At 47.0% G+C, this 63,159-nt stretch overlaps 2 protein-coding genes, 1 long non-coding RNA gene and 7 other non-coding genes across 10 annotated transcripts; 8 read left to right on the top strand and 2 right to left on the bottom strand.

The window, feature by feature from the left end:
• Positions 1-3,367: 3,367 nt before the first annotated feature.
• LOC119463830 (solute carrier family 22 member 7) lies at positions 3,368-5,221 on the bottom strand. The gene has a single exon (XM_037724648.2). It carries the CDS (start codon positions 5,219-5,221, stop codon positions 3,368-3,370), a length of 1,854 nt encoding a protein of 617 aa, XP_037580576.1.
• Positions 5,222-11,720: 6,499 nt separating this feature from the next.
• On the top strand, positions 11,721-11,793 carry Trnaa-agc (transfer RNA alanine (anticodon AGC)). The gene has a single exon. It is a non-coding gene; the product is annotated as a tRNA-Ala (tRNA).
• A 3,918-nt stretch (positions 11,794-15,711) lies between these two features.
• Trnay-gua (transfer RNA tyrosine (anticodon GUA)) lies at positions 15,712-15,804 on the bottom strand. Its single transcript has 2 exons — positions 15,768-15,804; positions 15,712-15,747 (listed from the first exon to the last, which is right to left on the bottom strand). It is a non-coding gene; the product is annotated as a tRNA-Tyr (tRNA).
• A 3,700-nt stretch (positions 15,805-19,504) lies between these two features.
• Positions 19,505-19,597, top strand: Trnay-gua (transfer RNA tyrosine (anticodon GUA)). The gene is made up of 2 exons: positions 19,505-19,541; positions 19,562-19,597. It is a non-coding gene; the product is annotated as a tRNA-Tyr (tRNA).
• Positions 19,598-21,381: 1,784 nt separating this feature from the next.
• On the top strand, positions 21,382-21,454 carry Trnaa-agc (transfer RNA alanine (anticodon AGC)). The gene has a single exon. It is a non-coding gene; the product is annotated as a tRNA-Ala (tRNA).
• An 8,456-nt stretch (positions 21,455-29,910) lies between these two features.
• LOC119464924 (uncharacterized) lies at positions 29,911-32,112 on the top strand. The gene is made up of 3 exons (XR_005194661.2): positions 29,911-30,069; positions 31,102-31,168; positions 32,037-32,112. It is a non-coding gene; the product is annotated as an uncharacterized LOC119464924 (long non-coding RNA).
• A 1,698-nt stretch (positions 32,113-33,810) lies between these two features.
• Positions 33,811-33,903, top strand: Trnay-gua (transfer RNA tyrosine (anticodon GUA)). The gene is made up of 2 exons: positions 33,811-33,847; positions 33,868-33,903. It is a non-coding gene; the product is annotated as a tRNA-Tyr (tRNA).
• A 570-nt stretch (positions 33,904-34,473) lies between these two features.
• Trnay-gua (transfer RNA tyrosine (anticodon GUA)) lies at positions 34,474-34,565 on the top strand. Its single transcript is given in 2 exon segments — positions 34,474-34,510; positions 34,530-34,565. It is a non-coding gene; the product is annotated as a tRNA-Tyr (tRNA).
• Positions 34,566-43,604: 9,039 nt separating this feature from the next.
• On the top strand, positions 43,605-43,677 carry Trnaa-agc (transfer RNA alanine (anticodon AGC)). Its single transcript has one exon. It is a non-coding gene; the product is annotated as a tRNA-Ala (tRNA).
• Positions 43,678-44,663: 986 nt separating this feature from the next.
• Positions 44,664-49,059, top strand: LOC125940121 (uncharacterized). The gene is made up of 3 exons (XM_049655810.1): positions 44,664-44,734; positions 45,351-45,515; positions 46,696-49,059. The coding sequence occupies exons 2-3, from the start codon at positions 45,431-45,433 to the stop codon at positions 47,424-47,426; spliced, it is 816 nt and encodes a 271-aa protein (XP_049511767.1). The 5' UTR covers positions 44,664-44,734; positions 45,351-45,430; the 3' UTR covers positions 47,427-49,059.
• The last annotated feature ends 14,100 nt before the right edge of the window (positions 49,060-63,159 follow it).

Below are 63,159 nucleotides of genomic sequence, written 5' to 3'. Positions count from 1 at the left end.
TTTCTTTCTTTCTTTCTTTCTTTCTCTCTCCCTCCCTTCCCCCCACAGCCTTTTGCGCGACGGAAAAAGTCGCGTTTGCTCTCTATATATGGAAAGGAGGAAGGAGACGCTTAATTCTGCAGCCCTTCAGGGAGCACGGTGCAGAACGCGCGTTTGCATGCTCTTCGACGTGCGTTCACTCCCTGTGAAAGCGCGCGTCCCTCGTGCCCTTTCACTCGCACATACAGCGTCCGGAGCGCGGCGACGATTTCATCGCCGTTGACGTCATACGGAACCTCACGGCGACGGCGACGCCGACGGCAGAAATCCGCTTTGGAGTGTCCATATAATTGCTATCGCAATAATAACAACTTCGTGTCCACAGATTCCCAGGATGCGTGGCATCCGCACAGCATTTTTCGCACATTTCTCGGATTAAGTATTATGAATGCAGCGCAACATGGCAGACCCGCACGTGAGGCAATTTAAAACTGCACACAACTCATATTGAATACCAAATAACTATAGTGGGGTTTGTTGAGCGGCCCTTCGCCTCCCAGACCTCGAGTGCCGTGCGCAACAAATACCACCTATAGTGCGCAGGCTTCAGGATAGGCCCAGTGCATTGTTTGTATGCGGTAGTGCGTGCAAGCCACGTTGAGACTTACTTTAGATTACAGGCATACGCTACCTGCGAAAATACTGGGTAAACGTACTGCGCCTTTCGCGGCTTGATAGTATATTAAGATAGAATTTCTGACATATGCTTGAAGGAATGCAGAGCAGCAATTGCGGCTTGCTATTACCACCCTTAATATTAAAGCTATACATCAAGGGGAATACCATTCACTTTGAGGAAGCACGTTCATGTTTATGTCGATATCCAACAAAATTGTGAACAAGGCTTCGGTGCGGAAACCGAAAAGTCTCAAAAAATTGTCGCAGTTTCACCCGAAAGGCGAAGCATCAACTGCGATAGCAAATTAGTAGAGAGCCTATACGGAGTAAGGATAGTAGTTTTGTCAGCTGTATAAACTTGGACATGCAGCAGCACCAGAAAACGCGCAGAACTGTTGTCGACGCCGTTGGCGTTTTGCCCGCGTTCGCACCGAACGCGACTGGCGTTGGTGACTGTTGCCGGTGCCTCTGGGGGCGGCTCGGAGGTTTTCGACGAGATCGCAATGGGACACTCATCGAGCAGCGTCGGAAATCTTACCTACCTTCTCGCCTCGTAACGTTTTTATATAAATACGCATTTGGTGCCGCAGCTAAACGTCGCCTCCCCTCCCTCCCTCCCGTCCCCCGGCATTTCGCGCCACGGAAGAAGTCGCATTTGCTCTCTATATATATGGTGATTGTAACGGTGGAAAGAGACGCAGTTCTTCAGGGAGCACGGCGCAGAACGCGCGTTTGCACTCCGACGTGCGTTCGCTCCCCGATAAGTGGTTCTTGAGGGAAAGGGAAAGGTTGGCGCTATCTTCTGCAGCCCTTGAGGGAGCACGGCTTTCTGAGCCGTGCTCCCTCAAGGGCTGCAGAAGATAGCGCCAACCTTTCCCTTTCCCTCAAGAACCACTTATCAGCACGGCTCAACCGTGAAAGCGCGCGTCCTCGCGCCCTTTCACTCGTACATACAGCGTCTGGAGCGCGGCGACGATTTCATCGCCGTTGACGTCATACGGAACCTCACGGCAACGGCGACGGCGACGACGACGACGACGCCGACGGCAGAAATCCGCTTTGGAGTGTCCATATAATTGCTATCGCAATAAAACCTTTTATGCCACATCATTTCTGGTCGGCTTTCCTCTGTTTTTCCTTTCCATTATACCTCCTCCCGACCAGACGAATCATCGTCGAACCATGGATATCATTTCAGCGTCGAACCATGGATATCATTTTTTTATAGCGTAACACATGGTGCAGCAACCATCAGCATCCCGCGCAAACCCGCACCGGCGGTGTTCAACACGGATTTTTATTAAATTCATAACCTGACGTCTTCTCTTAAGATCACGGTAAATTTCCGCTCGCAGTGCAAATTGATAGAGGCCATCTGCGACTGTATAGATACAGGCAATATCTGCAGGCAATTACTCTGGCCGTCCGAATGTCTCCTTTTTTCCAGTGCGGGGATAAACACGGTGTAGAATTGAACGCAGTGAGAGCTGGCCTAAAATTAGTCTGAAGTTTTCGGCTAGAGCGTTACGAAGTCCAGACAACTCGGTCAGTGAGCCTCGGTAAGACAGGAAGGATGCCGGAAGAGCGGCTAAGTGGCGCTACCACAATGAAATTCTTGCTACAGCTCCCGCTGATGTGGGTTCTGCAAGCGTCCGTTGGGTCTGAGTTAACCGCCAGTAGATAAAGAATGACTGCACTGTATTTTCAATGTGACAGATATGAACCTGGTGGCGATTTGGGAACTCTTCCTTCATAAAAGTTACAGAAGCACGTGGAACTGAACTGAAATTCCTGATGTCAAGACAATGTCGTTAGCACTGCGGTATTAAAAAAACGACTTTATTCGTTTCCTCACCTAATGAACCTTATTAAGCCGTAAAGATGCAAGTGTTGCGTGAATCACACGCTAATAGGTTATATCGAGCCGGGCTTCTCTTAACGGAATGTTGGCAGGAAAATTACGTATCACGCTTTTTTTTCTCTTTTGGGTAGTTGCATGCCGACTTTATAGTTACGGTATCGAGCCTAAATTACTTGAGCGCGACAAATAATTTTTTTATTCGCCTGAGTTTCCACGTGGGATATAACGTTGAAATGAAATTGCATGAAATCAATAAAGCCCGCTTCACGCTGACAAACTGCGACAACTACTTATGAAATTAATAACATCCTCTTTTATGCGAGCAGTCAGAAACGTGTGAAAGTGCTGTGCTGTTAGTACTGAAGACTGCCACATTGGTCCTTTCTATTGTACACTTATGCACTAGAAGATATTTTCCTACTGTAAATGTTATGCAGATCTCAAACTCACAAACTGGCCCTTCTCTCCGAGGTGCAGCTCACTGGCTCTGGTGTTGCGCTTGTGAGCTCTGTGTCGCTAGTTTTATCCCGGTCGAGGCGACAGCATTTGAATGGGGGTGATGAGAAAAAAGCACGTTATGTGCCCGTTAATAAACCTTAGTGGGTTAAAATTACCCTGGAGTCAATTATTTTAAGCCGTGCTTAGACATGATACACAACGAAATTCTCTGTGCCGTCAAAACAGACAATAAGTTAGAACATCAGGAAGCTTGCGCTTTTCTTTGAGCTGAATGCAAATGAACATTTAAAAGAATATTTATAGCTGATAGGAACACAAGAAGCGACTATTTGACGTCGCGAACACAACACGATGCCCCGTCATGTCGTACGTGCTAGGCTTCTGGTGGCTTCATTCCGGCAATAGTTTGGTTTGAGATCGACGGAGCATTTTAAAACTACCAGGACTTTTGTTGCCACCACTCTTTGCACTCTTCCTACTGGATGACTTGGAGCTCTCAAGGCTTGCGGCCTTGGACTTCTTGCGTACTATCCGCTGTACGAGCGTTCGCTTCATGTGGTCCATAGACAGCCTGGTGGAGTCGGAAGCTCGCCTGGCCACGATTCGTGCTTCCTCCACCACCGTAGTGCGTGGCAGGGCCCGGATGACGATCAGGGAGGCGAAGATGAAAAGTCCCGTAACAGCGAACACCACGTCTTCGTGTCCGGCTGGCTTGAGGACGAGGGCCATTGTCGCGAACATGGCCGCGACACGTCCAAAGGCGAACGCCCAGCAGGCGACACCGGCTCGCACTGCCGATGGAAAAAGTTCAAGGACGTACGTGAAACAGTGTACAAGCATTACGTTAGAGACACCCTTGGACAGTACGAGTAAGGTCTTGGTGACCATGTCAAATCCAGCTCCAACAGCGATACTCAGCGCGCATTGTATGGAGCCCGTCAACAGGAAGCACGCGCTAAGTACTCTGACGAGGGCAACGCCGGTCATCAGGAAGTGCATCCCCGCGTACGTCACCAGGGTGACGACAACCGTGAGGCACGGGATCCAAAATTCGTTATACTGCGCCGTCGAGAAAGCATCGACATAAAAAACGAAAGATATGGAGAAGCAAACAGCAAACATGGCCAACGCTCGAGGGCGGAGGGAGCGATAGTCGACCAAGTCTTCCATGTCGGCACCCTTGCGATCCGCGTGGTTCGTGACCTGTTCTCTCAGCTTCTCCATAAGACAGGCCGTGACCGGAAGCGGGGTATTGTTGATTTTGGCCGCCTGCATCATGACCGCTTCGGCTGCGTCCAGCCTTCCTTTAGCGACGAGCCAACGGGGCGACTCTTGTGCGGTAGACAAAGCCGGGAGCAGGAGACCCGTCGGGGCTAGGAAGATGACCTGCTTCAGACGCCAGTCGACGGCCATGGGTTTGACGATGACAATCCAAACCTCACAAAACGCCAGGCCCAGAACCGCCAGGAGTAGGACTTGGTGCGGTCTGTGGGCGTGCGTCATCACCTCGAACGGTATCAGGTTGGTAAAAATCGTGTACATGGCGACACTGCCCCCGGTAAGGAAGCGCACCACAGCGTAACGCACGTAATTCGTCGCCGCGAAGGTGCATACCGTGCAGGTGACTACCGCTGCTGCGGAGCCAAGCAGCAACGCTCTCCTGCCGACGCAGTCTACGAAAGCTCCGGCCAGGATAAGGAAAACAACGGCACCGGTGTTCTGCAGGGCGACAAGGGCGGCCGGCAGCAAACGTTGGTGGCACACCATGTTCCAAGAGCTCACCGCACTGGTCTCGGCCGTCCTAGCGTCGTAGTCCCACTCTTCACAGGGCACGTCGCGTGTGTCATTGGTGTCCTGGAAGCATCGGTTGTACCACCCGCCAGTCCCGGTAGGTGCAGCGCCGCTCTTTCGATGCTCAGCGGAATTGCCATGTTCCGCGGGTGGCTTGCAGCGCTCGTAAATGCTGCAGCGGCTGAAGCGTCCATCGGCCTCGATCGGTATGGCAATATTCTTCCAATCGGCTACAGAGATGTTGAAACCGGTGAGCGGCTTGCACCAATGGTCAACATCACCGGTGACGAGGGGAATCACGACGGTTTGGCAATTAGCCGAGAAGATTCCCAGAAGAATGAGAACGAGCATCCTTTTCTGGAAGGGGCCGTGGCCAAAGGCTTCCTCACAGTCAAAAGACTCACTCGTTCGGAGATCGACGCCGGCCAGTCGGTGAGGGAGGATGACGTCCATCGCCTGCTTCTTGGGTGTTGCTCTTCGGGTTTAGTAGTCCTGGACAGTATCAGAAAAGATGATTCCGGACAATAGCTAGCTGTGCGGAGCGGCCGAAAGGAAAACTTCTTCGTCAGCCCACGTGCTACTGACTTTGTCGCAGTGTCGTGGGCCCTTGTACGGCGTTGGCATTTCTGCTTACTACTTCGTTTGGCTTTAACCTATAATAATGCGATTATCACGCTTATCCTACTAACCTTGCCTGATAGTCTGGTGAGCTGCTGTCTAAATGCTGTCGCATGACTTTGTTAAAAAAAAAAACTATCGACGGAACTTTTATCATAATTGATATCGACGTTAATGCGAATAGCACTGAAGCAATGTAGAGACACACGTATTGTCAAATACTTCCCTTCTGTAAGCCGATTTGCTCAATTTTCTGTTATATACCGACATCTTCTTCACGTTTCTCTAGCTACACGCTCGTTGCTCAATCCACGCTCTTCTCCCATTTTGTTCATTCCACTTCTTTCTCCACACTCGGCTGTTCTTGATGCTTCGTGCACTTCTGTGTAGCTGACTTCCAAAATTTTATGTCACTGATGTCAATTCTTGCCTCTCTTGCTTGTCCATCCGGCCACCTACCCAGCGGCACATACCCATTCTTGGGGATTAATCAAGGATGTTCACATACTTAGTTTCACATGTGCAGTTGCACATACCGAACGGCCACAGTGGTATATTCGGGCACATAACCAGTGGCGCATGTCTAGTTGCACATATCCAGCAGCCCGAGTTATTTATTCTTGCACATACTTAATGACACATACCCATTCTTGAGGATTAATCAAGGATGTTCACATAGTTTCACATGTGCAGTTGCACATACCGAATGGCCACAGTGGTATATTCGGGCACATAACCAGTGGCCCATGTCTAATTGCACATATCCAGTAGCCCAAGTTGTTTATTCTTGCACATACTTAATGGCACATACCCATTCTTGAGGATTAATCAAGGATGTTGACATAGTTTCACATGTGCAGTTGCACATACCGAATGGCCACAGTGGTATATTCGGGCACATAACCAGTGGCCCATGTCTAATTGCACATATCCAGTAGCCCAAGTTGTTTATTCTTGCACATACTTAATGGCACATACCCATTCTTGAGGATTAATCAAGGATGTTCACATCCTTGATTTGAGTTTAACATGTGCAGTTGCACATACCCAATGGCCACAGTGGTATACATAACCAGTGGCCCTTGTCTAGTTGCACATATCCAGTAGCCCAAGGTGTTTATTCTTGCACATATCTAATGGCACCTATCCATTCTTGAGGATTAGGATCAAGGATGTTCACATACATAGTTTCACATGTGCAGTTGCACATACCCAATGGCCAAAGTGGTATATTCGGGCTAATAACCAGTGGCCCATGTCTAGTTGCACATATCCAGTAGCCCAAGTTGTTTATTCTTGCACATACCTAATGGCACATACATATTCTTGAGGAATAATCAAGGATCTTCACATAATTAGTTTCACATGTGCAGTTGCACATACCCAATGGCCAAAGTGGAATATTCAGGCACATAACCAATGGCCCATGTCTAGATGCACATATCCAGTAGCACAAGTTGTTTATTCTTGCAATACCCAGTGGCCCATGCCCAATGGCCCAAGTGGTCTATTCCCAAATTGCCTATTCGGACACACACAATGGCGCTCTTACCAGGTGGCCAATAGAGATGAGGGAACATTCTTAATGTGAGAATCCAGAGAAGCCGGCCGGGAAAACTTTGTCTCTGGCCTGCTACTGTGCTTAAGGAAAAGTGAGAAGAGGAAAGAGCACGTTGACGTAAAAGATGCTGGATGCTGAGCGACATACTGAAAAGTGCGTGGAGTTTTCAAAGAATGATAATTGCGTTGAAAATACACTTCAGAGTGACCCAAGTCGTCTATTCTTGCACACAGCCAGTGGTACATTCCCCATTCCACCTACCCAATGTGAGGTTGTAGTGACGACAAAGAACCACTGTGGTACAACGAAAGTAAGGAAACTGTGTTTTGGGAGAATCTTCGCTCAGCTAAACTAGTAACCATGAGCACTATAATGGCGGCGAGCAGACTCGTCGATTGTCGAAATATGATCTACGGTTTAGACGCGTCGGCTATTTATTAATGGCTCGTCGAAGGTTTCAGCGTAATCGCTGGTTCCTCGCGTACCTTCCAGAATGTGCAAACCAATCGCGTAGCGCATACAATCTGAATACGCAAGGTTAGGCGACAAGATAGGCAACAGATAGAATCAACGATAACATTCGAGAAAGTTGCTGTGCATGCACGTGCATCTTGCGCTGAGCGGTAACTTGAAATCTCTAGCGGGTTTCGAACGTGAGCCACGTCTCATGATAACAGTTTACCATTCAAAGTGGGAAAGCCCGCTCTTCAAGCTGACAATAAAATTGAAGTTTTATTGCGATTAGTATTCTTAACCTACTTCTCCCTATACTTTGGTTTGCTGCTGCTGTCTGCTATCTAGCATCTGTAGCGCCGCTCTCACTCGCGAAACAAAAAAAGTAAATTACATTGCCAAGCATACATAATGCAAAAGACAAGAACGACAGGCCGCTTCGAGTGAAACTTTGTCCTCTTGCGATGCACACGCTGAGGCTCCTCTCATCGGGAAAGCATGTCCTCCTAGAGGTGGGTCGATTTGGACTGAGCCGGATCTTTTGAGCCACTCTTTCTAAAGAATGTTCAGTAAAAGTGGGCGGCGGTTATTTTAGAAAGGAAGCCGTGCCGAGCCGTTCTGCCTGAGCTGGCTCTTCTGGGTGCGACTTCGGCAGTTGTCGGTCTTTCTCCGCGTGCCAACCGTTCGACCACTTTCGTTCGAGTTCGCACGGACTCGGCTGCCATTCTACTTCTGTCCTCTGCCGCTTGTTGCGCACGTGATTTGAGTTTGAAAGAATTCCGACGCGTTGCGTGGCCGTCGAGAGTGCTAGAACACGTACTCGAACACAAATGATGGCTGTGCAGTACACAACGCTCCACAGAGGAAGGCAGGACACGTCTTTCGTTACCCAGCTTTCAGGGCGCGAGCATGAAAACTGCACTTGACGGAGCTGCATGCACAGGCTCGCGAGCATAGTCAATATACCGTGAAATATCTGCTCGCCAATCGCTTTCTCGGTATGACTGCAGATATTATAAGCCGCGATGGCGCGAGAATAGCAAAGGTAAGTTGTATTCAGGAGCGATATTCTCGAGCGATCATTTCTGGTGGTGCATCATCAAGACATTTCACGCGTCTCTATATTGGTCACGTCGAAGTGGATGAACGAAAGCCCTTCTGACACGTACGGCGTCAGAAACTCCGTCAGCAGGAACCGCATGCTGCATTTGTCCCTACGGAGAACGCGACGCGGCGTATGTGCTGTAGATGCCACTGCAAACTATGGCGGAATGCGATGGCGCAAGAGCGAGACGGGCGAAACTTTGCCACGGCTCCAGCCGTGACATTACGCGCACTTAGCGTCGAGCCTCAGCTAGTTCTCGTCCGTTACTACAGATGGTAGTAGTTGCCTGTTCTGTCTAATGTAGCTCGGTCGACTCGGTCTAAGGTAGCTAAGGTTAAAGGCGCAGATATAGCCTGGCGTTTCCAACGTGTCAGGCAGCGTCCGGCGATACGCCGCGCCATGCAAGTGATACGCCATGCAAGTGAGACACGCCATGCTGGCGGAGCTAAGATCGCCAAAATTTTGCCCTCTGTGTAGTTCAACCCGCAGCAGCGTGGCGATCCGTTGCCGCAGCGGAAGCGCCGCATAAGTGCGCGGCGAGTGAGCACGTTGTTGGTTGTCGAAGGCAAATACTCAGCACGCTCACTTCAGTGAACCCCTAGAGCTTCATACAGAGTTCTAGCAGGGTCCTTATAAACAAGGCGCCAACACAAACGACCTGCACGGTGCCAGCTACCGGGTGGCGCAGAGCTCAATCAGACAAGCACAGAGCTAATATTGCAGTAACCAAGTGTATTATTGCGATAGCAGTTATGTGGACACTCCAGGCGTATTTCCGCCGTCGGCGTCGCCGTGATGTTCCGTGTAAAGTCCAAGTGTGATAACATCGTCGTAGCGCGCCGTGCGCTGTATCGGTGAGTGAAAGCGTGCGAGGGGAGCCGACGATGATGGCTCAATCTCGGCGCGCAAGGGAGGACAGCGCGGAGGCAGCGCGCCGTCTTCCATCGTGCGCACGGTACCGGAGAGAGAGGAGGGGGGGGGGGGGGCGTTCTACTCCAGGCGGCGCGCGGCTGCGTATACGGCGCGGCCGCGGGGGCCCTATCTGGAGAGCGATCTACGAGAGCGATCTACGATCTGCAGTGTGCGCCGACTGTTGACAGCTTCGTGTGCGATGTGTTCTCGCCGCTTAGTTAGCGTTGCAGCGAGACGCAGCACGAAGGTAAATTCGCTCGCTGCTGCTGCTGCCACGCTTATTCACTCCAAAGTTTTGACAGAGAGTGTTCGCGGTCATCGAGGGATATGTGACACCACGCTTGTTAATTTAGTTGACCCGCCGTGGTGGACAGTGGCTTTGGTGGTGCGCTAGCTGCTAACCCCGTGGGCGCGGGGTCGAATCCCGGCTGGGGTGGCCGCATTACGATGGGGGCGAAACGCAATAACACCCGTGTATCGTGTATTGGGGGCACGTTAAACAACCCCCAGGTGATAAAAAAAAATCCGGAGTCCCCCACTACGGCGTTCCTCATAATCATATTGTGACTTTGGCACATAAAACCCAAGAATATAATCTAACCCTGGTAATTTAGTTAGTAAGCGAATGTTGATAAGTTTATAGGCCGATAAAATTTCTATCCTTACTTCTTACAGCTGTCTACTATACTGCTCTCGCAATCAATTCTTCGCCTTTCGGGCGAAACGGTGACTTTTTTCTACTTCGCTGCTGGTGTAAATTTTCGACAGCGGCGTAATCGTGCAGCTGCCGAAAATATACGCCAACAGGAAAATAAAATACACTTAGTTACTGAAATACTAGCTATTAATCTGGGTGAGCTTTGCGCCACCAGGTGGCTGGACCGTGCAGGCCGTTCACGTTTGCGTCTCCGCCCATCCCGTAAAACGCCCAGTCCGCTTGCGCTTACCTGAATACCGGACACGCTAAAACTCTAAGACAAAGTGAACCCGAACTGAAGGACAGCATGCTTCTGGTCAGCCAAGCAAGCGTGCGATGCACTTTGCTCCAGCGGCGCCGGCGGGCAATAGGACATGTTCTATTCCCACGCCAGCCACGCTAGACCTTATAGAACATTCAACTTTTTTGCGACGTGAATCGCGTCCGCGTTAAGCCAGTTTCACATGATGCGATTTACACCGCACCGGAAGTGCTATTTCGGTCGAATGCGATGGAAACCGCAGTCGCAGGTGCCGACCCCCCTCTAATAATAAAAAAAATAAGTCTATTAAGAAAACAATAAACGCAATGCGGTATCTTGTGCAACTACAATGAGTATTTGAGTCATTTAATTTCCTGGACCTCGCTATTGCGCAGCGACTTAGAGTTGCTTGAATTTTTTAAGTGGACCTGTGCTCGTATTTCACGGCAAACTCGTGGTAAAAGGACGATTCAGGGAGAGCCGACGTGGGTCAGCGTCAGTGAAATTTAACGCTGAGCCGTCTCCTGCTCACCCAGAGATTAGATGGCCACATGGGTCTAAGGTATCGCACTCGACGAGAAGGACGCTTTGAGGAGTCCACTTGCGCGGACTTGCAGAAACACGCACTTGCAATGCGCATGCAGCAAATGACACGTTTTGTATGATAAGCCGTTGCAAAGGGACACTCGGTGACCGACTCGGCGGCTTAGTCGTAATATGGTCGGCACTCTGCTGTTGAGAATAAGGTATTGCGTTCGATTCGAAAACAGGGGCGGCACCACCTTGCGATGGGAGCGGCTGAATGCGAAAACGCATGTGTACTAAAATTTAAGTGCACGAATACCCAGCAAATCAATATTATATACGAGTCCACCGTGCAATACGCGTACCTCCTAGCCCATTTGCTATTTTTTGGCCATAAACAGAATCAACCAATCAATCAATCAACCAATCAATCAATCAAATGAAATAATCAATCAATAAATAATTAAACAATCAATCAAACCAGTATTCATTGGGGAAAGTACAAATAGGAACAAGACATGGACCGCGCCTTTAAAGGACCACACGAGGGACAAGCCTTCTGTTGGCTGCATGGTCTTACGCGCAAGTGTAATTGGAAACTTCTCCATGCACGAGTAAGCTTTATCCGGCCACCATCTCTCACTAACGAGAGGTCAAGAATACGAAAGCTCACTGCTATTGGTCATGAAAGTGATTCGAATGCAGCTCGTTGTTCCAGTGGAAGCCAAGTGCCTCCGGGAATATCCGGTCTCTCGGTTCGACATAGCGCGGAAGGTGTTACGGAATGAAGGCAGTTACGTTATACTGCGATTCCTTGTAGGGGGTGTAGCTCAAATGGTAGAGCGCTCACTTAGCATGCGAGAGGTACTGGGATCGATACCCAGCACCTCCACGGGAATTTTTTTTTTCTGTTTCCAACTCCGACAAAAGTTCCGTATTTCAGTTAAATGTAGAACACTTAAATAACTATTGTCACAATATTATTCGTTCTTTTTATAACTTCAATGAAAAGCTGTCAAGCCTGTAATTACGCTTTCGAGCTTCAAGTCCTTGAGAGTACAACGAATAACTAATCATTTTCCTGGTTACTTGGACACGCTCAAAGTGCGTCGTCAATGCAGTGAGGAATAATATGAAGAAATGTTCGTGTATTACGTGCCAATTAAGCAAGATTTGATTGCGAAGCACGGCTTAAAGTAATTGACTCCAGAATAATTTTAACCCACTAAGGTTCATTAATGTGCACTTAACGTGCTTTTTTCTCATCACCCCCACTCAAATGCTGTCGCCTCGACCGGGATAAAACTAGCGACACAGAGCTCACCAGCGCAACGGCAGAGCCCGTGAGCTGCACCGTTGAGGGAAGGGCCAGTTTGTGAGCGTGGGATATGCATAGCCTCCACAGTCGGAAAATATCTTCTAGTGCATAGGAGTACAATACGAAGGACCAATGTGGCAGTTTTCAGCACAAGCAGCACAACACTTTGCACGCGTTTCTGAATGGTCGCATAAAAGAGGAAGTAATTAATTTTATAAGTAGCTGTCGCAGTTTGTCTGCGTGAAGCGGGCTTTATTGATTACATGATTACATGATATGATTACATTTCTTTTCACCGTTATATACCACATGGTAACTCAGGCGAATAAAAAAATTATTATTTGTGGCGCTCGAGTAATTTAGGCTCGATACCGTAATTATAAAGTCGACAACTACCTCAAAGAAAAAAAAAAAGGCGCGGCACATAATTTTCCTGCCGGCATTCTGTTAAGAGAAGCCCTACTCGATATAGACTATTAGCGTGTGATTCAAAAATCACTTGCATCTATGGCTTAAAAAGGTTCATTAGGTGAGAAAACGAATAGTCATTTTTAATATTCCGCTCCGCTAACGACATCGTGCGTCATGACGTCAGGAATTTCAGTTCAGTTCCACGTGCTTGAGTAATATTTATGAAGGAAGAGTTGCCAAATCACCACCAGGTTCATATCTCTGTCACATTGAAAAGACAGTGCAGTCATTCTTTATCGCCGCGCAGACAGTGCAGTCATTCTAGCCGGGCATGCGCCGAAGCAGTAGCGATGACGTCACCTTGCGTTGCCTAGTAACCGCCGGCGCAGGTGCGCGCTCGCTTCGCCCGACACAGACACGGCTCCGCCGAGCACCAGCCAGCTGCGCGCTACTGCGCATGAGCCATGACATCATCCCGGCGTGTAGTGTGCTGCGCGCCGCCCGTACACTGTGCATAGCTTTCGCCCAGTGTGCATGCGCTTGGCCTTGAAGCTTGCCATAAAAGGGGCTGCGCCTAGTCGTCTCAACTTTCGCTAGATATCGAGTGGCTAGCCACCAACGCATTCGGCGTCGGTAAGCAACAGCGTTCTTGGCACTGTGCCAATCTTGGTTAGCCTGCCTGCGTTTGTGGCATGCCGGGAACGCTGTTAGGGAGCACACATGCAAAACAACGTTGCATGTAGGCTCCCTAAACGCTGTCGCTCGTAGGCGCCGACGCGTCCAGCGCTAGTCGCGCGAAATCTCGCGATAGGGAAGGTACCTCCGAAAATGATCGCTCGAGAATACCTTCCCTACATGCATAGTTAAGTTAAGCCAAGTTAAGACCTAGCAGCAACCAAATTAATACCTAGCAGTAGCAGCCAGTAAGACTTGAGCATCGACAGTTTCGCTGTGCCTAAGCTTTGCATGACCGAGTGCAAGCTTGCCCTTTTTTTTTACCTGGACACTTAAATTCTGGGGTGTTACATGCCAAAGCGACAATCTGGGTCAATCTGAGTCCCGCCGTAGTGGGGGGGCACCGGCTTAATTTTGACCACCTGGGGCACCCAATGCACAGTACACGGGCGTTTTCGCATTTCGTCCCCATGGAAAGGCGGCCGCCGCGGCCGGGATTCGATCCCCTGGACACTTGCATTCATGCTAAATGTATTGACGCTATATGATGTCACAGTAACGTGTATACCACGTTACGTTATGGAGACGCGGCGTTTCTTGTTCTTAAGGCGAAAGCCTTAGATGCATGACTCATTGGTCGAAAAATCCGACGACCGTCCGGCGTTATGGCATCAAAATCCAAGTAACCACTGAACATCCTCAAAACATTTCGGCGCCGCCGTTAGACTGCACTGATAGTGCTGAATGCCACGGTCCCGTGTTTACGCTCAAGGCCAAGATAATACCAGCTAAGAAGTCGTTAAAAAACGAGCAAGCTTGCACTTCGTCGTGCAAAGCTTAGACACAGCGAAAATGTCGATCCTCAAGTCTTACTGGCTGCTTCTGCTAGGTATTAACTTGGTTGCTGCTAGGTCTTAACTTGGTTTAACTTAACTACACATGTAGGGAAAGTATTCTAGAGCGATAATTTTCGGAGGAACCTTCCGTTTCGCGACATTTTGCGTGACTAGCGCTGGACGCGTCGGCGCCTACGAGCGACAGCGTTCCTGGCGTGCCACAAACGCAAGCAGGCTAACCAAGGTTGGTACAGTGCCAATAACGCTGTTGCTTGCCGACGCCGAACGCGTTGGAGGCTAGCCGCTCGATATCAATCGGCCAGCTTCGCTGTGTCTTGAGCTTTGCGCAGCCTAGTGCAAGATTTCGCCTTTTTTTTTCTCCTGGTTTAACGCGCCGCGGAGAAAAGAGAGGCGGGGGTTGGGAAGGGGGGAGCTGGCGAGGAGGATGACCGTGTGCGCCGCGCTGCTCTCCTCCACCCTCCTGGTTGCCATGTCTACGGCGCGGCAGTTTTTTGATGCGAACCACAAATTACGGCTGGTTAAACAGCTTCGGTGTAAAAAAACACTTGGGCAACTTCGTCTTAGACACATTAAATGCCATCATAACTGATTAGAGGTGGTTCGTTCAAATGTGAATTAAGTGCTTTAAGTGTAAAAAGTGAATCTAAGGTAAATTACGTGATAGAGAAGGCCATTTATTAGATAAAAATATTCGTGACTCAAAAGGTGATTCAAGTGAAGTAATGTAGCTAATGGACTGATAAGTGATTAGAGGTGGCACGTGTCAAGGGAGAATTAAGTGTTTTAAGCGTTAAATGTGAATCTAAGGTAAACGGCGTGAATCATAAGGTGAATTAAGTGAGAAAAAGTAAGTTAAGGGGAATTAAATGTGAATTAACACGAATCTAAAGTGAGAAAAGTGAGTCAAATGTTCAATATGTGTCCACCATGCCTGCCGCGACCAAACATACGGTGTCTACGCCTACATCCGGGTAGATGCGTCATGGAAAAAAACTCGAAAAAAAAAAGCTCCTCGTTGCTATAGGCTTATAACGTCAGATCTGTTCAACTCAGCTCTTCGTAATACCCTCCCTCTCCTCCACTATGTCAACTCTACGCGAACACCAAAGCCAAACTCGGAGAAAGAGGCGATGAAGGTAGGTTAGCATGCTTCACCTGATCGATTGTAATGCAATAGCATTATGTCTATCGACCCGCTCAAGCCTTTGAATGTACTTCTTGTAGTATTTTCTCGCGTTGCAGATTACATTAGAAATGCTTACGCTATGTCCACCGAAAGACAAAGGCCTCTCCCAGCGATATCCAGTTTCCTATCGTCTGCATTCCATGTCCTTGCTATTTCGTGAACTTCATCGCAAAGCCATCCTCTGCCGTCCACGGTTGCGTTTTCTTTTCCTTGGCACCAATTCCGTTGCACATATAAAACAGATCACCCAACTGCATTTCTGCTCAAAGCGCCAGTGATGACATAAATAGATTTTGGGTATTGATTGTTACACAACGTAAACAAAAGCATGCGAAGTTATCAAGAGAGAAGAAAAAAAAATTGTCCGTCGAGCCGGATTCGAACCAGCGACCTATGGATGTCCGCTTTGGTTGGAACTTCTACAGTCCACCGCTCTACCAACTGAGCTATCGACGGAACGATGGGGGTTGCCTCTACCGGCTTGTCTGGACTGCATACTTGCACGCAACGTGGCCTCTTAGCGGGATAATGGAGGCGTACGGGGAACGCAGCTCGCAGGTGTTGCTTCAGTCACAGCGTTGTCCTTGAGTAGAAAAGAGCGATTGGGCGCTTTCTGTGCGTCTTTGTTCCTTTGAAAGCGAGGCTGTTGTCGCGAACTACGAAGTCCGCACAATTAGTGGTGATGATGATGCCGAAGATAATGTACCTCTGTAATGGCTCGTACCCACATAATAGAAACGCGAGAGTTGGTCGGTTTTCTTCAACGAGTGGTTCATGCCCACTATGGGGTATTGGCCAAGAATAGGATAACCTATGAAAATAATTAGTCGATTTTAAAAAGAAACACTAATGTCATCCCAATTTTTTCCCATCATTAATTAAGTACGTCACTCTTTGCGTTGGCTATGCCACAGATCACTCATTTATATTACCCCTATCGGAGATAGCTAGGCGCGTAGTGAATCCATGCAACAGACGCATACGTGCGGATTGTTTGGGCGGCGGATACTAGTTCTTGCCGTCTGGCGTTACTTAATGGCAGGGTTCGAAGCTAGGCGTCCCATGAGCTGGACGCACCAGGCGACCAAGCAGAGATGACGACGTTGCGTTATAAAAGCTTGAACGATTTATTTAGGACATGGTGATATTCTTGAGGTGAGAGGAGAGGTTAAGATGCATGGCGGAGTTGCTTAAATAACCCCGATGGGCAATTAAAAGCAGTCATCGGACGTCGGGCGGGTGAGGGCATTTAGGAAACGAAGCGCGGTCTTGGTTCTGACAGGTCTCCGAGGCGACACGTGACAAGAAAACTTCTTGTTCCTGAGAGAAGGCCCTTCCCTTCCTCCAGGTGAGCACGGCGTTATTCAGAGTTCACACTTCCGTTCGCCGCACAAAGAGAAATTGACGTCTGCAGCGTCTGCAGCCCTTCACGTGGCCGCTGCATCCCACTGTGTTTGAAAGAGGGGCGCCTTGTTCCGTCTTGCACAGAGCTCAAACTTCTTGCGCATTCTTTGTGGCCTGAAAGGGGCTGTATACTCTATTTCCATCTATATCGGGTACAACTTTAGAAGGCCGCGGTATTTTCCCCCTCAAAGGCGGATGCACACGAGCCTCCACCAATGGGCGCGCACTCTAGACTGACGTCACGAGCCGGACGGCCCATGACGCCGCCGACGAACAAGGGCGCGCGTGCTTTGGACTGGGTCGAGTCGCGCCAGCTGTGTGCGTCTGCGCCTCGTCAAAGTGAATTCCCAAACTATTAGTGGTGGTCTATCATGCCGGGAATATTATTGCGAGCTTACGATGGACCATTTGGGCGACGCGCGTTTTTTTAGAGCCCTGATCCGGCAAAGAAAGATTGCAGCGAGCATCGGTGACGCTGCCGTCCGCTTCGTCTGAAAAGAGGATTCTGCGGCGACGCACCGCCGCAAACAAACGTCTAGCGTGTTTTTTCCATGGTGGCCGTCACTTTACGCTGAAGAATTACGCAACAAGAGCCCATGCGTCGTAAAGGGCAACGGATGGGTGCGTTTCTCTGCACACTTCCCGCAATTTCTTCAACACAGCCGGCGGGAGAGTGTCAATGTTTTCTTTTTTTTTTTTCACAAATGAGTATTTCATTAATTTCCTTGGACCACCTGTCTTGCCTCCTCCTCAGTCACTGGCCACATTCTGTTATGACCTCAATGGTGGCATACGCAGATAGGAATAAATGGCAGACGACAGCGTGGAGGTGTTGACGATCCTGAGTGTTTGGCGCAGAAATTGCGGCGAAACAGTGCACTGTATAAATCGACATAGCAATGCGGAAAGAAGCGTTCCAAGACGTATTTTAGTCGGTACTGTAAAGCGATTGCCTGAGAAGGGGTAAAACACCTAAAGTAGCGAGCAGCGCGTATCAAGTCAGTGGTTAGGGCTTACCCTTGGTCTTCGTGTTGCAGTGCGATGCGGTGCTCTTGGCGATGGCTCTCTGGCGGCATGTCAAAGGCGAACGACGATTCGTGGCTATTGAATTCACCGAAATCGGAGCTGCCACTGTTTGGCAGCTGCGAATAGCTGGTGCAGCTGACATTGTCACCCGAAGACTTTGTGCCAACGTTCCAGCACGGTGGCCAATCAGCTGAGCGTCTGCTCTTCGCCGCTTTCGTCCCCCGCGCTGGCGATGACCGGCATGCCTTGCGCGGCTGCCGCGCCACAATTGACGTCACACGAAGGGGTTCGCTCGACTCCTCCGCCAGGTGTTGCTTTCGTAAACATAACGTTGTCGTTACCCTGATGTAGTAAAAAGAAATCGCCGGAGTTGCCATTAAAGGAGCGTTTGATGTCGAACGTGCACTGCAACTCGGTCAAGAGCATTGCCTACAGCGGAAAAAGTCCGCTGACCTCGAAAACGGGTTAAAAAGCAAATAAAAAGCACCGTGCTTCGATCAATCAATCAATCAATCAATCAACCAACCAATCAATCAATCGGTCGATCGCAGGAAAATTAAGGATTCACGTAGTGAAGACATATCAGAGAGTGTTAGTTTGTCCACAAACTTCTTACCATTTGCAGATTACTGGTTTACTGCAGGGCTAGGTTGGTGTAAATGCCCGTGTAAATATATTTGCGTAAGTACACCAAGATATTTATATTGCTTCACTATAGGTATGGTAAGCTGTTGAATTGCTGTCCATAGACTTACAAATAGGCTGTTTGCAAGGATTCTGTGGCAAGGAGGCACGTAACTAGTCGGCAAAAATGTGTAGATCCGTAATTCCAAAGGTTGTCTATAGACGACCTATAGAGCTCACTGGGAGGCTTTATGAAGTTTTCAATAGACTGACTAAATGACTTATGGTGAGGGTTACATGTGGGAAATAAAGAAAAATAGAGACAGAGGGAGAAAGACACGCGTTATGCAGGAGTCTGAAAGTTGAAAATGGCGCCTGTGAGATCGAACTGCAGTGATAGACGAAGAAGGATGCTGCGCAAATTACAAAGTCATCAAAACGAAAAAGAATTACAAATAAATAAACACTTGGTAAAATGCGAACAGTGGTATAAACCCTTGATTTCCACCTAGAAGGAAATCTACCTTAGAACATTGAGCACGTGCAATGGTTCATTGCCTACACTATACCGCAGAGTGGATAGCAGTAAAGGCTTAATTTACGTGGAAGAATACAGACTAGTCGTTTTCTAGGGCTGTGGGGCTAAAGTATGACTAAGTACGATTATGTACAAAACTTGACAGATGTTATGGTTAACAGATGTACGGATGACAGATGTTATGGTTAACAGATGTACGGATGACAGATGTTATTTCAATAAGGCTAGGTTGTTATTTTTCTCTATCTAAAGAGAATGCTGTCATCCGTCGTGGTGCATTACGTAAGGCTAGATTTCTTTCTTCACACCTTTCTTCTGTTTTCACGTGAGGTAAGAACGCGCCTCGCGCGAAGCGAGTTGCGTGTGCGTTCCTAATAATGACGCGACACTTAGCAGCGACAACAAAGACACAACGGCACGGACAAAGCAAAGATCAGTCATTTTCACCTATGAAAAAGGTGCGAAGCAGGAACGGCTCCGTGTAAGGTGTACGGCTATCTTAACTGGGTCACGCTGTGCGGAGTCGCTTTCAAGACAAAAGTGGTTTGCGCGCCGTTCCCCGTTCCGTCGATAGCTCAGTTGGTAGAGCGGTGGACTGTAGAGGTTGAACCCATTGCGGACATCCATAGGTCGCTGGTTCGAATCCGGCTCGACGGAGGGTTCTTTTTTTTTTTTTTTGTCAAGTCCAAAATTTTATTTTTCAAGTTTGTGCTGGCTTCGTGTATCGTTATTGCACGTTCAGAATGAATGGCTACGTGCCAGGTTTCAGAGTCAATGCGCAGTTTTCAGCTAGTTCTGGCCGATCTTTTTTTTTTTTTAATTTATATTCATGCGAAGTGTAAGCAAAGGAGCTGAAAACAAGAAGAAGACAAAACAACAGCGCGTAGAAATCTCGCACTGACGGGTGACCTGCCTAACGTAAAGAGCTTTGTCGTATCACCATGACGTGTGTCACGGGAGGTAACTAACCAAATCGCATTTTAAAAATTTGTAAGAAGCACGACTGCTAAAACAGAATTAAATTCTGGGATGTTACGTGGCAAAATCACGATTTGATTATGAGGCACGCCGTAGTGGTTAATTTCGGATTCATTTTGACCACCTGGGGTTCTTAAACGATACATGCGTGAATTGTCGGATCGGGTTGGGTCTAGTCGAATTCTGAAAGCCGACCCGGTCGCGTCGAGTTCACGTAAGCAAAGGTAATATAACTGAAGCGGCTTTGCCCAAGTTACTCAACCTGGAATAACTTTTGCTTTATTTTTTTTGTCTCGTTGTATTATTTTCTGTAGCCTAACGTTATTATTTGGGTAAACACAGTGATGAATATGTAACGTCCCGTGGTAGGTTGACATCATGAACCTGGGTCCTGGATTTTCGGGTCGATCTATAGCAACTCGCGGTATTCGAAAGACACTTCAAGGGTGCTTTTCTTTGTCTGTGCTGACGCAACGGTCCACACACAATTAGCGGGAATATTAACAAGACATGTACGTCAGTAATGCACCTAAACCACTTCCATACAGTTTCGAATGCATTTGACTTCATATACGAGATGAATACGTTACGAAATCACTTGTGAGCTAATATTCGAAATGGTACCCAAGGTACCCGATTGGGTACTTTGGGACGTAGGATGATATGATTTCCTTGTGGAACTTTTTGGAAATACGCGACTCGTGTGTAAGACGGGTAGGCTACGTAGTGCGAATGGCACATCAGTGTCAAATTATCCGTACTTAGCGTTTATTAAGCAGCGCCAGCTCGGAGCTTTATCTCAGAAGATTCAAAATGCCAAAACACCCAATGTGCATTTTTTTTTCTGTGTTGACTGCTTTTCACACTTTACATGACGTACTAAATGTATATTTTGTTTTTGTTTCCTTGTATCTAGTTTTTGCTTACATGGCTTGCCGATAGTAACCACTGCCTCTTCGTTTTGAGCTTGCTGCAATCCCCTGTATGACAAAGCGCGACGCCTGTACTGTTTGTATGTCCCCTCCTGTACGAGTATTTCAAGGCTTACAGCATTGACAAACAAAATAAGTAAAGATAAATATCTTTTTGCGCACTTCTGTAAACGAATTTTCTTTGAGTTCGACAGCGGTATACTTGTGACTGAATTTTATGGGTTGTCACCAGTCTGTATTAGAGTGTGAAATTATATTGACCCAGATGGACAAGAGGCAATGTCGACACAATTACCAGACGAATGCAGCAACTGGAAGAGCGAAAGGGCAACAGCGCAGATGTAATCGAAACGAGAACCTCGCTCTCCAGCCTCCACGCTGTACACGGACTCACGCTGGCTCATTAGAATGCGAGGCGAGTGTTGCCGGACCAGCCGGTAGCCGCAGGCATCTTAGGTCGCCGTCATACGACCCAGTTGCGCGTCGAATGCCTCCAGATAAAACGGCGTTCTGTTGCGCTGGTTCTCCGTCGGGGGTGTAGCTCAGATGGTAGAGCGCTCGCTTAGCATGCGAGAGGTACTGGGATCGATACCCAGCACCTCCAATGAACACTTTTTTTTTTTGAGGGTCTATTTCTTTTTCGATTGACACGCCTGTACAGGAACGATAGTTTATAGCAAGACTGGGAGTAGCGGGACACCCAAAACGCAGTGTAACGAGGACAACGAAGCAAGCCATGCTCGAATGAATTGTCTTTTCGTTTAGCGAAAGGAAAACACTTGTGCAGAAGAAATAAAAATGAGCAGCAACCAAATAAGATATATAACAGCAGTCTTTCATATAGACCGGACTATATGCTAGACATATGAGCCAAGCACAGCAAGTATGTTGCAGTAGTTTGACAGTGCGAGTGAGCGTCAGCTTGCTTTGAAGCGAGGTACTCCTTATCAATGCATTGGTGATTACCTATACGTGTTATTTTTTTTTGTTGTAGCCTGCCTTTCTTTTCTCCTCCGTTTTGTGAAATTTTCAGTTTATCAACAGCATCGGTGGAAGTGAGCTGTTTAGGACACCGCGCTTCGTAAGCTGTACAGCACCATGGCGGTCGCACAGACATCAGTGCATGCACTCTATCATCATAATCAGCCTGTATTTATGTCCACTGCAGGACGAAGGCCTCTCCCTGCGATCTCCAATTACCCCTGTCTTGCGCTAGCTGATTCCAACTTGCGCCTGCGAATTTCCTAACTTCATCACCCCACCTAGTTTTCTGCCGTCCTCGACTGCGCTTCCCTTCTCTTGGTATCCATTCTGTAACTCTAATGGTCCACCGGTTATCCATCCTACGCATTACATGACCTGCCCAGCTCCATTTTTGCCTCTTAATGTTAACCTCCCACATGACTCTTACAGTTATATGCACTATATGGCACGGTTTTAAGACACATACGCAACACATAACGTGAATTGCGGACCCTTGTCTTATACAGGCTGTGTCACTTAACTTGAGCCAAACTTTTAAAATATGCAAATGCTGCGTAGCTGGACAGAACCAAGATAATGTTGTTTGCCGTCGCTTGCAGATACGTAGATTATCTTTTACATTCCGCTCAATTAGACAATTAGTCTTAATTAAGTAATCAACTTCTCAATTTTTATAATTAGATGAAAAGTGTCAGTGAGAAAATTGCAGAGCAACCGAGTCCTACGGAGCGCGCTAGTAATTTGCTTATATAGCTGACTTCCAACGCAACAGTCATACCAGTACCAATGTAGCCAAATGTATACAGGCGCAGTTACCATCCGCTATCTTTATAAGAGCCTCCTGCTCTGGGTAGAGTGCAAATTTTGTTTTGGTATCTAATTAGCATAACGGTAACTTTAACGTAAACCTTAACTGATACTGATCTTCAACACTGCTTCATTTTCGTCAGTAGAACATCTTCAAAAGCGAGGTGAATATTTATTTATTTTTATTTATTTACAAGTACCTTACAGGCCTCGCAGATATGCCTGAAATTTATATGCTGTTCAACTGTATCGCTTGTAAAATGATGCGAAAAGGAGGTGGTATGAATTAAAAATGACAGCGGTCGAAAATAACAAAAAGCAAAACAAAACAAGCACTACTAAATTTCAAAAAAACATTTTTTTTCTTCGGTTTTCATAAGGCTAAAATTGCCAAAACCGTCCAAAGTTCCGGGGATAGATTTCTTATGCGCCGCCTCGTCATTCAAGTTCTCGTTTCGCTTTCTCTTGGTGATATTGCGCCAGCTCGGAAGACCGCCGAGGGACTGCCGCCGCCTACTTTCAAGTGGAGCGTGACACGCTTTTCCCGTTTAAGTGTCTCTTAAAGTTGTTTGAGCGGGAACGTTGCTGAACAGTGCCTCACCGCAGCATGAGCATCGAAACTTTCGCTATATGGTTCGTCCAAGGTCGCACGTGTGGAAACACTTAACCTGCGCGACGCGCCAACTGCGCGCCAGATGCTGCAAGCGTTCTGCAACAACTGAGGTGCTTCGTCAACGCCACACCACTTGCAAGACATCCTTTGTCATGCGTAAATCGTCCACAAGAAGTGAAGCGCAGATATGGCGATGCATCTGACAACTAGCGATGTAGGAGATCGTCAGCGGACTCGTCAAGTAAGGGCCAAAACACCGGTGTGTCATTGGAAGCATTCTATAGTAAAGAAAATGGCGATTTATCGGTGAATTCGAGAGAAATGCGTGAGCAATACGTTGCACCTCTTTGATCGCCCGGATCCGTGGTTTAAACCGCGTCCACCAAATTGCAAAGCGTTCTTCAGGAGTCGACTCGACGCACGACCTACCTCTTCAAGGAGCCAAGTGCAACCGGCGGGGGTCCGGAGGAGACTATACCGTGAGTTGCACTGGTATACGCTCTTCTAAAGGGACTGACAACTGATTTTTGAGGACCCAATTTTTTATGGCGCAACGCAAAGCTCACCCTAGGTAATCTTTATACCTGTAGCGGTTACTTTCAAAAGCGCGTGGGTATTTCGTTAGCAGAATTTTTTCGATCCGAGCAGCCTCTAAAAAAAGTAAGAGTCCTTCCTCCAGCAACGCTGAGAAGTGAGAGCGATGCTGGTAGCCCACCTCGCAAATCGAGAAAGCCGCCCATCGTTCTGCTTTCACAGGAGCGGGTGCAGCTGTGGCTGACCGCCTACATTTTGACCTAATCGACCAATTTTCAGAGGTACAATAAGCTCGCGTCGTTGTGCAGACCTTTCTTATATTTATACCGCGTTTTCCCCCAAGTACACGCCCACGTCATGGCTGGCCGACCTCCGTCGCCGTTAATCTTTCGATGGACGAGCCAAGATCGAAAACGAAGGCGAAGGCAGCGCCACTTTTCTACTCACTACAAACGAAGGCCTATCTGAGCATTGTAAGTTAGAAAAATCTTATAACAGAACAAACTGTACTGCATTTCAATACTAATAAAAAGACTCGAAACCGCGCACACTTAAAGAATATCACGTGGTAGACCTCATCTTCATGTTTTTGCCGTGTGGAGCGCCAAAGGTGATTTTTGCCGACTTCTAATGAAGAATTAGAAATTTAAATCCGAGGTTAATGAGAAAAACATGGCTCGTTTTAAACAATACGATAGGGAATGTTTCCATCAACAGGGTTATTTCAATGCATCTTTTGAGTGATTGCCTGCCCCTTTAAGAGTAGGCTTTAGCTGGGGCCCAACTACGACGCGGCCTATTCAAATATATGTAAAACGAAAAAACGCTTTTCTGAGATAACCCCTGGACAGATTTTATTGAAATTTGTTGCATTTGAGAGATAAAGTTAAATTCTAGTGACTATTGGAAGCGGAATTTCGATTTAGGGCAATATTGGTAAAATAATTTTCAAAACATCGGAAGTTCTAGAAAAAAAAAAAAATAGAAGCACGACGTTTACAAATTAATATCTCTGCAACAAGAACAGATATCAACGTTCTGTAAACGGCATCCATTAAATCATTCAAAGCGGAGAAATTCGATATGTCAGTTTATATCTTACGTGAATTTGATACGTTGTGTACAATTGTTCTGCAAAAGCTGTATTAGAAATTTTTTTCGAATTCATGTGTAGCATCAATTTTGTCCGCTTTAGATGTACTACTAGATGCAATTGACAGAATTTCGATATCTATTTTCATTGCTGAGTTACACATTTGTAAACTTGATAGTTTTGTTTTCTGAAATTTATGCGACTTTCGCCAATATTTAATAAACAATTGACAACCTACATCGAAAATTCGAAACCAACAGTCACTAGATTCTAAGTGTTTCTTTTATGAGCATCAAACCTCGTCAAATTTGGCGCAGTGGTTGTTGAGAGAAACTAATTCTGCTTTTACATGTATTTAGATAGGAGCACTAGAGCTAAAGCTTCCTCTTAAGCTCTCTCATCCCCTCTCTACATCTGTCACGTGATAGGCTTCCCACACTTTAAACACATGCGCTTTTTTCAATTTTGGCTCTCCTAATGATAGCACATTAAAGGTCCTCAAATGTCGCGGCTTATTTTATTATTTTTTTTTGTCCATAGCACCACGCCTGAAGCGCAACCGAACATTGATGAAGCCTTAGACAGGGTATCGTATGCTTCGAAGTAGAACGTCCTCTTTATCGAAAAAATGGGCTCTGCTCTGGCGATGGCTTTCAAGACGTTTCGGCCTTCGCCACACAACACCCGGCCGGTATACGTTTTGAGAGGCCGGCTGCTTGACGCCGAATATGAGCCAGTAAAATTTACCGTGGAGGAGACTGACAAACGCGACGCGCCTTACAGTGTTCTCTGACTCAATAGTGAGTCTCAATAGTGAACTTATATAGCGGTGGCTAAACGACACACTGTTTTTTAGAAGTCGGCTGAAACAGGCACGCATCTGCACACTGCGACCGACATCAACAGCGAGACCTTGAAAGTCATTGAATCCATAAAACCGCACGAATGAGTTGCCTTATTAAAGGGAAGAAAATCAAGTAAAATACAAGCAGGTCGCGAAGAATTTTCGCACTTAGCAGTTGCATAGAGTGCGCAGTGCATCGGCTTAAACTTCTTTCCTTTCATCTTATGCGACAAAAAAAATTGGAATAGATTTGCGAGATGTCAAAACTATTGCTCAAATACGTGAAGCACACTCCCATTTTTCTTGCCGCATTGCATAGGCAAAGAAAGTTTCTCCGCTCTCAGACTGCCCAGCCAAGACAAGATGCAGCAAAGTCTCCTCAGCAACAAGGAAGTACTCCAAGAGGCAGCAATCGCCGAAGAAACTGGGGTCAGCAGGTCCAAACAATTGCGCATGTTTTTTGTTTTTTTTTTCAAAGCGACACTCAGTCCGAGACACCTTGCAGTGCAGATTTGGTGACCCCGCTATCTTCCATGTTCACTGCCTCCATGGTCGCGTTACTCCCGACAAGGCCTTGCTACAGCACACGGTCACGTGGGAAGTCTTTCAGTAAACCAAATGAGAAATCACGGCAAGGCTAGCAGACAACCTTGCGCAAAAGCAAGCTCACAAAACGCACGTGAGGAGCGGGCGCGAAGAGTAGTTTGCGCGACCAATTACCCTCGCTGTTAATCTTATAGACCAAAGGAACCACTGCAAGAACCTTGGCGACGAGCTGATTGCGGTCGCGTTTGACTGGTCCCGTTTTTCCAAGCAAGCGGAGCAACTCTCCCTAGAAAAGTGTTATGTCAAACATGCCATGAAACATTGAGTTGATAGGCCAGTAGTGTGTCGTGCACCTTCTTCCCCAATCTGCCTGCTTTCTTTCCTACAACCTTTCCCGGGTGGAATAAGTTTGTCTTCGGCACTGACACCTGTTGTTAGTTGCACCTGGGTATCTCCAAATGATAAGCCCACAACGTGTCCCAAGTGCCCGGCATGCGTATCTATACGGCGAACAGTCATCATCCTGTTTTGTGGCTGTGTCCTGATACTAAGGGCGTTAGGCGCAAGATGCCTAGGGAGGCAGCACTGAAGCCGAATGTCTCAGATGGGTTCACTCATTGGGTAACAGGCACCCGCTGTGGTTGCTTATAGTGGATATATGGTGTTGGGCTGCAAAGCACCAGGTCGCGGGAATAAATCCTGGCCACGGTGGCCACATTTCGATGGGGGCGAAATGCAGAAGACACCCATGTACTTAGATTTAGGTGCACGTTAGAACTCTAAGTGGTCTAAATTATTCCGGTGTCGACCACAACGGCGTGCCTCGTAATCAGATCATGGTTTCGGCACGTAAAAGCCCCATATTTTAATTTAATTTAATGGACAACAAGGGCACTAATTCATTGCTGCACTACCTGCATGTAATAGAACGGTATGCTTATTGCATTTTTTTTTTTAGTACGCCTCGTGTAAAAAAAAAAAAATTAAAAATAAGGGGGTTAAGGTGAAGAAGAAGATGATGTGATGCGCCAGGCCTCCAGCCTCTTGGTTCTCCTGGCGTTATCGGCTTTTCGCTGCAGTGGAAGCACCAAACTGGTCGCCAAGAAACTTCAGGTTCACCGTGTCAGACTGCACGATTCACTGGTGATGCCTTGTGCAGCCAAGGAAGGCGTCACGGTTACGCAGGCTCGCTGGACTGATCAGGCCGGTGGCACGGCGTGGCTCAGCCAGGCGCTGCTGTCAGTCAGGTGAGGCACATAATTGATGGTAGATTTGGTTCATAAACAGTCAGATGGATAGCTAAACAGATGGACGAATAAATTGTCGATAGATTTACGTGGATAGATAGACAGATTTGTTTACTTTTATTTATTGAATACCGCGGATGCATGGTCCACGCAGGAAGGATAATGCATACATATGCAGTGGAAGCAAGCTAACAACATTCAACGGTAAAACGATAAAAACATAAACGTGAAATCTTTTTCGAAGATACGACATGGATTTAAGTAAAAAAAAATGATTTTTGTATAGAAAAGGGAAAAAAGATACCTCCATCTTCGTTGATGATAAATTCTAAATTAGCGCCTCCCGCTGCTGGGAGGAGTGGGTCTAGTCGACCACGGCTGTAAATATGTAGATGAAATAGATAGATAGATGTATGGATAGATGGGCAGATTGAAAGACTGTAGATGGATGCAATGATATATCAATATATAGATTGGATATAATTACATACGTAGGGTCTACCCCTTGTATGGAGGCTGTGACAGCTGTTTTCTGTACTTAGATTTAGGTGCACGTTAAAGAACTCCAGGTGGTCCAAATTTCCGGAGTCCCCCACTACGGCGTGCCTCATAATCAGATCGTGGTTTTGGCACGTAAAGACCCATAATTTAATTTAATTTTAATTTAGCTGTTTTCTGTTCTTTGAGTCCCGTGCGTTCCACCCAATTTTCACTTTTTAATCGCCCGCGGACTCGAACCCGCCTTATGTGATCGCATTAGCCCGGTCAGGTTATCCTGCTTCTGAACGGACGACGGTGAACGCACTTCCCCTTTGTAGTTTTGGCATGCGTAGATAAACTCTCGAGGTGTGCACTGAAGCAACTCGGAGTACAGGAGGCGGTTAGCAAATACGAAGTCGAGAATTAACATCCTTGGTGCAATCCCCTAAATCATAGCGTGTCCGGCCCTCTCGTCCGCAGTACGGGTCACCTCAGGTTTCCCAGGGTCGCGGCTGTGCTGAGCGGCTACTACGAGTGCTCGGGCTACGTCCGGTTGCCACGACGCGAGGTGTTCATCAAAGTTCGTCACGAGATCCAAGGTGGGTGGGATCAGTAATTAGTGCACTGCATTTCGTGGAATACCATCTAATTGTTACACTTTTTTTTTGCACGAGACTATTCGAACGTCACAAGGTTGTGTCGCACACGCACGCATACGCACGCAAGCACATACATGACCAAACCCGTGCACACGCAAATAGACCACAGACGTACACGCTTACGCACAAACATCCACACAGACACGCACATGCATGCACGTTAACACAAATACACATGTGTAAGCACGATGTACGCTCATAAACTCAATGACCAATATTATTGTTATCGAAAATTTGAACGTGTTATCTTTAACACGAATGTACAGGAGAGTCGCGATTCGTTTAGGAATGCGGGAATTCGCTCTTGATAAATGGATGTAGATATCAGACGCAATGTCCTTGAATACCATCAACACGAATAAAAGTGCGCTTAAGTTTTATGTCTAGAGCATGCATAACACTTATGAAGTTTAGTTTGAGACTGTTGTACACTCACTTGTATCTCACACTTTGCGTTTTACATATGCAGCATTCATTCAGGAATGAGTGTTCAGAAACCTTTTTCGATCTGTCTTACAGTAGTTCGACAGCGACAAGAACGAAACGGGATGTCGCGTGGGCTACGTCATCAGCGAGCAGCGCTGCTGTAAGTAAGCTTTCATGTTGTCACAGTCTCTGAGCGAAAGTCTCAGAAACTGGAAAAGGGGCGGCAGTACACCGAGAGGCTGGAACAGCTGATGAGCCGTCAACGTTTGTGTAACGTGGTTTAATTAGCTGCTATATAGTCGAGACTTGTACAGGGGAACACATATGCTTCCCCTAGCAATTGCGGGAAGATGATAGATTCGTTATTAAGTCTCGGAGCGGCACTTGCAAGCTAGGACGGCGCGGATAGCATAGGCTACAGATTAATTGAACCCCTATCAGGTTCTCCGAAAGGCAACATAAGTACCCTCAGTGCTCGCATGTTAGCTTTCCGCCAGCCAAGCGAAAAGATACGCGGAAAGTGGGAAGGTCTGTTACAGACTGTCGTGGTATCTTTATCTTGAGCATCGCGGAAACGGGGAGGACAGAAGAAACCACAAGTAACGGCTGTGTGTCGTCTGTTGCCCACTTGCGTCCCCCCTATGCAATATTCCTGTCAGAGACTGTCGAAAGCCCGAGAATGTGCGCCAAATTACCATATTTCTTTTCACGTGTTGAAAGAGAAACATCGAGGCCCGCAAGCTTTCAAAACAGGCAACCGTCGAGTCCATCCCGTGCTAATAGTAAGAGGAACTGGTCGCTCAGGCATGACTGTCTTGCAGACGTCTGTCGTCCCGGGTCCTTCAGCCCTGGCGGCGAGTTCCGGAACTGCATCCCCTGCGACTTCGGTTCCTACACCGAGCAGCACGGCTCCCCATTCTGCCTTTGGTGTCCACCGGGCAAGTCCACCTATCGGCAGGGAAGCACCTCGTCCGATGATTGCGAAGGTGAGGAAATCCGTCAGGCGTCCAGATCAGCGTGAGTTTAGAGCTGTGTATAGTTTCAGGCACAATCATTGCATTCTACCGGTGCTAACATATGGGGCAGAAACTTGGAGGTTAACAACGAAACTCGAGAACAAGTTAAGGACCGCACAAAGTGCGATGGAACGAAAAATGTTAGACCCAACGTTAAGAGACAGGAAGAGAGCGGTGTGGATCAGAGAACAAACGGCGATAGCAGATACTCTAGTTGATATTAAGAGAAAGAAATGGAGCTGGGCAGGCCATATAATGCGTTCGGTAGATAACCGGTGGACCGTTAGAGTTAACAGAATGGGTGCCAGTCGAGGACGGCAGAAAACTAGGTGGGGTGATGAAGTTAGGAAATTTGCAGGCCCAAGTTGGAATCAGCTAGCGCACGACAGGGTTGATTACAGATCACAGGGAGAGGCCTTCGTCCTGCAGTGGAAATAAATATAGGCTGATGATGATAGTTGCAGAGTGAGCGCACACTAGTAGGGCGTCATATATGGTGGGCTACGAGATTGAGCATCCAGCGAAGAAGATGCATAACGTCCATAATTAGCCTGCATGTATTAGACGCATGCCTGAGAAATGTACATAAAAATGCCGAAAGAGCACGTTTTAAGAAACGGGTTTAAGAAACGTGCATAAGAAACGTGCACCACAAGCGAAAAGTGCGATTTCATGCCTGTGGTTTTGAAGGTAAAGTCAATTTAGTTAGAATGCACTGCATAGTTATGACCAGTCCCGTAGGAATGAGCGCCTTTCCATTGACATAGACATCCATTTAGTGGTGTGCTTGATGTCTTCTACCTTTACAGGCACCGCAAAGTGCAACAAACGCACCGATAGGCTGAAGAAACAAACCTAATAGCGCCGCGCCTAGCTTCTCAAAACTTTTAATTTTAACCTACTTTTATATCCTACAAAACATTAAAAAATATTTCAGCATACGTTTGGTACACTGAAAGGGGCGTATATATTAATAGGACTGTTCCGTCGTATACTTTTCAGTTTCCTGGGTGATCTATGCTTTCCTGTTTGGGATAGCGACCCTGACATCGCTGGTCCTATTTGTATGGTAAGCGCCGCTATGCTTACTAGATATTCGACACATGGTCTTCGAGGATTTTACCCTAACAAATGTGTTATCCGGTTTTTCAAAGTGTGATCTGGGAAGAAGCCTTGAAAATCAGAAATAAATTGTACTCTTCTACCTAGTAGGATTTTAAAGCTTTGAATTGCCATTAAAACATTGCCTAATTGTCCGCCGAAGAATATACGTATTTAAATTACAAATTTTCGTTGGTCATTCTTTAAATTTGTTTTGCAAGCAATTTAGGCGTCTTCAGGCAATCCACCCGAACAGGCAGGCTGACTTGCGCTATATCCTGCATGCTAATTTATAAAATCAGTTCGAATAAAAAAAAATTAACACGGTACATATTGTTTTGCATTTTAACCGATTCAACATTCAAGGCCTTTTGTCGGTGTTTAGCTGATACCGTGTGAATTGAGCACGCAGTTGTGCTTTGAAGCATTTGCTTTAACCATCGCGTGTTTTGCATTGAAGTTCATGTTTATTAAGCACTGTTGACAGCTACGCGTCGAGTTCCTATGCCGTCTTGAACGTATTAAACACGACGCGACACGACCGCGCATGTCTGAAATCAGGATGATTTGAATTAGCCTTATGTTAAGCGGTCGCTATGTTTCGATTACGAACTTGCGGACCTCGCACAATAACGGAAGCGCTGGCTGAATTTGATTAAAATGAAAACGCAATGCAAAAAAAAAAAAAAAAAATGAGAAAAAAGAAAGCCACTTTCTTGAGAGACTTCCGAACCATCACAAAACGGTGTGGCACTAGTCGATGGCTGCAAGTCTTGCGTACACGCCAAAAAATGTGTCGCTTCGCTGGATGAACACGTTATCGCTTTCTGAACCAGGGTGTCACGAGCTTGGTCATCTGAACAGAGGGTTAGGACTATCATCATGGAGGACAAGCTTTCACGCTTCTTCCAGGTAAGCAGGCAGATACCGCATGCATTCTATAGTCAGGAGTACTTGTTATTAGCCTATAGTTCGCATTCGCTGAGACTCGAGTTCACTGCAGCTAAAAAGAAGACGAATATCCAGGCGTGCAAACCATCTTCGATATTCATGTTTCTACGCCTTTTGTATTCGCTACTTTGTATTACATAGCCATATATTTGTAGGTACATTTATGCTTCAGCATCGTGAGTGAGTTTAGTTTCCTTGGAATGTTATTGCTGTTCAGGCTATTTGATTCGAGCAACGTTTGGAATAATACAGAAATGCCCCATTTCTCGCTACTACAGCCCAAGATTCTTCCGCCATCTCGTAGCAGAGCTTCGGACCGACGTAAGTTGACGCAAAGCCCAATGGTTTTGTTTGAGCGACTGGACTTTGGGGGGGGGGGGGGGGGGGGGCTCAAATCCTAACTTCAGGTTTCACTTCCTCAACGCCCTCGTGTAGGTGCACCCAATTACAAAACCGAATTTAGAACGGCAATTTATGTTTCATAGGAGTCCTGCAAGCCATCTTGATTTCTTGATAGACTTGCACTTTTGGCAACATGAAGTCAGCATAAACTTCCTACGTACAACACTTGTTAACTAGTCTAACTTTTTTATAGGGTATATCGTACCGAAATTGTATGTGGTGGTTTACGTGTGACGCCGTAGTGGGCAGCTCTGGGATAATTTTGACAACCTGGGGTTCTTAACGTGCACCCAAGTGTAATTACACAAAACTTTTTAATTTCACCTTCATAAGAATGCGGCTGCCTTGGTAACGAATCGAACCATCCACCTAGTGCTACAAGTCCATTTCTTGTGATCCATTGCTCCCCGCAGACTTTCAAACGGGCTGTTTTGGCTGCAAGAAGTCTATAAGCGCGTACTAGTTGACAAAAATGTGTAGAGCTATAATGCCAAAGGCTGCACAGAGAATTTATGTAGCTAACATGGAGGATTTATTAGGTTTCTGTAGGCTGGCAGAATGCGTTTTGTTGAGGGTGACATGAAGAGCATGGGTGAAGAAAAAAGAAAGCGAGAACAACGACGACGACGACGACGACGACGACGACGACGACGACGACGACGACAACAACAACAACAACAACAACAACAACAACAACAACAACAACAACAACAACAACAACAACAACAACAACAACAACAACAACAACAACAACAACAACAACAACAACAACAACAACAACAACAACAACAACAACGACAACAACAACAACAACAACAACAACAACAACAACAACAACAACAACAACAACAACAACAACAACAACAACAACAACAACAACAACAACAACAACAACAACAACAACAAGCACGCGTTATGTAGTAATCTGGAAGTTAAAAACGTTGCTTGCGAGAGCAAATAGCAGTGAATGTATTCTATCTCACATTTTCATTTTCCTTTGTTTGCACACGAGCCAAGAACGCGGCTCACGCAAAGAAAGCTCGGCATGCGCACTGTTAGTGACGTGACAATAGTAGCGACAAGAAATGAACAACGATACAGACAAAGCGCGATCATTCTTTGCCACGAACGTAACAGGTGCGACGCAGAAGCGGCTCCGCGCGTAAGATGTGCCAGACACGCCTCGGCTTGTCTTAACTGGGTCACGCAGTGCATGGCCACTTTCAAGGAAAACCGGCGGGCATGAAGTTTCTCGTTCCGTCGATAGCTCAGTTGGTAGAGCGGTGGACTGTAGAGGTTGCACCCAATGCGGAAATCCATAGGTCGCTGGTTCGAATCCGGCTCGACGGACTGTTTCTTTTTTTAAATTTCTTGGTGTTTCGTCAGAAAGAAGGCCAATTTCGAGATTATATTTGTTTTTCATGTTGCTTTTGGCGTGTTATAAGGATTTCTGTAATTATTTCTTTAGTTCGGGTTGGCTTTGTATTGCCAAAACACAGGTAACACAACTGCAATACTGATCTGCAGGGTGATTAAAAGTTAATTGTCGGTTTTCACGTGCAGAAACTACACTTGTTAGGGGGATCCAGATTAATTTTGTCCTCCGGGCTTAGTTTACCAATGTCATAAATCTTTTGTTTTTCATTCCGCTCCTATCCGAAAGTGACCGCCACGGCGGGGATCGAACCAGCAACCTCGTGCTCGGCAGCGCAGTCGACGGGTGACGTGCCAGACGTGTGGGTTTCATGGAGCCACCAAGGTGTATGTGGGATAAGGCGTGTTACTGTTGTAATCGACAATAAGGCCTTGGAAACTTATTTGAATTGACACCAGTGTTGAAATACAAGCTTACGAATTCGTAATTGGTCTCACCCATTGTATGATTGAACTGCTTACACAAGTTGGTAGTGCCAACGTGTCCCGTCGATAGCTCAGTTGGTAGAGCGGTGGACTGTAGAGGAAAATGCAATGCTGATATCCATAGGTCGCTGGTTCGAATCCGGCTCGACGGACAGTTTTTTTTTAATTTTTACAAATAAATGGAAATTCACTTTTTCCCCCAAATTGCTGTTCATTATAGTATCGCTTGTTTCGGATCTAAGTCCGTTGCGTATTTCCCGCCCTGTCCCACCACGTTTTTTTTTTTTTTTTTGCTTCCTTCGAACCCCAGGTGGTCCAAATTTCCGGAGTCCCCCACTACGGCGTGCCTCATAATCAGAACTGGTTTTGGCACGTAAAACCCCATAATTTTTTTTTTCCTCTGATACTGTACGTCTAATTCACCTTAAGTAACTAGTCAAGACGTAGAATAATCAGCGAATTTATATTTTTTACTCTGACTGAATTACGTGCTTTTGAAAGCCTTTGTGCAAGATTTAACTATATATTGTAATGCACAATACAAATGGAGCTCGACGAGTTTGGTGCATAGAGTAATATATATATATTTTTCCGATTTCCCCTAAACACCCTACCCCACGCCCAACCCCACGCCTAACACCCCACCTAACACCCCACCTAACACCCCACCTAACACCCCACCTAACACCCCACCTAACACCCCACCTAACACCCCACCTAACACCCCGCCTAACACCCCGCCTAACACCCCACCTAACACCCCACCTAACACCCCGCCTAACACCCCGCCTAACACCCCGCCTAACACCCCGCCTAACACCCATCACATCGTCAGGTACGCGGACTCGCACACTACCGACAAATCCGTCTCATATGCCCGAAGTAACATTTTCCCGTATCAGCAGGAAATATGCGTTAGAGTGTGTTTTAAAAGGTGGGCAGCGAAATGGCCCTTGAAACGGCTAAAACGCACGGCTGTTGAAATACATGATTCGGCACCCTTAACTTACTACCCAGTGGTCGGCAGTGACGATGTGGACACCCCGTCGGTAGCTCAATTGGTAGAGTGGCGCGGACTGCAGAGGGTTCTCCAAATGCGCACATTAGCATATAGGTCGCTGGTTCTGATCCGGCTCCCCCCCCGACGCCGGTTTTTTACTCTCTTTTATTTCAACATGTGCAAATTTGCTCTGTCGGGTAGACCTAAAACGTTAGAAGGTAGAGTGAACTGCTTTACTCGATCATTCGACATTTACTGCTTGCTTATATGGAGTACAATGACACCGATCTTTTTTAACAATTCTGAACAATATACGTAAAGTTTGTAGAAAAAAAAATGACCCATGTCGAATGATATTGGGTAAAGGAAAGGCACAATAGCGTAAAATGAAAGGGAGAAAAAAATTACAAAAACTTGCAAGTAATTCCTCAATGAAACGGCCGAAAAGAATCATGCAGGTTTACCAGAAATAATGCCCAATGTAGCTTCCTGACGTCGTCTGCTTTCCGGAACTCTGCAACGGCGCTCGTGACACCGCGAAATGTGGCTGGAAAACTTGTATGCAGCCGTCAACATAACGCGGTGTCATCACCAGTGCATTATTGACTCCAAGGCCAATTGTGTCGCACTTCGTTTTGCAGCGGCGATGATGGGTGATTCCCGAAAGCCGGCGTCGTTTCATGAAGAGCAGCAGCCGCTCTTGGCGGCCACCACAGTTACTTCGCGGCAAGCCATAGGCACTCAGACCGACGTGAGTGTCAAAAATCGTGGCTTCTGAGATCGCGCCTTTGCAATATGCGCCGCTGTGGTCTCGGAGGACACGCCATAATTCACCCTGAACGCTTTTCTGTAGCCCGGGGTGCCGGCCTGCACCTTTTAATATTCCGGCATACTGTCGAATTCGCCATCTTGCCAGCTTCGATTAGCCCAGAGGGCTGCTACAGCCTCACTGATTGACTCAAAATGTGGCCATCGCGGAATTTGGCAATATGGTCCAATTCGAAAACGTCCAGAAATCGCCTGTCTGGAGATGTATGTACGACCATATTTTCGCAGTCGCCATTTCGTCATCTCTGATTAGCTCATGGGGAGGCTGACTTGTTTGGTTGGATGAAAATGGCCACATTAGGGAATTTGACATCAGGGCATGGCGAATTTGAGCGCTTCTTACGAACGAGAGTACACTCAAGGCCACATGAATGCTAGTTAAGTATTTGCGGAATATACACTTGTCTAAGAGTGACTTCCTTGCTAAATTTGTAGTAAATTATGCTATTTACCTTTTCATTTGTTTTTTTTCGCCTGATGTTTCCTTTGCATTCTAGACACAACTAAGCAACACGCTATAATTTTATCTGATTCTTGGTTGAGTCCTCATAGTGGGTATGCGCCATAGCTTAGACGGAAACCAAACCTAACTTTCGATGGGGGTATCTTTAGTTGCTAGTGTCGCTTAAAACTCAACTGTGGTATAGAATGTAAATGCAATGACGCCGGCAGCGTAAGTTAAAACGACAGGCGAAGCAATGTTTCGGCTCCTGACTTAAGCCTGACGCACAACTAAACATATTTGCGTTCACGTGGCTTCGGTTTGGCAGCTGAAACGTCGTTTCATTTGTCGTTTTATTTATCCTTGCCGGTATCGTTGCGTTTATATCTTACCACGCTCCATTCCGACCACAGGGGTCTTCCGTCAAAACTTGCACTCAAAGCTCAACAGCTTTGTATTTTGATGGGATTTGAGTAGCATCCCATAGCAACACAGTGAATGTGATAGACGCCGAAGCGGAATATTTGCAACTAAGTTTCATACCACCGCTCTTCACGAGCCCACGTGAACCCAATGATAAGTAAGTGAACGTACATGCATCGTTGTATACTTATACCATCGTAATGCATCCACCGAGGATGGGAATCTAACCGCCTGTCCTGAGCAGCAAGATCCCCAAGCCACTAAGCCACTAAGCCACTAATCCACCGCACCTTTAACCTTGCTGAGAGACTCTAATCGCGATAAGATACCTTAATTTGTGTATTGCATGTTTTGGCTCAGTCTATGTAGGATGCGTGTAGATATCTGACTGGCACTGTATAATTTCGTTTAACGTAATTGCCATCTGGAGTATATCATACTAGGCATTCCCCTCGACGAACCACTCCAGGATTCTTTAAAGAACCATCCCGGCCTAGTTTTCTTAATGAAGTTTATTGGTTGAAGGGGTCTCAGCATGAAGACCGCCATTACTATGACATTAATTGGAGGTTACCGGCAGCTATGTTAAAGAGCTTTCTTTTCTAACCACTGCCTACATGCAACAGTGGTTTTTGGTGCGGACGCAAGGCCTCTAGGCTGCATACTGTGAGTCACCTGATATTTATCGTGTCGTAATGGTGTTAACTCCGCGCTAAAAGCATTCTGATATTGCAAGAGGTCAAACCGACACGATGTAATGACTAATTCTCCGAGAAAGTGTCGCCAATGACATTTTGTAATTATTTATACGCCTCCTTGATGTTGGGGCTCCACAGTCAAAGGCGGGAAGCGTGCTTAGCGATTGGTCCTGAGGACGGAGGCAGAGTGACGTAACGTGAAGAATGAAGTGCTCTGCGACTAGCATGGCCTCCGCGCGCTATTCGAGAATGCCCACGAAATTTTCCCGCCTTGTTCGCAGGACCACTCCCACGTGGAATCTGTGCACCGCGAGGTCCAGACAGAGCCCTACGAGCCAATGCCTCCAGGTACTTTCATGCAAACGTCCATTTAATGAGCGTGCATGTCACGTAAAACTTGAACGTATGCATTTACTCAGCTCTTACTATTACCATATGCGTAATTACTGATAGCTTATTACATTACTACGCATATACGTTATGATGTGTCTTTCTTTTTATGTGGCTAATTGTTGCTGTCATGGTATCATTGATTACGTCTGTCTTTGCAGCTCTGTTTGTGGCATTGCCATTACAATCATGACCTTCCTTTCTGCTGCTTTTGTTTTCTTTTTTAGTATTATGTCACGCACTGCAGGTGATGTAACCTCTGTAAATGTCTGACGCATGCACTTGTACACACAATTTAAAATGGAGATTGCAGTCTGCCTCAAGCGTTATTCAGATGGCAGACGTTCCTCATTGTGCAACGCACAATCACCGCGACAACCGACCGGTTGCTTCTTCGCTTTCCTCCATTCGCCCTAGTTTTACGCCAGAAGCGGTGCGCATTTGAAGGAGCCTCGTTACGTGTTGTACCCGTCGGGGGTGTAGCTCAGATGGTAGAGCGCTCAGATGGTAGAGCGCTCGCTTAGCATGCAAGAGGTACTGGGATCGATAACCAGCACCTCCACGTATTCTTTTATTGCGATAGCAATTATATGGACACTTCAACCGGATTTCTGCCGTCGGCGTCGCCGTCGCCGTCGTCGTCGCCGTCGCCGTCGCCGTGAGGTTCCGTATAGATAAAATCTTCACCGCGCGCCGTATGCCCCAGCGCAAGCGTGCTGGGACGCGCGCTATCACGGAGAGCGAACGCACTCAATCCCCCATGCGCAAGCAACGAAGCGGGAAGCCAGCGCCGGAGGGAGCGGGGGGGGGGGGGGGGGGGGGGCACTTCTACTGTGCCAACAACCGCGCTCGTCGCTCGACCGCACGGTCTCTTATCTCTCCCACGCGCAAGCAAGGAAGCGGGAAGCCAGCGCCGGAGGAAGCGGGGGGGGGGGGGGGGGGGGGGGGCGCACTTTTCTTCTGCCAACAACCGCGCTCGTCGCTCGCCGCACCGTCTCTTATCTCCACACGGCTCTGACCTCTATGCGCCGCGTGCATTCGCGGCTGAGTTTCTGTTGAAGCGATAGACCGCAGGTACCTTCGCCCGCAGCGGCGTATGCTTGCTGCCAGCGTTTTGACAGTCGTTGTCTGCAGTCATTCAGTGTGATCTCTTCATGTTTGTTTGTGCGCGCTCACACCACGCTTGTTCATTCAGTTAGTAATAGTCGGGTCACATTTTCCAACGCACGCTACACATGTAATGCTGCCCGGATCGGCAGTGCAGCGCTACAGGTGTGTCCCTTCGCACGCACGCTGCCCACGGGAAGCGCTTCTCATCAACACCACCGTTTCACACGCGCCTTCTCGTGGTCATCGAGTCTCTCTTCATGTCGGTCTACTTACGCCGCAGCACACCTGCTTACTTAATCAGCTCATGTTTACTGCAATTCATATTGCTACCAAAGCCGCTCACCTTACTTCGTATGACATTGCTGTGTTGCTATCGCATGCATTGCTTCGCCCTTAGGGCGAAACTGTGACATTTTTTGTTTCTGTTTTGTCGAAATCTTTTTTTTAAAATAAGCTGTAATATACGCACGTTTGGGGCATTCTTTAGCCTATGGAACCTTTTTAAATGACTTTGTTTTGTTTCTCAGAAAATGACGATTGGTGGTGAAGGACGCCGTAGTATGATCCACTAATGAATTCTGATGCCTAAGTTTTGATGCCCCCCACTAAGCACTGTACATGAGGGTTCTTGCATTCAACCCTAATCAGAATGGGGCCGACGCGGCCGGAAGTCCAAACCTTAAGGTATACAGGGAAGCGCTGAGACATTAGGTATACAGGCAAGCGCTGAGACATTGAGCAAAAATAAAAGAAAAATAAAGTTGGATTTTTGTACTTCTAGGTCATTGGGGGGACCGCTGTCAGTGATAAACTGAAAACATGGTACAGTGTTCAGGAAAACTCCCTTTGTGGAGCAGTGCGTAAACTATTCTCTGAATATTTCCCATCCTCTCCATACCCCTCCCCCAACAATCCCATCGGGCCGCTCTCTTTGTACATTGTTTTTCTTTTTTCCTGCCGGCTCCCTTCTCTGCCAGTCTCTTCGCATCGTCTTCCAACCCCGTCCTTGCCACAACGAGACCTAGAAACGCCACATGACAGCACTCTTTTTTTTTCAGCCTCTTCCTTACTAGCAAGCCGCTGCCGACAACGCCCACACGTGACGTCACCCTACTAACCCGTTAAAACTAGCCTTGCGAGGATGAGAAGGCCGCCTTCGACAGATAGGCCCACCAGTAGCGCACCCAGGATCTCTGCCAGGGGGGGGGGGGGGGGGGTTGACAGTTTGCCAATACCATCTAAACAGCACTAATTTCGATTTCTTCACGGGAAATTGTAAAAAAAAATGCGCTTTTTGTGAGTGTGCAGACGATTGCGCGTCTTACATCTTAGTTGCAGCACTCAAATGTGTAAGGAAATAAAAGGGGTTAAACAAAAAAGGGGGTTAAGTCGGCCTCAGGGGGGGGGGGGGGGGGGGGCGGGGGGTTTACAACCTCCGAATCCCCCCCCCCCCCCCCCCCCCCCGTCGGTGCGCCACTGAGGCCCATTTATCGAAATGTAGGCCAGCCTTTTTGAGGCACTTTATCCCCGTTCATGTAACTTTTATACCACAGTGCACTAAAGCTATAGTGTTTCATATTAAAAGGAGCGCTAGATTTCTTGCGTGCGCCGCACCTGTTCAGACAGCATGGCGATGATAAGTTTATGGGGTTGCCTAAAGGTTGTCGCTCTGGCCTTGAATGGCCTTGTAGATTGTTATCTTACTTTTCACCGATGATTAATTGCAGGTCGAGCAATTAGACTTGTTGAGCGCATGATTTGTTGCACTCATGATTTTCAGAACACTAGAAATAACAGTAATTGTACTGAACATAAAAATATCTACGCATTGTCCATGTTGCAGAACATTGCCTGTATGAAGCGACAGGCATAGTCGGAGCTTTTTCAGTAATTTATTCATGGAGCTAGCATAATGAAAATAGTTAACTTGCCAAATGAAAACGCATAAGTGATATAAAGCACAGCGGGATCGTAGCGCAATTGAACAGCAAAGAACTAAAAGCAATCGGAACGATCTTTTTCAAGAAATCCTCCACAAAAGTGAAAGTCCTTTGATAAGTACTGCAGAGAAGTCAACTTGATGTCGATTCTTCTATATTCCGTTGCTGGACATTGGAGCAAGGGAAGAGGGAAAGCGGGGTATGATGGGTCACACTAGGGACAGAGGGAAGAGGCGGAGCACTCGACCGGTGTACGTATTCATAACCTATATAGAGAATTCAAAAACATGCTGTCTAAAAAGTGAGACAAGACCAGGATGGTCGGCCAACTACATAAACGCAGAAAAATAGATGTACATCATGGAACACTATTAAAGGGGAACGCAGAGATAGCACTAAACCATAAATATAGAAATATGGGAACACTAGGCGGCTTACTCCTATGCCACCTACTGAAATGTAAAACGCATAAATGCTCTTATGAGGCAACCTCTTGACCGATTTGAATGAAATATCTTTCATTTACGAGAAAAGGTTATATTCTAGTGACCGTAGGAAGCAGAATTTCCTTTCTTATGTATTTAGATAGCAGGCCCCGAGCTAAAGCTTCCTCATAAGGCGTGCTTCGCTTCCTCCGTGTTTGCGTCTCGTTTTTGCAATATATTACATAAACAGAATGACATTTCGGGATCCGTACGGATCCCTTGTCAACATATCCTTTTGTCCACAACTGTATACAAATTTTCTGCGTTTGAGAGTGGTTTAATTGCAACTCCAATTTATAGGTTGTCCCCGTGCATATTACAGCGAAGTCAATGTATCTTGTAACGCGATAGCGTTTACGCCCTCGTGTCGCAGAAAATCTGCCGTCGGCAACCGGCGCGTGATCGCGGGTGGCGGAGAAAATCATCCAACCACATCGACCGCGCAGGCCCTCCACGTGATGCAAGGTTTATGTGAACAAAAATTCAATTTCTCCCAGTGAAATCCATCAGAAAAATGGTAAAGTACGACTTTACCATTCGGCGTCGGATTCGCCGTCGGATTGTTTACCAATCGGCGTTGGATTGTAATTTGAATGCACGAGAAAACCTAATTCTGCCATGAGGAAACTCAAACACAAATCCCTTTTCCAGCATTTCTACCTGACCTGCGCGCGTCGGGGCAATGGCAAACAATTATTAAAATAATAAAGAAAGGTGCTAGGGCCTTCACATTTTAATATAAGACCACTTATATTGCCCCTGGAAAAACGTCTTTTCAGCAATGCATTTCAGTTTAAAAGTGAAGCTGACTTTAAGGGGAACGGTGTAAGCTTGGTCTTTGTAAGCTGGCTTTGCTACGTTCAGTGTTGCAGTGAATGAAGCCTACTTGCCATATACGAACGATGCGATGCGAACGGGTCCCGATAACGCTATCGCGTTCTACTCTTAAAGGCGAAGCTTAATCGTCCTCCAATTTTTGTCCACAACTGTATACAAATTCTCTTTCAGTTCGAGAGCGGTTTATTTGCAACTCCAATTTATAGGTTGTCACCGTATATATTACAGTGAAGCTGTATATGGCTAGCCGATTGCTCCGTCTGTCGCCTGTACGCATCAGAGATTATCATCAGAAACGGCTCGAGCATCGTCGTCTTCTTCTACAGCTAGCTCGTTGGCGCCCCTCTGCGCAACCGCGCGAACGCGCTCGTGCCACTGCTCACGCCTTTGTCGTCGTCTTCTTTCACAGCTGGCTCCGTTGCCGCTCATCATTCCAGCGTAGTATTTCACTTCTGTTCTGTCGTCGTAATGGGGAGGCCGCGTTTACGGGGGTATGAGCCATTCGTTGTCTTGCGTGACGTACAGATTTAATTTTCAAGTAATTTAATTTCGAAGAATCGCAAACGGCAAATGCGACAACGGCGGACTGCGGGCATACCGTCAGTGACGTCGTTTTTCTCCGTCGCATCCGAACGTCTGAGTAACCTCATTAAGAAACACAAAGACGTAACCAATAATTGAGAAAGACATTATTGTACCGTCGGGATTAACCCAGTGATAAACACGGGGGATGCACGTTTCAGCTTTACTGGTTAACCAACGGTACGGAGTGCTAGGGCAATGTATATTGAATTACCAGACGATTGCCGCAGTTGGAAATGCGAATTTAGGTCACCGCGTCGATTTAATCGAAACGAGAGCCGCACTCTGCTGCATCAACGCTGTACACACACACACAGGCGAAGGCTCGTTAGAATGCGAGGTGAGGGTGTCGGAGAAGCCGGTTGCCGCCGGCGTTCTTCGGTCGCCGTCGTACGGCCCAGATTCGCGTGGAATGCCCACGGATAAAACGGTCTTGCGTTACGCCTGTTCTTCGTCGGGGGTGTAGCTCAGATGGTAGAGCGCTCGCTTAGCATGTGAGAGGTACTGGGATCGATACCCAGCACCTCCACGGAAACATTTTTTTTTTTCAGTTGGCATATTTATTTTGTCGAAATCACTGCATTGGAAGAATTGTTTGTAAAAAGATATGGGAGTAACGCGACACTGCAGACCATACCTGCCAAGTCTCCGGATGTTTTCGTGTAGTTTACGAATTAGTACTGGATTCGACGATTTTACGAATCTTGCATCAAGGTTTATGAATTATGTTCTCGGAAAAGTTTTAAAGTTGTTTAAAGATGGAGCAGGGCAAGGTTGCAAAAATATGCACAGAAAAGAAATTTTGAAGGAACTCTGGCCGCCGTCTTGTTGCAGTGCGAGATGCCCTATGCTATATGAGCATTTGTTCTTGAATAAGTTTATCAACACAAATTCTTAAAGCAACTGAAATAAAAAAAAGCCACTGGAAAACCTCCACTATGAGGTAGAAGCGTTGTAAATGTAGCTTGTCATTTTTTGCTGTTTGACTTGACTGGTTGTGCGCACCATATAAAGTCAAATAATTGCTGGTAAAGTGCGCATGTATCCCACAAGAGGCGTGAGCTTGAACCAAACGTTTTTTTTAAATTGCGTGCTACAGATGCGCAAGACGATGTGCTCCATACATTAGGTACCCAATAAAGTCCCGCTGAGCTACATGGAAGACTTAAAATGAAATAATATAGTTCAGAAAACCTACACAATGTAGGCACAATAACCTCGCAGTTAGCGCTTCTCGGCGTCTCTTTCATCATGCAGAAAGGTGACTAGTCCAGCCCCATTTCATAACGTATATAACGAACGTCTCAAACACCAACGTTTCAAATCTCACACAAAACAAGTCAATACCTCTGCAACGAAACAATGGCGCCATCTGTAACGGCCACGGTGAACACAGTGTTCTGGCCCATGATCTCCAAGATTCGCGCGCGCCAGCGGGCGTGCCCAAATCTCGGGGGCTATGTTTTGCCGTAGCTGTGACAATGCTTCGATAGACAGGACCACCGTTCCGTTGCAGCGGCATCGAAAATTTTTAAATGGCGCCGCCTCAGACGACACCCACTTCTGACTTATTGCGCACAAAACTAGTAAGTAACGTCCGAAAGCTTTGCATTATATTGGACATCATGCACAACGTTGCGAAATCTGAGCGGAGATCACCCAGCGGTTTAGGAAGAAGAGGAATGTATACCTGGCGCTGCTATTTGTGGGACGCTCAGTATAGTAGAAATAAATGTAGAATTGAACGATGAAGAAATGCAGAAAGGTTGGGCTACAGAAACGCATACGATTTCTTATTGGCTTTAGGCATGCAGCGCAATAAAGCATTAGCTGTACGTGGCGATAAAGAGTTGCAAGCGAGTCCATTCAATCTTCGGCGCTATTGAAGTGAATGAGTGATTATCAACTTGGCTCGAGAGTAGGGGATGGCTGTGGTAGATCTGAGAGGAATTGGTGTCTGGGACGTTCGTTTTGATATTTGATGAAAGAGGGCTAGGCGAGAGACTTTGCTACATGAAGGAATGAAGGAGTAGTCAAAAGATAGCTTCCCCGTGGAGACCCAGGATGTGCGAACAAAGATTGAAATACCCGGCGCTCCGATTCTTGCAACACTCGGGATATTGTTTTTTACGTAACCACTTCGTTCGGTAAAGCATTCGGATGCTAGAAATAAATAAACAAAATAATCAAATAAATACGCAGCAGCGTCATCGACATTCCTCGAGAAGCGTGTCGCGGCTTCCTCGAAGGCCAAGTTTGCAGCCCCGCCTGATCAAGAGACCATGTTCAAGGAGCTCCTAGCCAAGACTGCACCGAACGCCAGGCGGCTCGACAGACGCAAGAACACCCCACAACCGAGACACTTGGGTGAGTTCTTCCTGCAAATGGGTGTTCACGAGGCATAACACAAATCAAGTGGACGTTGCTTGAAATTTTACGTGTGGTCGGAAATGGCTAAGTGTCATCTGCACGTTGTTTACTGTGCCGTTGTCCTATAGGCGTGCTCCAAAAATAACGAAAGATCAGCACCAACTCGCATGTTGGCTTTGAATGATAGTATTGTCATTCAAACATATGATGGTATCACTGGTAATTTCGGTGTTCCGTCAATCACGCCAGAAGATAAGTTTAACGTGTTCTTTACTTAAACACTGAATAGCGTGCCTATGCACCGCAACGTAATTGCTGATGGCGTTCGGGGATTTGCATTAGTTTTTTAATAAACAAAATAAACAAGTTTTAAAGCTACCGTGACATTTCTATATTTCCTTCTACCGCCTTGGTTTTAGAACCATTTATATTTGGTAATGACAAGCTTTGTTGAAGCTAATAGTGTGCCGTCCGAAAATCAGTTTGAATTCATCAAAGGCAAAGGACACAAAATGCCTTAGAAATTAGTGATCACGTAAACAATGGCAACTGACCGCAACCAGTACGCCTGGTTACCTTCAAAGCTTTAGACTCAGTAGACCACAATTTTCTCAGTGAAAAATTATACCACTACGCGTCCTGTGGACTTTTGCTCTCCCTGGTTAGTCAATCGCGTATTTTAAAATTTTGGCACATGTGGGACACCCTTACAGATATGCCAATGGCCTGCTTTGAAACGACATTGAAACAACAAACGGTATCTAAATATCCTCACAGCAACTAATACTCGCGATTAAGCGCATAATTTCTATAATAAAGCGATGCTTTTTTTTCTTTCAGTCCCATGGTTTGGTGCATTTGCTTGGTCTACATCTCGCCGAGGAAAACAGGCCGATCCTGAATATAGTGAAATTGTAAGCTGGGCTGATCTTAGAGATGATGTAATCAAAGAAGGCCGATCCCGAGACAGCTCAGTCCGCAGACACGCAGGTCGCGTTGTGGCGACCACGCGTTATGGTGATTTTCTGGGAAGGCAAGCTTAAAACGTGTTGCAGAGGTTGAACAGTTTTGTAGCATTTAAAAACATGCTTTACGAATGCTTAGTTTCACATCAGTTCCAGCGTGTGCGTTGGACCTGCTCAGCTTTTTTTTTTTCTTGTGTGATAAAACGTCGCAGGTCGCTCGACGCTGAAAGCTGTGGGCGGCAGCCATCGGACGCTGCAGAAGTCGCCACTCGCTGCTCGTAAAGCACCGAACGAATTCTCATCTTGGCGCCCCCCAAATCGATCGGCGCAGCGCACTCCGCGAAAAACAGGAGCCGCCCCTGTCCCTGTCATGTCGCCGCCAGCTAAGACACCGGCGAACCTACACGGAAGGCCAAGCCGTCGAAGCGCCCAACGCGAATTCGAGAATACTTCCCGTTACAAACTGCCAGTGTGGCCTTCGTCACCGGAAGACCACCGCAGAACCTTGCACAGCGGGCGGACCCGAGACGACGTCCCACGCGACGTCCATGGGTTCTATGAAGCCGCCGAATGTGACGTTTCCGACGGGTCGCATCGCTCGTTCCCGCTTCCTGCTCACGTTTGTCCCCGGCGCGCTCCCTGGCACTCGCCGCTTGGCCGGGAAGACAGGCATGACCACCTCAGTTCCATCGTTTCGCCGCTACCTCGCGGCTACAAGGTGGCGCACAAGTACAGACACGGAGCGCCCTCTGTGAACGAAGTGTCGCACGACGAGGAACTTTTTATTCCGCCGCGCGGCGCCCGTTCGTCACCGGGCGTTCGAAATAGGCCCGGAGCCATTCAGATGTTCAGGCGTTTCGACTCAACCACGGCCTGGGTCACGGATGAATATTCAAAGCACAAGCAGCAGGGCCCCGGTTATTACGGCTCGCCGAACGCTTGATATATATTACGAACGCGTATCACTCGCATACTTTACTTTCAGCCATATAGATGTTCTTTTCTTTTTTAGTGTTCTCTCTCAATATGATTGCGTACTCGCAAAATTAAAGTTGATAAGGTAACGAAATTATCTCTTTAGCGCCACAAAAAGCCCCAAAGGAGGAGGAGGAAAAAGAAGAAAGGAAAGGCAGGGAGGTCAACCAGACGCACGTCCGGTTTGCTACCCCAGACGGGGGAAGGGGATTAAAGGGATGAAAAGAAAGGAGAGAGAGGGAAGAAAGTACTCGCAGTATGAACATGTGCAGTTGTCCAACACTTCACAGTCGGTCACTGAGGCCAGTCGACTTCATGAATTTTAACAATGCCCGCGTCGCTTTGTGAGCCTGCGACGCGTGGGGCCACGGTCCAAGAATCTTCGTCTCTGAAAACGGTCTCCTGTCTAATTTGTTTAACACACTCCGGAGAATGTCGCGTTCGGTCTCATAAAGATGACAAAAACACAACACGTGTTCCACCGTCTCCTCACAGTTGCACGAGTCACAGATTGGTGTGTCGGACATGCCCAGAAGGAATGAGTACGCTTTCGTAAAAGCCACCCCTAACCACAGGCGGCAAAGTAAAGTTGCATCACGGCGGGGTAAGTTCGGTGGAATTCGTAGCCTCAGTGAAGGATCCAGCCGGTGGAGATGACAGTTCGTACAAATCGGGCTGCTCCATGATGTTTCTGTCTCAGATTGCAGACGCGTTGCTGCCACGTGTTGTCTCTTTAATCGTGGTGCTATGCCGATTTTTTTCCTCGAGAACAAGGCTCTGCTTCAAAATTCACCATCGAATATTCTTCTGTGGACCGTTTTTAATACAAAAGGCGTTTTTCAGCAGGTGCCAAGGCAACCTTCGAGTCAATACAAATGTTTTTGTCACACGAGGCGCTTCCGAACGACGGATGTGTTGATGGAAAACGGAAACCATGCGTTCAGCGAGAGTGACCAGTTCCAAAGGTTCCAGTAACGGCGGAATTCATGATCGGCGCTTATATAATGACTCCCCATTAAGATGTTCATGCATGCCGACTGAATGCGCTATATGCAGAGCAGTAGTCATAGACTTGGATAAAACACATCATAAGAAGCAAATGCTCATAGCTACCACCGTCTCAGTTCTTGAGCCTTCAAAAAGCCATGTGTGACAAGAGTTTGCTTTCTGGTACTGATCGACGAACAATGCTAGCGCCCTCAACGGGTAATTATCGCATACTTAATTGGCAGCGGTTAGACATTGATATTGAACCGCAAACTTCAGTACTAACACAAACTGTGCATAAACTGGCTCAGAACTGTGAGGATACAGTGTCTCAGTCGAGTTACTTTCTAGATTGCGCAAAGTCGACCATTCTATAGTATATGTCCGAAAATTCGTGTTCCAAGAATTAGCGTTTATCTCTTAAGAGAGGCTGATGATGGGCCCCAGCTCAACTGTGCTTGGAAGTATCACTCACTCAGTAAAATGGCAATACAGTGCAGCCCAGCTGGGTCGCTATAACGTAAAGCTATTCCAAACACATTTTATTCCAATCTCCTGACGTCAAATTTACGTAACCACCGACGCATGCATCGGGCGGTGACCCGCAGCATTGTCTGAACAACCCAATCAAACACTCTCTTCGTACTTGGGAGGTTACCTCTGTTCGATTTGAAAAACAATAACATTACCTACACTCAGCGGTTTTTCTTATCTAATTGGCTGTCAAGAGGCGAGGAACATGCTATAGTGGAGAGGGTTTCGATGGGGCCGAGCCAGCACAGTGAAAATAGATAACCACATGAAGAGGGTGGTGCTCGCTCCTCCGATTGGTCCGCTTCGCCTTACTTAGCTTGCGGTGGCTGGTCGAAAATCGCGGCGGCGTGCAACGGAAGGATAAGAATGCCGTTAAACGGATCCTTATTAAGGAAGAGTTGGCAGAGCGATGTCGTATACGTGCCGAAAGGGCTCGATGACGTTTTACTGCCACGCAAAAAGGTTTATCATGCGCAAATAAATACATGCTCATCGGCAGGTGCGAGTAGCGAGAGCCTGAGCGATCGGCGGGCAGCCATCTTCTATTCTTTTCGGAACGGGGCAGTCTCTGGCTATTCATAAAAATTTTCAGTTTTGTTCGGAATATTAATGCATTTTTTTTCGCGCACACGTCACTTCGACACGGTGAGTTTTCGCGGTTTTGTGAGGTCGCGTGACAGACAGGTGAAGTGGGCGCAGCCCGAAAACATTGGACCAATAGCAGAGGGCTCATGGTGAAAAGGCGTCGAATCCGGAATAATTATTTTTCTTTTGTGCGGTTTAATCATGCATAATCAGTGTGTACACGTTATATAAGATGGGGAGCTATCGCGGTTTTCGTGACGTCGCGTCCCAGACAGGCGAAGTTGGGAGTGGCCCGACAATGTTTTGACCAATCGTGGTGGGCTGATTGCAGAATGGGAATAGAAAAGTTTGGAATAGCTTTACGTTATAGCGACCCTGGCAGGATTCTCGAAAAAACCGGTTACCTCGTTGTTTTGCTTCGTCCGCACTCGTTTCACACCAGAAGCGGTATGCGCATGTGCAGGAGTCTTGGCTTGGCATGAGTTGCACTCGTCGGGGGTTTAGCTCGAGCGTTCGCTTAGCAGTCGAGAGGTTGTGGGATCGATACCCGGCCAGCACCTACACTTCTTGCTGTGTGTATTTTTTGGCGCGTACGCTTTTGTGAGCTTCGGACGCAATATGCGACGCTCCATATCGACAGTGCATTGATGTTCGTTAGTTCATGTCGCTATGAATCGCATGTCTACAGGCCTCTTCGTTTTTACAGCGACAGCTGTATGTGCGAAGTTGAGCATCGATTGCGTGCATGGTTCACGGCTGCGAGCCTCACGTCGCCGTAACCATTCTGGCCCCACTTTTCAAGCATTTTTTGTTTGTTCGAGATCACTACCCGGATTTAGGATATCGCAAATGTGAAAGTGGTATGCTGAAATGCTATGATCAAGCAAACGTTGAACGTACTCGCGTTTTGTCGGCTCCATTGAAGAAAATACATTGAATTCTCGTGGACTCGTGGGATCGGACGTCTGACCACCGCTATGAAAACTGGCCAAATGTTTAATAATTGTAGTACAGAAAAGACTGAAAGACCACATTTGCAATTCAACTGCACAGTGAAAGCAGATGTCATAATTTTGTAATTCACACGTGTTACATCGTTTACAGGTGAGAAAAAAAAAGAAATAAGTCAGTGTGTTCTGCGTGTGAAAAGTACGGTCTATTTATGAGGCATGCCGTATTGGGGGACTCCTGATTAATTTTCTCCACCTGGGGCTCTTTCGCGTGCACCTAAATTTTCGTACACGAGTGACCGTTTTTGCAGTTCGCCCCCACGAGAATGTGGCTGCCGCTGCCAGGACCCAACCCGCGCGCTCGAGCTCTGCAGAGCAACGCGTGTTAAAAGCCGATAGATCAAACATCACGAGAAGGTAACTTACAGAAAAATAAAAAAGGGCTGGTGCGCACACGGCGGGAATTGCCAAATCCTGACGGGGAGCTTACCACTGTCGTTGAAAAGAAAAGTGTACAATCATTGCATTCTACCGGTGCTAACATAAGAAGGGGCAGAAACTTGGAGGTTAACAAAGAAGCGATTGAACGAAAAATGTGTAGCCGTAACGTTAAGAGACAGGAAGAGAGCGGTGTGGATCAGAGAGCAAACGGGGATAGCCGATGTTGAAGTTGACACTGAGAGAAAAAAAATGGAGCTGGGCAGGCCATGTTATTTGCATAGTGCAGATAACTGGTGGACCGATAGAGTTTACCCGAATGGACCGAATGGGTTTACCCGAATTGTACAGTCAGGAAGTACTGTAAGTAAATCACACAATTTTGGTATCCCCGACCGTCGGGAGAATACTTGGTACTCAACACCTCACCCCGCACTACATCAATTGGTTCCCGGCACACATGGGACCATTGGAGGGGCCACTACCCAACCTCAACGAGACGGGTAATTATTGCATACTTAATTGGCAGCGGTTAGACATTGATATTGAACCGCAAACTTCAGTACTAACACAAACTGTGCATAAACTGACTCAGAACCGTGAGGATACAGTGTCTCAGTCGAGATACTTTCTAGGTTGCGCAAAGTCGACTCACCGTGCGAGCCCGGACTCCCTCTCGACAGGATGGGAGAAGATACTTACAACCCCAGAGAAGAGCAGAAGATGCAGCGGAAAGAAAGGATACATATCTTGAAGTCTCGCAGGGAAGCATCAACAATTCCCAACACACCATTCCACACGCACACGAGAGAGGACGCCTCAATCATACGAAAAGCACAAACACACACATTACTCACACCACACTATACGCATTATATTAAACAGGGACCCAGGCTCCCCCACTTGTGCACAGTGCGGGGCCTATCCATCAAATAAACACATCTTGTGGGAGTGCCCTGCAAACACCATCTTCAAAAAGACAACACTTTCCAAATTACCACACAACCAGCGTCCTGGCAGCTGGGAGGAGTGGACCACTCCCCCACGAAGGTTTGAAAAACTATGGTGGCCGCTACCGCACAAATTGAACTCAATAAAGCACAAGAAGTCACGTACAGGCGGCTTCAGACGGGCACATATACTCATGCCCGGCCTTCCTGCACAAAATCTTTTCGGAGGCGCACCTTCACAATGCGTGTCGCTTCTGTAAAATTTAGCCAGCCTTGCTCGCATGCTCTGGGGTTGCCCCCTGACGCCGGGGGCCAGGACCACCAAGGAAAAGCGGGATCGAGCTCTACGCAGCTCGGACCTGGAAGCACAGCTCTGGGCTGTCCATCGGGCCCGCGACGCGGCCGAGGGGCAAGGCCTCTCTGTCCCGACATGGGAGCGGCCCGCTGCGCACTAATCGCGCGCACCGAAGGACCTCAATGAAGTTATTCATCCACATATCATCAACCTAAATTGGGCTGGGCTCTTTTTAATAACATCCACGGCATTGAAAACAGCTCTGTATTGTGTTCTAAGTGCTCGTTCCGTGCTATGCTTAAACCTACGGTATTTAAGCACAAGCTCAAATAGCACATATATTTGATGAAAGTTTTATACGGGATTCTCCAAGTGTCGTGTGATGGCAGTGCCAAATGACTAGACCGTTTTTCCGGTGCTGAGGCCTCAGTAGTGATGACACTACTTACATGCTTAGGACTAGCGTTAGTGTGCGTTATGTTTCAAATGAAATCAAATCTTCATCCTGGTCTCTGAAATTCTTAAAATTTCTATTATATTGCATTTCGGACTTTATATTAACCGCCCCTAAAGAGGCTTGCGTTCCCACTTATCTGCACTAAAAAAAAAAAAAAAAAGGAAGTTGTTTAGATCCCATACACCGTGGGAATCAATGTTATGCGAAGAATTTTCCAATAATACTGCTCATCTAGCATCGTTTGAGGCCTTTAAATCTGTTGCCAGGTGGCGCAGCATGTCCCTGTAGGGTGAGAAGCTATCTAGATGACGCGAGCGTGTCTGTGATTGCAGCTGCAAGTCGACACAGCGAAGTCGACGATAATGACCCGACAATAACTGACACTGTGACGATGAAATGTTACACCCGATACAACCTATTCCGTTACGATCTTGGTCGATCACGAAAATAGTGCACTTGGTAAAATGCCTTGATCCCAAAGTGCAGTATCAAAGCGCGTTCAACGTGCAAGCTGCGCGGAGGGAGAGATGGCGAGAAGCTGGTGCGCTCTTGCTCCATAGTAGCCAATCATTGCTTTTCGACGTGACGTACTCGCCAAGTGGCTCAGAGTGGGAGCTTTCACGTGGGAAGGACTGCGGTTAGTTCGTCTTCTATCCTGCCACGCATGCGTCTTTGACGTGTGGAACATGAAAAAGAAATGCTGCATCGCAGTAGTCAATAAAGCAGTGATCAATTGTTTCTGGCTTTTTACGCAATCTGGAATATGTGTCGCGCGGAAAAAAAAATCCCTTAGTCTTCTGCCACGTCTTCTCAGGAAGCGTCGAGGTATGAAGTAGAAAGTGTTTTTACTCCCGGAGGCACACACATTTCCTTAACGCAACTCACAGCATCACGCAATAGACTATTTCCAAATGTGGTATACTATACTGGCACGGGAGGTAATGGTTACTGGCAGGTGGCTATAGTGTCACAGGCCGGCAAAGAAAAGTGCTTTAGTAACGGAAATTACGGTGTCGCAATGCTGGCGTTGCAGTTTGAATAAGAAAATCTTTACTCGACGTAGCCAGTGAGCGAAAAAAAAAAATAAAAATAAAGCACGCTGGAGCTGCAATGGAGAAATCTATTTAGTTGATCGAGAAATGCAGACAACCACAAGCAATTTATCATCCCGTCAAGCGGTTGATCTGCTACGAAAGTGATCTTCACTCGTTTTGAATTTGCTGCGTGGATGTCGTCGAGCAGCTTCTGTCATCTTTCGGCACGAGGTAGAAGTACTTGAGCACCACGGCAAATCCTCTTTAATTTCCTTGGTGACACCAGAGGCCGCGCGCGCGCTACTAGAGCTGCATCTTGGAAGAAAAAGGAGGGCTGTTCGAATATTTGAAATATCTCATATGAACAAAATCGCCTTTGTCATTTAATTCGTAATGAATTAGATATTGTGGAACACATTTTTTATTTTCGGATTTAAGGATTAATAACACTTATCGGAGACTCGGGGATGGCCGATGCATGCGAGGACTGTGGCGAATAATTATGCTGTAGGAGAGATGGAGTTGTTGCGCGGGGCATCATTTACTGAGTGAACGTGGGTGAGAGCTAACTTCTCATTAAATTCCAGTCATTCAATAAGCTTTAGGTTCCCTTTTAGGTAGCCTACAGATAGGCTGCCTGCGATATAGGCAAATAAATTTATCATTTGGGTAGTCTCACATTGTTTGCATCTCATAAAACAGCATGCAGTGCAGCAGCATCACACTCATCTCCTTCACAACCCCCCCCCCCCCCCCCCTTCCGCCTCCCCTAACCTCGTAGGTAGCTGCGGTCATCTAGATTTCGCTTCTTTCATCGGTTTCGTTGTCATATAGCGCACCAGGTAGCGGACAGCAATGGCTTTTCATTTACAGTGCTCCTAAATTGAGCAGACGACTAATTGTGAACAGCATTACATATACAGGCACCGAGGTAATGGCGGCAGGACCATCAAGGGAAAGTGCTTTTGCAGCGGAAAATACGATGCCACAGTGGGAGCCCCGTTGCACCTTGTGTAAGAAAATGTTCACACGAAGTAGACAGCGAGCGAGAAAACTTCATCGGCGATTTAGCGGTAAATGTATACCTTCACCTCAGAGCATTTCACTACACCTTTCTGAACTTCCGGATCCATGATTTAAACCGCATTCACCACACTGCAAAGCGTTGTTCACCCGAAGTGTTCACACAAATATTGTTCGTTCAAAGAGCTGATTCAACACACGCCCTGCCTTTTCGAGGAGCGATAGCGCAACTGACGGTGGTCTGCAGCAGAATACCACCATGTGTTGAGCTGCACCATGCGCCGCGCATGGAGCACCACGTTGTAACTTTGTCTGGACCAATGGGTGGCCTTGGTATGTACGCGGGCTCTCCTAACTTGAGTGCAATAAGCCTTTCACAGGAGCTTCTCGGCTGCCGTTCTCATAATTGACGCGCGGAGGCATTTTTGACGATGTCACAGACGCGGCGCTTCGCTGCCGACACTCCAGACCGACAGGTACTGCCGTCAGAATTGAGAGCCTGGGCGAGTTGGTGTGGTTCCAGCTTAACAAAACACAGACGCGAAAAGGGCGTAGACGAGCAAAGAAGCGATTCAGCGCCCGTGTTGGTCGTTTCTTTGCTCGACTACGTCATTTTCGCGATGTGTTTTGTTAAGAAGGTACTACGTACCGTGGCTACTCTGAATACCCGCGTTGCTCTGCATAGCCGGGTCTGTATAGCCGTGTTCGTTCCAGCAAGCAAAGCTGTCTAAACTGAGGCCTTACAATACAGCTGATTCTGTGCACCAGTTTGTGCGATTGGAACACCAACACGCCTAGACATATTTTGCCACCTGGCGTTCAAATAGCGTACAGTTAATGTGAGTAGTGGTCTTCAGAAAACGTATGAACGCTAAAGAAATGAGTATTTTTATGTGTAGTTATCTCGACGACAGCGAAAGATATGATGCAATTTTCATGTAATTCATATTGCAATAAAACGTTCCATGTGCTTCAACGCGTTGACTCGCACGCAGGAAATATATATATCTGGAACGTCACGATGACCAGTGGTTCCAGGGGCACATATCTGCCCATATTTTTAGGCTGCACGATCTACTGGTTCGACCCACCAGAAGCGGCTATACAAACTATACCCGATTCGGAAAAGTGCTGGTAACTCGCTAAAAACAGGCTTTGTGTTTAAAGTTTTAATTCAAGTGGCATGGCCAGGCCATGAACATACAACATGGCGAAAAAGGCTACTGCTCGAGTCTTGGCACATTCAGAACACGGCGGGTAATATAAACCGCGTGAAGGGCATTCTTCCTTCTTTGTATGTTCATGGCCTGGCAGACGCGACGAAGGGAAGAAAGGACCCCCCGCTCTAGGTCAGCAACACCAAAACAACTCGTCCCCCCCCCCCTCCCCCTCCCCTGTCCCTCGTCAACGCATTCCCGCGACTAAAGGGCGCCCGGCACCGCTCATCCCAGCCGACCAATGACGCCGAAGCCCCCCCCCCCCCCCCCCCCCCCCTCCACCCCACCCCACCACCTATTTTGTCTGTCTAGAACAGGTGCCCGGCCAAGTGTCTCTGCACCTTAGGCTCTCTCTCCCTTCCTCTCCTTTGTTACGACGGACCTTTTAAAAGCGGCGCACCCCCACCTCTGAAGAATACCCCCTGAAGAAGGAGCCGAATTGGTTCCGAAACGTCGGGCTAATAAATTTCCTTATTTGGTTGGAGTCAATCTCGTCTTTAGGTGAATTTGTTACAACGTTTGCAAGGGTTTTGCAATAGTCCTCTCATATTAGTGGCTGATTTCAAGACGTTGCATAGTATATAATTATTTTTCCTGTCGGTCCCTAAGCGCGTCCTGCAGGACCTAAATAAAGTTTTTCCAGTCCAGTCCAGTACGCTTTAGATGTATTGTTAGGATCAGTTTGCAGAATTGTGATAACATTTCTTTTTTTATTGCTGAGGTGCAGAGTTGTAAACTTAAGGTAATGTGTTTGAAACTGTGCCATTTTTTTTTAGAATTCTTTCTGAAAACATTTCCAGCCTGAATGAAAAGTTCGCTTTCTACATTCACTAGATGTTCACGTTTTCATTCAAATGTGGTGCAGCGGTAGTTGCGGAAAATGATTGCTTATTTATAATGTGTTTAAATAGGGGCGCCCGAGCTAAAGCTTCACCTTAAATTTGTGTTAGAACAAGACATTTCTTTGTAGGATAGGTTCGGTAGGAGGAGGAAAGAAAGGGAGAAAGCTGGGACGTAACCAAAAGAGTGTGTGTGGTTGGCTAAAAATCACTAAATGCTTGCTTCTTGAATTCTATAACGGGTTGAGTAAATAATTTAGAAGATGCTACAGCCATGCGCATCTCGTAAATTATTTAAAAAAAGATTTTAAAGCACTACGCTACATGGTGCATTACAGATTTCCTATTCTTCTCGAATTGTTCTCAGTATAAGACTGAAATTTTAGCTCGATATAAAATGACAATCTAAGAAAGGCACGGCGTGTGTGCCACGTACAGAATCGCAGCAATGCTTCTAGTGAAGCTGTTTGTGGGCGAGCAGTCGTAATAGGAATTATAATTGCCTGCAATTTAAACACACACTTTAAGACCTAATAAAGTTCACTGCCTGCCTGCCTGCCTGCCTGCCTACTTTAAGACCTTGCCCGCATCTGATTTCGCAAACTATGCACCTTTGAACCCCATTAACTCTACGTTGAAAGCCAGCTTCAGTTCTCGTTCTCCCTCGACACCTAAAATGATTAGCATCAATCTCTAAAAGGATCAAATATTAGTAAAACGCCTGTATCAAGCTGGAGTTAACCGACACGAATTAATCTTTGCAAGCACATCTGTGATAACGTGCGCCATTCCTAAGCGCACGAAGTTGGTGTCTATAGTTCCGCTGACCGAGGACACTAGAGAAGCCTACTACGTGCCTCATATTACGTCAGTATTCATTAATTATCTGCACGATCGACTCATAATTGACTCAGCAAATGCTGAGCTGGTGCTGCGGAGAAGCAACTGATAATATTTTTCCGCAATGATGGTGTCACCTGCAGCCACCAGTTGTACCGCTACCGATTGAGCGCGTGATTTAAACTCGAAACTGAACAAAATTTAACGTATCTGTCAGCAATATCTTGTTTGAAAAAGAAAGAGGTTGGCTATGCGACCAGCAAAGGTAAAACGTGGCAAGTGCTAACGACGGGTTTAAATTCCGAAGTCTTTTGAAGTATTACGATTCAGTCAATTTTGATTAATTTACCTGTGGCTCAAGCAATCTAGGCGTGAATTTGGTAAGCGCGACACCAAAGTACGATTTCTTAAAAAATCTCGGCTTTATCTTAATATATAATTAAGGTTGGTAATTTTGTTCTTAAGTAATATTTTATATTGATGTTCTTGTGCTGCAGTAAACCCATGTAATGGGCCATGTTATGGGCGGTGGGCTCATCAATCTGTCGAAAGACGGCTTTTAACCGCGGCTACTCTGTTTATCGAAATACGGGGAGAGAGAGAGAGATACAACTTTAATGGTGCCAGGAGGGCGGACGCAGCCTCCCTCCGCCTAGCAGACGGCCGAGATCCCATAAAATTATTGATTCAATGAATTTAAACGTTTGCCTCAGATTTCTTACAGCATGCTCTTCCACATTTACGCCAAAAGTAAGCTCCATGGTGGGTTCAGTCCTATCAGAACACCAGGAAATAATGTGTATAACTCTTGTATAACGATTGTGAGCAAATGGCTAAGAAATTTTCAAATCCCGTTTGACCTTCCACTTCTGAAAGTGCCTGACCACCCATACAATTCTCCTTATGCCCTGAAGATGTAAATTCTGTGGTGCTTTCAGATCTTTCAAAATATTACGCAGACTCCGTAAGCGTTTTTAGAAACCCCTCTAAAAGTTATAATACGAGTGTTTAGTATTCTTTGACATCTCAATCGTCATGCTCTTGGAGCATGACGATCACTGTTCTTTGTGTTTATTATTATTATTATTATTATTATTATTATTATTTGGTTTGTGCACACATAACACAAGGACATGAAGGAAATAGGGAGAGAGCAAGCTGACAACTGCCACCGATAGGTGCACAACGCCTGCCTACTCTTTCAGGAGGAGGGAATAGAGGAAATGAAAACATGAGGAAAGAAAAGAGGAAATGAAATGACAAAGACAGAACGAAACAAAATACAAATAATGTCTATAAACGGGAGGCCATGTCAGTGTCCTTAAGAAAAGTTAGCAGGGCTCGATGGGCCTGGTCACGTCGGGAAGCGCACCCTCTTGGAGAGAGGCAATCGTCAAGGGTCGCACATTGCAGTCCAATAAGTTCATATTCCCTCATTAGCAATGCGCGCTGCGCAACGAATGCGGGACACTCTAAAAACGAGATGTTCAAGTGTCTCACAGGAGCCACAAAACGTACACGATGGGCCGTTCACACGTCCTTGTCGGTATAGGCGTTCGCGCACCAACACAGACCCAGCCATTAACTTATATAGCAGTGCTCTAGCACGACGGGGCAAGCCTTGACCACGAACACAGGGAGGGAACGATCCGTCTGCAACACGCCGGTCTGGATGCTGCTTTAGGAGGTGTCGGCGTATCAGAAGACGGGCGTTTTCAAGCATGCAGGAAATGTCGGGGCAGTCACATTCGTGGTGGGCACAACTTGAAGCGAGGCGATCAGCCTCTTCGTTTCCAGAGATGCCCACGTGCGAGGGTATCCACTGGGCAATGAGGGACACTCCACAGGAAGTAATTTTGCCGGAAGTTTCTTGAATACTGCATAAAATTGGGGTTTTGGCATCTTGTCTCAGTCTGCTGAGGGCAGCACGGGAGTCTGTAAGGATGACGGCCTTCAATGCTTTTAACTCTTCGTGTATGTACTTCAGAGCAACATCAATCGCGGCCAGTTCTGCAGTTGTTGATGAGGTTGGATGTAGTATTTTAAACACCCGTCTGATGCCAGTCGAAGGGCAGAAGAAAGCTGCAGAAGCGCCTTGGGCGTCGCTGTGTACAGATGCGTCCGTGAATACTTTAATATATAACCTCCAAATTTTTCAAGTAGGTGGGACTGGGCCAATTGAAATAGTGCCGAAACAGGCTGGCTAGACTTTTTGTGTATTTCGGGAATTGACAGATAAATGGGGAAGGTTGCGCTTCTTCGGAGTTGTGAATGAAGTAGTGTCCCCTGAACTGCGAGTAATGCCCACAAACAATGTCGCCATTTTCCCCATGCGAGAGAACGGGCGCTGAATCAGCCGATTAATCAGTGCTTGGCCGTCTGATGCTCGGTGCAAACGCTCGATATGGTGTAGCGCTCTCTGGTCTGCTTGCAAGCTCAGGGGCAACTGGTGCGCTTCTGTGAGTAGTGGAACAGATTGCGCCTCACGAGGTAAGCCAAGCATGACTCGGAGGGCAACACGATGGTCCCGTTCCAATTGCGACACCACATTTGGTGGCACGTTCAAGGCTGGCAAGGCATACATCACGCCAGAGAGGACATATGATTGGTAAGTGCTGTCGTGTGGTCGCAGCCAGCGCCCCTAGCAGTCAAGGCGGCCACATACTTGAGCAGCGACCGGGATTTGCACCGCACAGTGGTAATGGCAGGGCGCGAAGAGAGACGATCATCGATAATTACGCTCAGGTAGCGGTGGTGTTGTAGCCATTGTACTGGTATCTCTCCGAGGTACAGCCGGCTCATGCTTCGACGAGCCCGTTGCCTTGGATGATACGCAATTGCGGCTGACTTAGCTGGTGAAATCTGCAGACCAACTTCCTCCGAGTACTCGGAAGTTTGCATTCAGAGCTCTCTGCAAGACTCCGTGAAGACGTGAACCGTGGTGCGAAAGACCGCTGATCCACAGCGTGTTTTTAATGAGCACGAAACAAGCACGATGAGGACACACTTTAGGCCGAATTTTAGGCTCTTCTCTGGGATGAATACTTAATTGCTGAATGTCACACCGGGAAGTTCTAATTTTGAGCTTGCTTGATGCTAAAAAAACCAAAAAAAAAAAAAGAGAACTTGCATCCTTGAAGCAATATGGAGGGGCAATATAAGCGGTGCCATCGAAATAACTTTTATTAGAGAATGAAGATACCGAAATAAACGTTCGTAGCACATAATGGATTCTCGGGAGCTTATCAAGCACATACGTTTTAAACGAGTCCTTTAATTTTAAATCTATAGTTTTTCAAACCTAATACGTCACTGGATTCTAATAATTATATGCTCGAAAAATTGTCCACGGAGTATAGATAACGCCGTGAAAGAAAACAGGGTAGGTCGCGAAAATCACCGGAAGGAAAGAGATGCTGCGTTGCTTTCAGGGAAAAATTCTTTTTACCATTTCCACACTGAATAAATACTGGGCGCCCATCGTTTAGGAACTTTCTGAATTAGAAAATCACGCCTCCCAAACGCTAGGTTTAGTAACTTCCAAACAAAGGAAAGCATATTATGCCTGCACAGCTAGCTAATTAAAACATCAGTGTATATAAAATTTAGCGTCGGAACTCACGATGCTCGCAAAAAAAAAAAAAGATTTTGGAAAAGGCTGCCGGCAGTCACCACAACTCAAACTCGGCTATAAAACACTACGCGTGATGAATAAGGGTTTCGCTTATAACGCACAGACTAACCTTGTCAAAGAAATGAAGCCCCGTGGCCATAATTAAAACCAAGATACCAGTGCTACCAACACTAGGCGTCCTGTCTCTAAGTACGAAACGGAGACGGGTAGTGGAGGCACGTAGCAGTCCACCGGTATCCGTCCTTTACACTTTACAGCAAGAAGTGCTCTTAACAGACATCAATAATTATCGTCTCCGATTGACACGCGCTCAGCACGTATAGTTGCATTGACGGAAACCTGACTATCGGTACGTGTCAGTTAAACATACTTTAGATGGAAGATAATTTCGCGATATAACGTTTTGACCAAAGTGAGGAATGAACCAAATGACCTATTTACAGCCAAATGTACTGCGCGTCACTGGAGACCTTCTTACCCATAAAGTTTCCAACAATAATTACTAGAGAGTAATTACTATTACTCTGTTAGGGTGAACCATGGTGCTTTTGTAAATGAGACCTGCAATCGTGGCGGTTCTGCCTGCATGGAAATGATATGGATTGTGCGTGAAATTGCCCAAACGTCGTCCTTCTGGATCGAGAAAGACTTGTCGCTCTAAAAGCTGATATCATTTGCAAGGAGATATTGCGTCATCAATGCAACAATTCGCAACGATTATGCATGGGCTTCGAAAAAATATAATTGCTCTACATATGGGCAGGTAAAGGCAAATAAGCGTAGTAAATGAAGCCGCAAGAACATCTGATGCCACAAGAACGAAGATGGGTCAAATCCATGTATGACCAGTCTTTCTCGTGTTAGCTAAATGACTGCCGCGGGGAAGTTCCCTCTAGTTCCTGCTGATATTGTTCTATTTTCGTCTTTTTCTGGTGTCGCACGCAGCTGAACGGTCGTGTGATATGGTTCGGCTTGGTTAACGATGGGCAAGGTTTGTTTTATTGCGATAGGAATTATATGGACACTCCAAGCGAATTTCTGCCGTCGCCGTCACCGCCGCCGTGATGTTCCTCGTAAAGTCCAAACATGGTATCATAGTCGCCGCGCGCCGTACGCTATGTGTGAATGAAAGCTTGCAAGGGTCAGTCGACAATCGCGGCTGAATTACGCGCGCGCGAGGGAGGAAGGCTGGAAGCGCACCGCCTTCTGTCACTAGCGAGACACGGAGGGGAGGCGAGGAAGGGGGGGGGGGGGGCTCTATTCCGGCGGCTGCTGTTTACGGCGCAGCCGCGCGGCTGCCTCATCTTCAATGCGATTTGCGATGTGGACAAAGTGCAACTAGTGCCGGTAGTTTCGTATGCGCTGTGCTTTCGACGTTTACTTCGCTTTGAAGTGCGAGCCAGCACGAAGGTCAATTCGCTCGCTGAGACGCTGGCTCGCTGCTGCAACCGCGCTACCTCACTCCAGCGTTTTGACACCGTCCTTTTAAGAGCGGCACTGTTCTTAGCCGAGCGTGCGCCGTCGATGATGGCGCCCTCACGCAGGAGCAGAGCCGGAGAGGTCATGTGACCCGGGAGCGCTCTTCTCCTCCCGGTAGCCGGGAGGAGAGGAGCCAACCAATCGGAGCCCGCGCCGGGGAGGAGGAGGAGAGGCGCCGGGGTGTAAATAGCAGGTGTTTGCTCCGCGCACTCTTCGCACGATGGATGCCGCTCGGCGCGATCGGCGTCCACTGACCGTCTACCACAGCCATCTCACGAACCGTGTTTGGAGAGGGGAAAAAAAAAAACACCCGATGTGACACCTGCGGAAACCCAAGTAGTGGGAGGGATTAAACAGTGAATAAAAGCGTTTTCTACCCTACCTTGATGTTCATGTTTCACCACTAAAATACAGGCAGTTCCACGAAGTGAAATCTGTG

This window comes from Dermacentor silvarum, chromosome 9 (genome assembly GCF_013339745.2).
Source record: "Dermacentor silvarum isolate Dsil-2018 chromosome 9, BIME_Dsil_1.4, whole genome shotgun sequence".
NCBI classification, from domain to species: domain Eukaryota; kingdom Metazoa; phylum Arthropoda; class Arachnida; order Ixodida; family Ixodidae; genus Dermacentor; species Dermacentor silvarum.
The sequence above is the reverse complement of the archived record's forward strand: the minus strand, read 5'-3'. Positions and strand labels throughout refer to the sequence as shown.

What these genes read in the sequence shown, in the direction of transcription:
- LOC119463830 (XM_037724648.2), bottom strand. Translation starts at nt 5,221, where the DNA reads ATGGACGTCATCCTCCCTCACCGACTGGCCGGCGTCGATCTCCGAACG.
- LOC125940121 (XM_049655810.1), top strand. Translation starts at nt 45,431, where the DNA reads ATGTTCAAGGAGCTCCTAGCCAAGACTGCACCGAACGCCAGGCGGCTC. An exon ending in CCCACAACCGAGACACTTGG is followed by an intron (nt 45,516 to 46,695) that starts GTGAGTTCTTCC and finishes AAAACGTCGCAG; the next exon opens with GTCGCTCGACGCTGAAAGCT.